The 72,089-nt window shown below is 38.9% G+C and overlaps 1 protein-coding gene across 1 annotated transcript; it reads right to left on the minus strand.

The window, feature by feature from the left end:
- Positions 1–1,179: 1,179 nt before the first annotated feature.
- On the minus strand, positions 1,180–23,618 carry TRA2A (transformer 2 alpha homolog). Its single transcript, XM_042920276.1, has 8 exons — positions 23,407–23,618; positions 12,444–12,577; positions 8,615–8,780; positions 6,883–7,071; positions 4,063–4,178; positions 2,879–3,004; positions 2,319–2,386; positions 1,180–2,162 (listed from the first exon to the last, which is right to left on the minus strand). Exons 1-8 carry the CDS (start codon positions 23,440–23,442, stop codon positions 2,152–2,154), a joined length of 846 nt encoding a protein of 281 aa, XP_042776210.1. The 5' UTR covers positions 23,443–23,618; the 3' UTR covers positions 1,180–2,151.
- Between the last annotated feature and the right edge of the window lie 48,471 nt (positions 23,619–72,089).

Consider the following 72,089-nt stretch of genomic DNA (forward strand, 5'->3'; position numbering starts at 1 on the left):
AAAGCTTAAAAAAATTTTTTTTTAAACTATTTACTTTTGAGAGAGAGGGGGAGGGAGGGAGGAAGGGAGGGGCAGAGAAAGAGGGAAACACAGAACCCAAAACAGGCTCCAGGCTGAGCTGTCAGCACAGAGCCCGACGTGGGGCTCAAACTCACGAACCGCTAGATCATGACCTGAGCCGAAGTTGGACGCTTAACCAACTGAGCCACCCAGGCACCCCCGAAAGTTTTTTAATAGGGATACCTGGCTGGCTCAGTTGGTGGTATGTGTGACTCTTGATATTGGGGTTATGTTTGAACCCCATGGTGGGTGCAGAAATTGCTTAAAACAAAATCCTTAAAAAATAGCCCAAGGCCACTTCAATCTCATAGATTTCATCAGTCTATTACATACATTAAAATAATCTAATTTTATCTCCACTGTTTGAGGGAGAAAACAAAGCTCACGCTCCTATCCTTTTTTTTTTTTTTTTTAACGTTTATTTATTTTTGAGACAGGGAGAGACACAGAATCCGAAACAGGCTCCAGGCTCCGAGCTGTCAGCACAGAGCCCGACGCGGGGCTTGAACTCACGGACCGCGAGATCATGACCTGAGCCGAAGTCGGATGCCCAACTGACTGAGCCACCCAGGCGCCCCACTCCTATCCTTTTTTATAAAAGTTGCCTGAAACATAATCCACCTCTTTGCTAAAACACTTTCACCTAACATTAGAGTATGTTCCCTATTAGAATGTGGGCTTCTTGAAGACATAAACCATATTATCTTTCCTTCACCACGGTGCTTGGTATTGAATACTGTCAATATCAACAACTTGGCTGACAGAAAGGGAAGCAGGAGGAAGAGGAAGAGGAAGCACCTGGGTAGCTCAGTTGGTTAAGTGTCTAACTTCAGCTCAGCTCATGATCTGATAGTTCATGAGTTTGACCCCCAGTCAGACTCTGTGCTGACAGCTCAGAGCCTGGAGCCTGCTTCAGATTCTGTGTTTCCTTCTCTCTCTGCCCCTCCCCAGCTTGTACTCTGTCTCTCTCTCTCAAGAAATAAACCTTAAAAAAAATTTTAAAGACTGAGGAAGAGACAGAATTATACAATCAGGTATAGCAAATATGTTAGGAAAGGGACTGGTTCCCAAATCAATCCAGTTATAGTTTCCCATTCTACCACAATAAAAGAGACAGTCTCATTTTCAAAGAAATTAACTTTTATTTGAAAGGAGACTACTTTTCCTCACACTTATTTTCTAAGGACTCTATACTATACAATAATAGCCTGCTTAACCATTGTCCCAATACCAAAATTTCTAACAGCAAAGTATACAATTGCTCTAAGTAATAAATAAGAGTTGTCCTTCACTGATTAAGGGAATACTTAAACTTCAATAAATTCAACACAAAAATCACACTTTAAATTTTAACAGATGTATTTTAAATACAACATGTTTTGTAGGAGTCCACAAGCTTTTCATCTCTTAAAAAAAAAAGAAAAAAAAAGGACAATTTTTAGGGTTCAAAAATTTCATTCTTCAAAAGAAATGACCAAGTGTTTTCTTTTATAGCTTCAAACTTTCTACACTATTTGACTGCTCCATGCCACCCCAGACAAACTTGACATGACTGAACTACTTTATGTGTTACTATCTTTCCCAAAAGTTGTTAAAAAAGGAGTTTTAAATGCAGGTCTCTAGTACAATGTCTAATACAATATCTAACACAAAAGAAGCTTTAAAAAGATCATTTCTTTCCTCATTTGATTAGCCAGGAGTTAATTTTCTGTAAAAGCAAAGCAAAGGAAAAAAAAAAAAAACATTTACAAAGTGTAACACTGGGGATTCCTTTTTTACTTAAGATGTTTAACTACTCAAAATGACAACAATTACATCTTTAAGAGTATACTAAAAGGGGTGGAAACAGCAATACAACTGACAAAGTGTAGATGGTAAATAAACCAAAGATTTTTTTTTTTTTCAAAGGTTCTTTTTAAAGGAGTAAGAAGGATTAGAAGCTTGGGGAAATCCAGAATTAAACAAAACAGAAACCAAACCAAAACCAAAATCAAAAACAAAAAACGAAACACACCAAACTAAACCAAAAAAAAAAAAAAAAAAAAAGAGAGAGAGAGAGAAAGATGTCCTCATCTGCAACCATTCTGTTTATCAATAGCGTCCTGAAAGAGAGCAAAAAATAAAAGTCAAAATGACAATTATAGTTTGACTTGCCTAGTATTCGTCAAACTATGAACAATCTCCATATATGCTGATTTTCTAAAATAAACCATTGATTACGAATGGTTCTTAATGCCACAAAGTAAAAGTGTACATACGTGGACTGTAGGAACGAGATCTTGATCGTGATCTGTATCGACTATAGTAAGGAGAAGGTGATCTTCTTCTGTAGGAAATAAAAGATTACTTTGCATACCACATAATCACTGAGGCAGATGAAAATAACCATTACGTTCTCTGTGTGCCAATTAATACTAGAACAGCAAGCATATGACACAACAAAATATTGGCAAATACAGATTACTGACCTCTGTTCTCAATCTTGAGAAAATAATTTCCCCCTTCCTCAAGAAACCATCATATAAAATCTATTTTTTTAAAGTTACTTAATTTTGAGAGAAAAAAAGCACAAGTGGGGGAGGGGCAGTGACAGAGGGGGAGAGAATCCCAAGCAGGCTCTGCAAAAGTGCAGAGCCTGAATTTATAAACTGAGATCGTGACCTGAGCTGAAGTCAGTTGCTTAACCAACTGAGCCACCTAGGCATGTCCCTGTAAAATCTATTTTAAATATTTTATTAATGTATATGAAACAAAAATTAAAAGTACTAAATACTATTATAATCTAATTTAGAATGAAAATTACAAATTAAAACATTACCTGTACCGGTAATCATAGTCTTCATATCTGTCATACCCACGATCATATCCTCTATCATAGTAAGAATCCCGACGCCTGCCACCTCCTCCACCTCCACCACCACCTCCGCCACCACCACCGCCACTACTACAGAAAAATATAAAAATTTTACATCAATGTGATTTTCCAGTATCATTTAATACCAACTGGTGCTTAAATAAAACGGAGGAAGGAGGGAAGACAATGTAGAAAGAAAGATTATCCCTTTTCGCGTTGGTTACCTCTACATCTCACTTTGCTGACTCCCATGGTATTATTCTGCTTTGGCTTCCTATTCATTACATAAATAACCAGGAATGATTTCCCAAAACTCTCCAAATTATAAACTGCTCTTTTATACTACTCAAACCAGCAGGACCTTTTCTTTTCAACAAGGTGAAATGAAGCACTGTGCTAGGAAACAGTACCAAAATGCTTAAGATGTGAGTCCTTATGACTAATTCAGATGCAATTAATAAACATCATGAATTAAAAAAGGTTAACCAACCCGGAACAGCAAAAAGAATTAACTACCTTACACTGAGGCGCATCACTACAACAATTTTGAGATCTGGTTTATAAGACTTTGGCAGTGAATTTAAGCACTTTCTCCTGTACTTTTCCCAACTCCTAATCATAGGTACATTATTTTCACTTTAGTTTTCTGTAGGCTCTCCTTGCCAAACCCTACATTTTCCTCAGCAAGGCTTCAAAATAACTGAAAGTAATTCCTTCTTTCATTCTTAGCAATACTATCTTTGGTTGTATTATATTAAAAAAAAACATATATAAAAGCCTCTTTATTTTCTGCAATGTGAAAACTGACTTAAAAAAAAAATATGTATCACTATCCAATAACCCTTCCCTATTCACAAGGCTTCCAAAGTCATGTAAGAATAGAAAGAGAATGCTTAAAAGCATACACTATTTTTCTCATCTTTAATAATTTTTCTATTTGTATTAGCATCAAGCAAAGAGTCAGGAACAACTGTGATGGCTTTAATTTGTCCCCCTCCTCAAACAGATATTAGAATATGTACAAATTAAGCTTTCCATTCTAATTATAGGAAAAAATCATTTTATCTGCTAATTAATAAAAAAATTTGCATGCATTTCTGGTGAATTTCTGGCTCTTACAGTTTAGCTTAGAAAACATGTTATCTTACTGAGTTGGTCTGCCCATGTAGATGCCAGGTGTAGGTGTGTGCGCTCTCTTGGTAATAGAATAATCCACACGAATTCTTCGACCATCCAGCTCCATTCCATTTGCTCTTTCCATTGCCTTTAACAGAGAACAGGCAACAGAAAGTCATGCATATTTTACTAAGAAGAAACTACTAAAACTGCCAACAAATTTAACACATTTTCCATTTGAAGTTAAAAAAAATTAAAATTCTTTAAACACTTCTTTCCTAAACAATAAGGACCAGGATTTTATATTATTAATCCTTGCTCTATGCATGTCAATAGTATTGAGTTTTCTAATGTACACACAGACACTTAAGCATCCCTCTGCTGAAACACTGGGGGCAGCTACAGAGAAAAAAACCACACAAGTTGGGAAGCCTGCATAACTCTCGAGGCTGCAGTTACTAGTTTCAGTCTAGGCAACTCAAAGCAGAAACTGCCATTCAGCTCACCTAAAACTATTTCTTAGGTAACACACCGCCACCTAGTGAACTCCAAATATAAAAGAACTTTTAAACCGGCCAACAAATGCTCCTGTCTTTATACCTGTGCTCACATTCCCTAACATTCTGCCCTTTGGCACGAATACCAATAAATGTGACAATAATTCAAGTACATTACAAAGTTCTTTGGAACCAATTTCATTTTATCTTATAAAGGAAATAAACCAGGCGGAGTGGTTGTGGGAAGAATCAAGAGCTAGGACAAATAAGTTTCATATTAAAAAAAATCTTAATTGTGGTATTGTTTTATACTTCACAACCTTCACTTCAGGTCAGATATCCTAGTATTTTTATTAAAAAAAAAAATGTTTATTAATTTTTTTTTTTTTTTTGAGAGAGACAGAGCACACACAAGAGGCAGAGAGGAGAGAGAATCCCAAGCAAGCTCCATGCTCAGTACGGAGCCCCCGAGACACTGGGATGAACCAGGAGATCACCAACTGAGCAGATTATCAAAGAGCAGGCTGCTTAACCAAGTGAGCCACTCAGGCACCTCCTCCAGCTACTTTTTAAGCTTATAACTTTATCCCTTGAGACCAGAAATAAATCACAAATATGTAACCAAAAAAGGTAATATTTGACAGATTAAAACATTTAGAGAATGCTAATTAGAACGTCTATTACATAAATGATTTACAACCTGGAGGATTATTTTGTTAGAATTATCTGGGGTTTTTCAACCTTTGCACTTTGGGACTGCTAATTCTATGTTGTGGGTGGCTAGCTTGTGCACTATAATTGTAAGATGTTTAGTATCATTTTTGGCCTCTATCCACTAGATGCCACTAGCATCTATTATTTTTGAAAAATATGCGAACTTTTATTATGACTGTTTATGTCGCAAATACTGTTGATACATAGAGCAACAACCCATATCCAACTACTATCACATGTAAAATAGTAATTGGATAACTACTATAGGTAAAATAGTACCAACGTGAGGCTCAAACTCACAACCCTGAGATCAAGAGTCACATGCTCTACCAACTGAACTAGCCAGGTACCTGACATTTATTAAGGTTCGATAAGAACAAAAAAAGTTTTGATAAAAACTCAACAATGGGCTTCAAATTCCTTAAAATGGAATTTTCTAACCCGATCGCTATGAACTCTAGTATAGAGAAAGTAAGCCTACTGCTCCCTTTATATTCCACTATCAAATACATTAGAATAGCACAACTTCCGGGGTGCCTGGGTGACTAAGCTGGTTAAGCATCCGACCATTGGTTTCGGCTCAGGTCATGATCTCATGGTTTTGTGAATTCAAGCCCAACATCAGACTCTGTACTGGCAGCGCAAAGCCTGCTTGGGATTCTCTCTCTCCCTGTCCCCAACTTACACTGTGTCTGTCTCTCTCAAAATAAATTTAAAAAATAATTAAAAAAGCAATTTCTTAAAAAAAAATAGCACAATTTCAAATCATTGATATTGATTATGATCACTATTAGGAAAATGAAGAATGGCAATAAAAACAAGAAATGAAAAAAGAGGGGCGCCTGGGTGGCGCAGTCGGTTAAGCGTCCGACTTCAGCCAGGTCACGAACTCGCGGTCCGTGAGTTCGAGCCCCGCGTCGGGCTCTGGGCTGATGGCTCGGAGCCTGGAGCCTGGAGCCTGTTTCTGATTCTGTGTCTCCCTCTCTCTCTGCCCCTCCCCCATTCATGCTCTGTCTCTCTCTGTCCCAAAAATCAATAAAAAACGTTGAAAAAAAGAAAAAAAAAATTAAAAAAAAAAAAAAAAAAAAGAAATGAAAAAAGACCAGTTTTTTCTAGGTATATTTTAATTATAGAACAAAAATAGATGAGTATGAATGGAAACACACTCTATACATGGGGAGCTCATGTGACACAAAATTAAACAGATTAACCTAAATATTATATAGTTTCTCTTTAACTTTTAAAAAAAGATTTTATTTTTAAGTAATCTCTACACCCAGCATGGGGCTTGAATTCACAACCCCCAGATCAAGAGTTGCACGCTCCACCAACTGAGCTTGCCAGACAACTGAAAATACCATAGAATTTCTAGAAAGTTAGTTTAATCACCTTCTTGGGAGTATGAATAAGACTTAGTCAAAGAAGAATATTCATATGCTTTATTTTTTCTATTAACTCAAACACATACATCTCACTTTCCAAACTGTAACACTGAGAGGAAGAGTTTGAATAGACTCAGGTCAGGGAATGAAAGAGAACATGTTATGGAACTGGGAGACTATCAGTCAACTTTTAACAATAACCTGACATTATAATTATGTACCTCAAAAATGTCAAATTGACAGATAATTATAAAATTACCTCCTTTGAGTCATCTATTCTTTCAAAATAAACAAAAGCAAATCCTCGTGATCGTCCAGTTCGCTGATCATAAACCACATTGACACCACTCAATGGTCCGTATCGAGAAAATACTTCACGAAGATCTCTCTCTGTTGTGTACAAACTGAGGCCAAACACTCCAAGGCAAGTGTTGGGATCTGGATTTGCCTGTTGAATATTTAAGATGTGATTTAATTTCAAGCTCCAAACTGAAGTAAAAATTAAGCCACACAGAAATACTTTGAACACCTCATCTAATACACAAAGACTATACACTACTTCAAGTTACTTGGAAAGAAAAATTTAAGAGGAAAAAACCCAGATGAGTAATATTTTACAGTTTACATACAGTACACTCACCCCTTCTTTGGAGTATACATCCAGTTGTATCCTAAATAAAAACATCCCTACTTTCTATTTCTAGTCCTGCAATTTTCAGAATGTATCCAAAGAATCCATCCTAGTTTAAATTTAAAGCCTTATTCGTGGCTTATTCAAATGTTATATACCTTACAGATTTGTACTTAATATGACTTCATCTTTAAGTGCTTTCCTCCATTTTCATTAAGGATATTCTTTCAATTTTCCCACAATCCTAACTTGAAAAATGTACTTACACATTTCAAAGCATCATTAAATAACAGCAGATTCCGTTACAGTTAAATGATTCAGTATCACATAGAGGGAAAACACAGCACCAAAGTTAAGCACGGGAAGTTTGAGGCAAGCAGCCTGGTTGAAACCTGGACTCTGCCAGTTAGCCAAAATCCAAACATCAATGTCACATATCCAAGGCTCAACTTGCTTATCTATTACATGCATTGAAAACCTCTGCACAGTGCTGAATGTGTGTTAGCTATTATTATTACTACATGTATTTCCCTGCCAGCTTCCCTCAGCCTCCACCAAAAGTTTTTAATCTCAATATTTTCAGCTCAGTTTTTCATTTTAATTCGTAGAACATATATTTTCTTCACAAATTTCAACTTTTCACTCAAAAGTCAAGAAAATAAAATATATAAAAAATATATTTTTTTTAATATTTAATTTATCTTGAGAGACAGAGAATCCCAAGCAGGCCCTGCAGTTGGGGCTGAAACCCATGAACCATAAGATCACATTTTGAGCTGAAAACAAGAGTTGGACATTTAACTGACTGAACCACCCAGGTACCCCAAGAAAATAAAATATATTTAAATGAATATAAATAATATTCATATGCTTAAGGATGTTTCTGGAATATCACTTTATTTATTTTTTATTTCCTAAGTAATCTCTACACACAATGAGGGGCTCGAACTCATAACCTGAAGATCAAGAGTCGCATGCTCCACCGACTAAACCAGCCAGGTGCCCCCTGGACCGTTTAAAATAACGGTCTAGGGGTGCCTGGGTGGCTCAGTTAGTTAAGTGTCCAACTTTGGCTCAGGTCATGATCTCACTGTTCGTGAGTTCAAGTCCTGCATCAGGCTCTGTGCTGACAGCTCAGAGCCTGAGCCTGCTTTGGATTCTGTGTCTCCCTCTCTCTCTGTCTTTCCTGCGCTCATACTATCTCTCTCAAAAAAATGAATGAATGTTAAAAAAAACAAAAACAAAAACAAAAACCAAAAAAATCCAAAAAGACGGTCTAGTCTCATGAAAGCAAGGTATTATGCTATAACTAAACACCTAAGACAAAATAAGTTTTCATTAATTTTTTAAAACTACATACCCTGCTGCCTGTATGTCTTCTCCGGTTAGACATTGGAGAGTGACTTCGGCTTCTACGACGCCGGTATTCAGGTGTATATGACCTACTTCGAGATCGTCTCCTATGAGAGTGAGAATGGGATCTGGATCGAGTGTAACGTCTATGAGAATGCCTCCTTGACCTCGACCTGTGAGAGAAATAAATTTAAGTGAAAATACTGAAGCAAATGGGTAATGCCAAGGATTTATACATGTACCCCAGCTCCTTTTTACTTTCTGAGGCAAGTATATTCTTCTTGTTCTCTTAATCATACATACAATCATCTTGTTCTCAGTCTATCCCTTCTACATTCACTCTTTTCACACTATACCTTACAAGCATATTACACCTCTATCTTCTTTTAAAAGAAAAACACAAAACAGGCACTAAGGAAATCCTGCAATATTCTGAGACATGGATGAACCCTGAGGACATTATGCTAAGGCAAACAAGCCAGCCACCAAAAGACAAATACTGTGATTCCACTTATATAAGGTTCTTAGAGTAGTCAAAACCATATAGCTAGCAAGTAAAATGATGGCTGCCAAGGGCTGGGAGAGGGGGAAAACAAGGGGCCACTGTTCAATGGGTATAGAGTTTGTTTTACAGAATGAAGAGTTCTGGGACAGATGGTAGTGATGGTTGCACAATGTGAATGTATTTAATACCACTACTCAATAGCACACTTAAACATGGTTAAGACTGTCAATTAAAAAAAAAAAATTTTTTTTTAAATGTTTACTTATTTTTGAGAGACAGAATGTGAGTGAGGGAGGGGCAGGCAGAGAGAGAGAGAGGGGGAGAGACAGGGAGGGGGAGAGAGAGGGAGGGGGAGGGGGAGGGAGGAAGGGACAGAGGGGGAGGGAGGAAGGGACAGAAGAAGAGGGAGAGGGAGACAGACAGACATAGAATCTGAAGCAGGCTCCAGGCTCCAAGTTGTTAGCACAGAGCCCGATGCGGGGCTCGAACCCATGAACTGTGAGATCATGACCTGAGCCAAAGCTGGAAGCTCAACTGACTTGAGCCACCCAGGTGCCCCAAGACTGTAAATTTTGTTATGTGTATCTTACCATAACAAAGACCAATCACCAACTGTCATTATCACCACAGTAAAATCCTTTGATTCTTACCATCTTCTCAATATAGTTCTACATTCCCTTCACTGTTAAGTGTCATTTCCTTTCCAATCTTTCTTTAGCCCACTGCAATCCAGCATCTCCTAAATTAATCCAACAACCTAAATGCCCGTGTAATAGTCTTCATGTCTAACAGTCTTCATTTCTTCAAGTTTACTACAGCATCTCACTTGTCTTTCCCCTGCTGATTCCCTAGTTCTTCTCCTTTCTCTATTTCCAGCCACTCTGCTATTTATTCACTATTCACATGATCCATCTTTGATAAACACACAGACCAGGAGCGAGCGATCACAGTCCTTTTTTTTTTTTTTAACGTTTATTTATTTTTTGAGACAGAGAGAGACAGAGCATGAACGGGGGAGGGGCAGAGAGAGACGGAGACACAGAATCAGGAGCAGGCTCCAGGCTCTGAGCCATCAGCCCAGAGCCCGACACGGGGCTCGAACTCACGGACCGTGAGATCGTGACCTGAGCTGAAGTCGGACGCTTAACCAACTGAGCCATCCAGGCACCCCATGGAGCGATCACAGTCTTACAAAATAATTTGTTTAAGGCATTCAATAAATGTTATACATGCTAAGGGCCAGAGTGTCTAAAAAGAGAGCACATGCGTGAAGAGAATTAAACTAACAAGGGAAGATTATTCAAAACAAAGAAGGCTAACAATGAAGCTGGGAGACATATTTTACTAGGTAGACAGGGGAAAAGTATTCCAGGAACAGCAAAAGCAAAAGCAAAAGTTCCTTGGCAAGACCTGGAGATGTAGTTCCTAGCACATTTAAGATATAGAGATTTCCCATTTTCCTTAACACTAATTTACAGCCTCACTGTAAAAGATAAACAAACATTAATAAGAAATCCTGTCACTTAAAATATCAATTGTTGGGGCGCCTGGGTGGCTCAGTTGGCTTAGTGTCTGACTTCGGCTCAGGTCATGATCTCACAGTTCATGGGTTCGAGCCCCGCATCAGGCTCTGTGTTGACAGCTTAGAGCCTGGACCATGCTTTGGATTCTGTGTCTCCCTCTCTCTCTCTGCTCCTCCCCTATTCACACTCTCTCAAAAATAAATAAACATTAAAAAAAATGAAAAATGTTTATTTTTTGCGGGGCGGGAAGGGGCAGAGACAGCGAGGGTGACAGAGAATTCAAAGCAGGCTCTGTGCTGACAGCAGAGAGCCTGATGTATGGGTAGAACCAATGAACCTTGAGATATGACCTGAGCCTAAGTCAGACACTTAAGACAACTGAACCACCCAGGTGCCCTTCAACTGTTATTTTTAAACAGTAATGATAAATGACATAAATTAAAAACCCTTCAGGAGTGCCTAAGCTTTTCTCTGAATCAGATAGTGGTAAGTATTACGAAAAAAAATTAAGAGTAAGGCAATAAGGTGTGTATGTTCTTTAACGTTCTCAGGTGGCACACAGAGAATGAATTAAGTGATTGAATATCTGAGGGAAGAGAATTCTAGGCCGAGAACAACAAGTGTGAAGGTCCTAAAATGAAAACATGCTCATTTCCATTTGCACACCCAAATTCTACACAGTGCTATTCTGCACATGATTTAATTAGAGTGGTTAGTGAATCAAGTTGGATCGTGGATATGACAGAAAAGATAGCTGTGGACTCAAGAAAAGTATAGCCTTTTAATGGATTTTTTTTTGTCTCATGCTCCCTTGCAAACAAACTCTACACAAAGAAATTATGTCTCCAATTAAGAAATTATAGGGGCGCCTGGGTGGCTCAGTTAATTAAGCATCACTATCTGACTCTCAGTTTTGGCTCAGGTCATGACCTCATGGTTTTGTGAGTTTGAGCCCCACATGCAGCCTGCACTGACAGTGCAGAGCCTACTTGGGATTCTCTCTCTGCCATTCCCCGACTCATGTTATCTCCATCTCTATCAAAATAAACAAACTTAAAAAAAAAAAAAAAAAGAAAAAAAAATTACATCGACAAGAGTTCCAACCTGGACCTACTGAGTCACAATCTTCAGGTAAAGGATGTAGCTGGAATATGAATCTTGAAACAGCTTCTCAAATCATTGTGATAGCCAGTACAACATAGACACATCAACCTTCTCCGCTCTAAATTACATGCCAAGTATCCAATGGAGAAATTTACCTTTTGGTTGTACAAATACTGAAATAAAAAACCAATCCTCAGATGCCAAATGCATTTAAATCAATCAATACATATTGAATCTATATTAACAGCCAGCATCTGATAGGTTAACTGGGCTAAGAGATGACTCTGCCTTATCTAAATCTTTATCTAGAACACTCATTAAAAAAAAAATCTTTTATTTATTTATTTTGGGAGAGCATACATGCATGAGAGTAGGGAAGGGGGTAGGGAGAGAGAGAATCCCAAGCAGGCTCCACACTCAGTGCAGAGCCCAATAGGAGCTAGATTCCAAGACCATGAGATCATGAGCTGAAACGAGATCAAGAGACTGACACTTAACTGACTGAGCCACCCAGGCACCCCTAGAACATTCATTTCTAAACTCCACAGTTTGAGAAAAACTACTTCATGTTTTGGATGAAATTTCTTTGGTCTTTGGTCTAATCTTTATACAAAATGCAGCAAAAACAAGGAATTTAGTAAAAAACCACTTTGCTCTGAAAAATCCAAGGAAAGCATTTTAAGTACTATTTTAAGCACACTTACCTGGATTTTGATCTTGATCGAGAATGGGATTCAGAGTGTTTGGAAACCCTTGATGGACTACGAGATCCTGACCTGCTCTCCGATTTTACACGAGCAGGAGTTCCCGTTGGAGATTTTGACTGAGAGCGAGACTCCTAACAAAGAAGACAGTATTACAAATGGCACTGGTCACGTAGATGCCTAACACCTAACATTTAAAGTACCGTAATTATTTATATTGATTGCTCCTGAAAAACAAATGGTTAGGCAACACCCTCCAGAAAAAATTTCAGCTCATTAATAACCCATTGTTAATACTGCTAACTGTCCTCAATAATTCCCTACTTGAACCAGATCACCAATTCTCTATTAACTAAGTAATCATGCAAATTCATCTACAACTTGATCATACAGACACTGGAACATAAACCATACATTTACTTAACCTAGGACCCATTCATTCTTCCAGATTCTTTTAATTCTACTTCACTCTTGCTTTCTACTTCTCTTCATTCTTCATTGAGTTTTTCATTTTTCATACTTCGTGTATTCTTCCCCAATTCAAACAATTCAAAATAGCCTTAAAAAAAATATTCAAGTGCTTCTATCTGACCAATCTTCTGTTCAATTTTTTCCCCCATTCAATTTTAATTTTCTGATCTTTAATACTTTTCATTAGCCTTCTTTTATCTTGATTTATCTTCCACATTCTTGGAAAAAACTCTTCAATTTCTTCACGAACATTAACCTTAATGGAAAAAGAACATTTAGTATATTTAAGCACGTGGGGATTATAAAACTCTGCTGGAGTTCAGAATGTTATCTACCAAATGGAAAAGCCAGCAGGTAAAGTGCAAATAACTAGTTTATTAAAAAACAATTTTATAATCTTTAAAATTTTTCAAAAGTCTAGTTTCTAACAATTAAAGAAAATTTACTGAATTTCTCTAAATGTTTTTTACCATATTCTTCACCCTCCTCCCCTTTCATGTTTCATCCTATTTCCTAAAATGTGAACAATTTTAATATAAATAATTAATCCAAGCATAAATCTAACATTAACTGTAATCCCCCCCACGTATGTATTAAGTATTTACTAATTTATAACTTGAAGTCTTAGTTATCTTAAAATGAGCTTTCACTAAGCCATGCTAAGATACCAAGATACAGTTAAAGCAAAGCATTCTGGGCTGAAATTTGCACACATCTACCTAAACTCAATTATTAGAGAACACATGCTGATGTTCAAAGTAAAAAAAAAAAAAAAAAAAAAAAAAAAAAAAAAAAAAAAAATTAGTGAAATTACTAACATCTTTCCCCAATTATGTTTGACCACTATCTTTGCACACTCCAACTTAACCAGAAACATATGTTCTGAAATAAAGCACAAAGATAAACTTACGGGGAAAAGAGGACATGAAATTCTTAAAATGCCCCCTTTGGCTTATAAATTACTAATACATGTAATTTTGCAACTGTGCCATTTTAATATTCTGTATTATCATGAAGTATCATAATGTACAAAAAATTATACAATTAGTATCATGGTCTTTATTTTTTGATCCCACCAATTTTATTAGTTTTCCATGTTTTATGCAGTTACACATACATATATTCCCTTCAGTAACTATATCCTATATCAGAAAACTGACTGGCTTCTGAAAAAGTTGGATATAAATCAAAACTTTCCAAATCAAATGATTTAAAACTGAATAAGAGACTGTTTCTTAATCTGACAGATATATGATTACGACCAAAGTAGGATGGGACAGTCCGGTTTCTCTGTCCATTTACGCCTTGATTATCATTGTAAATAATTACCCCAACCTCACACGCATTTTCATTTATGCCATAAGACTATCATGCAACTTCCTTAAAACTTTCTCTTTGAGTTTAATGTCCAAAGATTTACTTATCAAGAACTGTACAAATGTTGCCAGGCCTATTTATTTTTTCAGATGCAAACAAAACTGAAACATATAGCTACCTTTTCCTTCAATATCAACCTTTCCCATTTAGCTACCTGTAAGTCTTTCACCACATCTCTCTAAATTCTCTATAGTCTCTAAATTCCTGGACAGATGACTGGAGCAGGGACAGCAATTTAGGCTTTTTCATTCACTGAAAACTGTAAAAGCAGCATATTCTGTACTTCAAAAAAAAAAAAAAAAAAAAAAGTATGGCCAATTTGCTTGTAATTGAAGCATTACACAGGCTGGTTCATTAAGGTGAAAAGAGTATCTTCCCCTATCTGCTTTCCCTTCTATAACACAGATCCTGTGTTATTCATTTATGCTGTTGAACAGCAGTAGATGAAACACTATATGACCACAGTTCATGTTTACATACATATCAGAATACTCTGTGACACCGTAAAATGTTTAATTTTACAACTGTATAAATCAGTCTTATATTAAAATTTAAGTTTTTTCTTAAATGCTTATGTGAAGCTTTCTAGTACATGGTAAAAATATTATGGTCCAAATATGTGTATGTTTGATTTTCAAGTCTTCCCTCAGAAATAAATATAACAACTGAAAATTATTCAATAGTGCTGAAAATTGCCATTTCTTAGAAATTAATGTAAACAAGCTAACTTAGTAACATCTTAAAATTTAAAGTTTCAATCTCAGTTCTGGCACAGAACTTACTGGAAAAAACTAAACTTTCCTTTTGGTTTGTTAAAACATTAAGACATGACAGAGTATTTTTTCAAAAGACATTAGGCTATTTTAAAAGAAGTCTTGCTGGGGCACCTGGGTGGCTCAGTTGGTTGGGTGGCCAACTGTGGCCCAGGTCATGATCTCCCAGCTCATGAGTTCCAGCCCCTCTTCGGGCTCTGTGTTGACAGCTCAGAGCCTGGAGCCTGGTTCTGTGTCTCCCTCTCTCTCTACCCCTCCCCTATTTGCATTCTGTCCATTTGTCTCTCTCAAAAATAAATAAACATTAAAAAAAATAAAAGAAGTCTTGCTTTTTAATTATCTAAGGTTTCACAAACACCTAATACCTCTTTTGTTGCTTATCCTTCAGTTTTTCTATCATGAAAACTTAAATCTGCATAAATTTCTTCATGGAATCATTCAAGGTTAAGAAACAGTCCTCTTACCTCCCTTGTTAACAACTGGTTACAAAGTTGTCACTATCATTTTAACTTCTGAAAACAATTTAGATACAATCTAAAAAGGTAAAATTAGTAACTGTCAGTGAACTTAACTTGAAGAATAAACTACTAATTCTTCAGAATTTTTACTGTAATACAAAAAAAAGGCCCCTCATTCTAAGAACTGATATAGTTAACAGTCTTCACAAAGAAAAATGGTCATATCAATTAATATTTGCCATTTTTAAGTAACTTATTTGTCAAAAGCTGGTACGAAGTACCATTTTCACTAAATTGTGCATTAGAAACCAACCTACAACCTTTGTGGACAAATGCTAGATTATCCTTTTCTACCTTTGAGACTTATCTTTATTACAAAATCATAACTTCAACTTTTCCCCCGGAGAAATACATAAAACTTAAATAAAATACTGAGAAGGGCGGTTATCTGTCCTGTTTCACTTGATTACACTGAATCGGCTCTTAAAGCTGCCCAGTCAAGAAATTCTGCAAATTCTTCAGTAACCTGCATTCGGATCCAACAACCATTAAAATAAAAAAAATGGACAGAATGACTCAACCAAGTCATATCCAAATTTTTATAAGCAATCTTAAACAGGCTTCCAGTCTACCTTACCTACTATAAACCAGAAGCCAGGCAGAAAGTTCTCATAGTACAACCTGCTTAAACGGTGTCGGTTCTTTCAACTATTCTTTATTATCAAGGTACCTCTGGTGGCAGCTGAAGGACACAGCCAAAAATAAAAACGAGAGAGCTAACCACAATACTAGGAATGTACCACGGTATATCCAATTCAAGCAATCTGTGTTAAAATACAGCAGCATTTTACACACCGTACATAACTACAACAACCATGTACTATTCTTTTAATCAAGAAAAAAAGGTTATTAAACATATGCACACATTGTTGCAGAACATGAACAATTCCTAAGGTAAGCAATAATTGCAGTCTTTTAATACAGCTAGTATCATAATAGATGGAAGAAAAAAATTTCAACATATATGTTTAGTACTTGAAAGCCCATTAAAATGAACACATCACAATATAAATGCTAAGCTGTAACCCATTCTAATATTATGGCAATGCAAATTCCATACCAATAGTGCCAAGTTTATACAAATTCAAGTTTCTATGATAATAGTATAAACTTTAAAAAACAAGCTCTCTCAAAATATATTTTCCCACTACTTTATGAAATTGGAAATCTATGTCCATAAAAGTACACTAGTGCATTTAGGCAAATTTTATGTCCCAAAGCGGGGGGTGGGGGGGGTGGTGTACTTAAAATACTCAAATAGCTTATAATATTTATTGTACTAAGAACTTCATTCTTTAGGGCTTATTGGAAACCTGTGTTTATCCAATTCTTTAATTTCAGTCTACATAAACAGCTGTTCTGCCTCCTTCCTCTTGAGTATGATAGGCTGCTTCTCTTAGACTCTTAAGCTTATAAAAGAAATACTTTCACTGTCTTAACCCATAACTGCTATCAGAGTAATTCCTTAAAAAGAAAACACTTGTGTGCTGCATTCTAAGTGAGGTTAAAGTGGTCTTTCCATCTGCAAAGGCTCACAGATATACTAACACTTTGTCTTTACATTCTCTACAGTTTGGAATAATTTTGGAGATGCTTAAAGAAATTTAGAATTGTTACTTATGCATAAATAATGAAATATAAACTAGTTACAACCATGAAATCACCTGAAATATTTATAGCCTTTTCTACAAATTTTAAGTGTGGTCAATAAACTGGCTAGCTATGACCAATTTTAACATGAAAAAAATTTAGTTATATTAAAAGCCAATAAATAATAGCTAAAAAATTTTACTAAGAACCTGCTATAGAATTTCTTAGGTTCTCATCTTCTAATATCATGGGAATATTTATGAATCTTGAGTAAACTACAGGGCCTTAGTTTAAAAAAAATAACTTTTCTTCTACCTCAGATTGGTCAGGCCTAGTCACTCATAATTCAAAATTTCATTTTGGTGAAAATCATGAGACAATAAGGATTATATACAACTATATATTGGCAATAATCTAGAGGAGGGAGGGGAAACCACATTTCCTTCATTATTCCCCTCTTAACTTTTTTTTTTTTTTTAAACAGTGTTTCCAGATTCTTTTCCCCATCTGATCATTAACACTTCCTCACCTGCACTTCTGTCCTGCTAAATCTGGTAGGACAGGTGAACAAATAACAATCAGTATTAACTAATTTAGCATGTGACTATATACCTTTTACAAAGGTCCCAGGGTTAGTTATTTGATGCCTGAGCACCCAATGATAGTATCAAAGAGTAGGTTTTTACACTGTCAGGAAGGTTCTAAGAAACTATTGATTATCCTTGGCCATTTCACACTTGTTACACTACACAGACCATAGGTAAATAAATTCTGTAAATCCGTAAACAAAGCTCATTCCTAAATATTTAAATCCCTTCACATTCTTTCAGATCTCAAGATTTTTTATTCTCATTTTTGGAATGGCACGAATCATTAAGCATCTGTGACAAATCTGCACTGGGGGTACAATTAGTTACATTGCTCCCTTTAGAAATCCTACCTTCTACCTATATTGAGCAGCGAAACAATCTCAAATATTAAAATTTGAGCATTAAAAATGTTTCCTTGGGGCGCCTGGGTGGCGCAGTCGGTTAAGCGTCCGACTTCAGCCAGGTCACGATCTCGCGGTCTGTGAGTTCGAGCCCCGCGTCAGGCTCTGGGCTGATGGCTCGGAGCCTGGAGCCTGTTTCAGATTCTGTGTCTCCCTCTCTCTCTGCCCCTCCCCCGTTCATGCTCTGTCTCTCTCTGTCCCAAAAATAAATAAAAAAAAAAAAAAAACGTTGAAAAAAAAAATGTTTCCTTAAGTTTAGCAATTCCTTGCTTAAAAATCCACAGAGGGAATAAAAAAAGCATTAAAACTGGATGAAAGCACTTAACTTTAATAAATAAATTAAACGTAAAACAAGACTGTCAAGTTTAATACTGTCACTACTATGGGAAAGAAAGTCTTACCCTTTTGTAACAAGTTGATGTGATGATATATATGAAATTAAATTGCTTAAGAAACTGAACTAAGTATTTTTAAAAGCTAAACGCTGACATTCTTATCTGTAAAATAGAGATTCTTTTTTATTCCTATTTTTTTAAAAGGAAGGGAGAGCGCAAACCTCCCTTGTACTCCCACATTTATTAAAGTTTCATCAATAGAAAAATTTTAAGCCCAGTTTTATTTTATTTTTAAAAAGAAGCCAGTCACCAAGATGGGTTTTGAATAGCTCAATCATCACCCCAATTATTACAAATCAGGATTCAGAGAAGAAAAAAGCTTCCGATATTTCTGCTATTCTTTAACAAAATATCTTAACGCACACACATTTTAATTCCAAACTGGTACAGACGAATTTTTATTTTGCTCTTTGCTTCTGTCATCCAGTCAAACCATATCATGTGTTAAGAGGAACACTAGGAGTCACTTAAAAATATTCTAGCTACTCAAGAAGCTCTAACAAACTCTGAAAAGGAGACAAGTAGCATTTTTCCTCTTCAACTGTGGAATTATAAGATAGACCCTACATGAAAATCTTTAACCTCTATTAAAAACCATGGGCCAATGAATGAGAAAAAAATGGACTTAACGTTATTCTAAGTTACGTTAAAAAAAAATTAGGGGTAGAGGGTGAATAAGTAAAATGAAAATTTCCATTCCCCATAATTTCTATGAAGAAGTCTAAACATTTTTTGGAGACCTAAATCCTAACTTTAATCGAAGCTGTGGGAAGCAAACAACTCTTTATGAAGATGACATGGAAAGGCACAGCTCAAGTACCAGCCTCACTCTCAGCTCAGAAAGACATTTCCATTTAAAATATTTCTGTAAACTGGGGCGCCTGGGTGGCGCAGTCGGTTAAGCGTCCGACTTCAGCCAGGTCACGATCTCGCGGTCCGTGAGTTCGAGCCCCGAGTCAGGCTCTGGGCTGATGGCTCGGAGCCTGGAGCCTGCTTCCGATTCTGTCTCCCTCTCTCTCTGCCCCTCCCCTGTTCATGCTCTGTCTCTCTCTGTCCCAAAAATAAATAAAAAACGTTGAAAAAAAATTTTTAAAAAATAAAATATTTCTGTAAACTTAATATACATGTCCCAAGCAAATTGTTTTAAGGAACCTACTACTTATTTTAAAGTAAAAATGTCTCATTCTTTACGGACCAGAGTCTTTACAATTTCCTTCCTTAAATACCTCGTGTGCCTTGCTGCTCTTCTTGTACCACCAGTCCCTCTGTTCTTTGCTAAATTTCCTTTCATTATGCCACTCCCAGAATTAAGAATCCATACATGCCTTCTTATAGCATATTGGATTAAGTCCAAATCCCTAAATCTAGAATTCAAAACCCTCTATTATCTAACTGCATATCTAGTCAAATCTATCATCTATTACTGCACCAGCAACCTCCTCATTGTCATCTATTCCTTAACTGTAAGATCCAGTGTTAGGTAAAGCTTTCCCTTTCCCCTACCTCACAAAATCACCCAGCTTCATTTTCTGAATTCCTTATTACTTCTATCGCAGGGAACGTGATTATATACTTTTACCCAGATTTGAGCTGACAGTCACCTCAAATTAGAATCCAAGTTCTATTTCCCTCAAGAACACCTGACCTTTACTTAAAAGGCAGCGGATGCTTGACAGTTTTACCTTAGGCAGAAGGGAATTTTGATTGGGTTAACTATTAGGGTTACTTATAACAAAATTCAGCCAGTTATATTTTCTTTCCCCACGTTCTTTTATTCCAGTCCTCTACAATGGAAGAAACATTAATCTACAGTGGAAAATTAAGCTCCTGTAAACTGTTTCTCACAAACTCTATTAATGTCTGAGATGCTCAAGTACACGTGCTCCTTTTTAAAAAGTAAATCAAAATATATACAGCATAATGTATGCAATGAGCAATGGACTGGGACCTGTAAATCTCAGATTCCTGGCATGGTCTTCTAGGCCTGCTTTACTTTCTAAAATGGCTAAGAATACTCTAGCCCTCACAAAAGTATCATGAGGAATAAATTAGAAAACATATCAAAAATCGGGGGAGGAGGTGTGGTGTGGTTAAGATTCTGAAATGCTATAAAAAAGTTGCCCTCTAATTCCAAATATCTTTTCAGTAACATGGGGTTAATATGTGCTATTTATTCTAAAGGTAAAGCAAATGAAATCTCAACTGATCCGTCAATGTTTTCTCTACTTCATTTTAGTTACAAAATTTGAAGTATAACTACTTAAAAACCTCAAAAACATCATTTGAAAATCCTTTTTTGAGTGTTTCTAAATGGTCATTACATTTAGATACAAAGATAACATGACAACTATATTGTTTAAAAACTTTTTTAAACTGCTGGCTAGCAGCTAAGAAATCACAACAGTTTAGGGGCGCCTGGGTGGCGCAGTCGGTTAAGCGTCCGACTTCAGCCAGGTCACGATCTCACGGTCCGTGAGTTCGAGCCCCGCGTCAGGCTCTGGGCTGATGGCTCAGAGCCTGGAGCCTGTTTCAGATTCTGTGTCTCCCTCTCTCTCTGCCCCTCCCCCGTTCATGCTCTGTCTCTCTCTGTCCCAAAAATAAATAAACGTTGAAAAAAAAAAAAAAAAATTTTTAATTAAAAAAAAAAAAAAAAAGAAATCACAACAGTTTAGAAACCAAAAGCACTAGTGAATGTTAAACTGTTGTAAGAAACAATTTTAAAAAAGAAAAAAGTACACCCTCAGAAAAGCTTCTGGCATTCTTCTAATTCTTTAACCAATAACAAATAAAGACAATTACCCCAACCTACAAAAGAAAAAAAAGATGTAACAGGTAAGGGTGGGCGAACGCATTATTCAATCTACTGAGTTCATTTACACTAACATACACTTGGGTATCACATGTCAAAAAATATTTTCTATGACAGTAAACACTGTAAGGGGCAGGGAGGAGGAAGAACCCGTTTTCTATTAACATAAAATGTTAATGCCTACATACATTTTAGCTTAAAATTGGGTGGGGATCTTACATATACTGCCTTCTTAGGTGGGTAAAGTGTCAATTACCCCAAACTTGTTCCATTCCTCAATTTGATGACTAATTAAAAAGTAAGAACTTAAAGGACAACAAGGTCCCAAATAGTAGTCCTCTTCACTTCCCCACAAACCAAATCAAAACAAACATTAACAAAAAATAAATTTCTGTACTAAAGTCAACGGAAGGAAAGATTAATGGGCAGCCAAATTTCTTCCCACAACTACCTAATGTTATCAAAACAATCAGCTTATAATTATCACCACATATTTTTATTAGAAGAGTTTTAAAAAGTTTTGTTGGGACAATCAATACGCCACACTAAAAAATAAGCAGGTTCGACTACTCACTTGTATCTGTGACCCAGATTTCATTTTAAAAATCCAATCTTACAGGCATTAAAAAAGTTTTGTTTCTAACCTATTTAAATCTCTTTCCTCACAAAGAATAAAAGCCTCAATCAACCTTCCGATTTAACTGTCTGCTTCTAAGTACTTTTATTACGAACTTCTAAAAAAAGCCAAAATTCATTCCAACCAGCACACACCTTAAAGGCTTTTATGCGTTTCCCCTAGTAACCAGAATACCAACACAACAGCAAGAACATGCTGCCTGGGGATTTTCTTTTCAGGGTTTAACACTAAACCACTTCCACCAATTACCACTGTAAGGTAACTTCGGAAGTAGAACTCAAACACTGATTAACGTTCTAGTGTATTTAGGCTGAGGATAACGTATCTTGGTGATGTTTATATTCATCGACCCCAAATAATGAAAATCCCTGAGGCCCTCTTTGCTGGGGGATGCGGTGAGGAGAGAAATGGGAGAGGGCCTGTAATTTTCAGGTAACGTTTTGAGTAGAGAACAGTATAAACTGACTAGCTATTTTCAAAATACTGAGCCACAAAATTTGTTCAGTTATGTAAGATTTTTTTTTTTTTTTACCGTAAAGACCTGTAAAGAAGTGGTTTTTAGATGAAAGATCATAGGAAGGAAAGCATTAGAAGTTGAGATATAAAGAAGAGAGAAAAAAACCCAACATCAAGGAATTAAAAAATCAGGCGTTATAGCATTTCCACATTCATTTTGAAGTGAAAAGAAAGTAGAAGGGACATTAAGGGAAAAGGGCTCCTTGCGTAGTTTTCCCCTCACAGCTCTCGTCTTAAGAACGCTTAAGGGTCGGTGCGGTCGTTGACTAACCACTTCATTAGGCTCGTCCCACCTTCAACCTCAAGGCTTTCGCCTTTATAGACGCAACGCCGCCGGTTCCAACAGAGACGCGGCCGCTCACTGCAATAGAGAGCCAAGGAGACACAGGCCCCAGCTAGTCCCACGCCAGCTTCTCCCCGCCCGGACAACAGCCCCGCGCAGTTTCGACCCCGAGACCCTCTACGATGCTCGGGGTCGCCAGAAATGCCACCGCAGGAAGCACCTACCACTATCCGGCCGGAGGGGAACTCCCTGCCGTCTCCTCCCGCCCCACCGCGACGGGGACCCACTCCTCGGAACAGAGATAAGGAAGCCTCAGGGGTGGGGAGAAGGGAGCGCGCCACTGCGGGGGGAAATCGGACCTAGGAGTCCAGGTATCAGTCAGTCTCCAAAAAAAGGGGGAGAGGGGGTTATCCGTGGTGTTTGGGGAAAGAGTGGAACCCAGAAGCCATCTTGGTATGTGAGGAAACAACCGTGATGGCTCCAGAGGCTGCTCCCCGCGGGACCCCGCAGGACTCCCCGCAACCCCGCCCGACCGCGCTCGTCCCCGTGAAACCCCGAGCATCGGGCCGCCGCCGAAGACGGCTCCCGCGGCTTTGTACTCACTCTGCCCTCGAAGTTGTTCTCCTCTACATCACTCATGTCGGCCAGACGCTCCCCAAAACTAAATGAGAGACAAGTCTCGGCTTGAGGGCCGATGGCCTAATCAACCGCTGACTGGACCGTGGGGAGGAGGAAAGAGTCGGCAACAACGGCCGCTCCACTCCACTCCCACTCGGTCGCAGGCTCCGGCAAAATGGCGCCGGCCCCGCCAGAAACCTTCTGGCCTCCTAGTGCGCGACGTAAGGGGGCGGGACGTCTCTGTGTCGGCATGGCCCCGCCTCCCGCGAGGCTTTGTGGCGGTCCCGGCCTAGCGGGTGGGGGAATGGCGTGTATGCTGAGCCTTGGCGCGTTGGAATCGAATCCTCGGCTGAGTGGTCTCAAAACTTAGGACCCCTTTTTAACGTCAGTTGTTTTGAAGATTTTCAGTCGCCAGATGAGCTTTTATTGATCTTGGGCCCTTTAAATATTTTCAAAATGGATTCTGATGGTACAGAAAAAAACTGGGAGCGTATACAGTATTTAATTAATACGGTTTTATGTTGGGGTATTTTCAGCACTTCTGTTATTTTTCTTCAACCTTTTGCCCTTTGTAATGTTATTGACATAATACATGCGCAGGTAGTTTATAATGAAAAATCACAGTTCCTTGCCTCGCTCCTGGCTGGCTCCAGTCTCCACGCAAAGACAACTGTGTCAATTTCTTTTAAATTTTTTAATTTATTTTGAGACAGAGCACTCTGCACTAATGGGAGAGGGGCAGAGAGCTAAGGAAGGAGAGAATCCCAAGCTGACTCCGTGCTGTCAGCGCAGGGTCTGATGAGGGTTCAATTCCACCAACCATGAGATCATGACCTGAACTGAAATCAAGAGTCAGACCACTCCCTGTAATAAGTTCAGTTTTGAATTCCATATCAGACTTTATCAAACACTGTCTCTCCTTGATGCAGTCACTTACTTTGCTCCTCTTTTTCTGCCCTCTTCAACACTGCAGCAGTCTTAAACTTGGTGGTTTCGCTACCCATGTAGATGCGTGCTCCAACATCCTAGACTCTCAGTTCCTTGTGTTCCTTTGCTGCAAGACTCTTGCTCCCCACTCTCCTTCAGTCACTTGCTTACTTATGAAGTTTGTCATTGACTTTAACTGCAACGCTTCCATCATCTCAATTCAAGCAGTCCATTTGATTTATTTATTTATTTTTGGTGAGAACACTTAAGTTCTCTCTTAGCAAATTTTAATTATATGATACAGTATTATCACTATAGTTACCATGTTAGATCCTCAGATCTTATTCATAACTTAAAGTTTATACCCATTTACCAGCTTCTCCCTATTTTTCCTGACCTCTTAGCCCTCGTAACCAATGTTCTTTCTCTGGGTTCAACTTTTTTTTTTTTAATTCTGTATATGTGATACTGTGCAGTATTTGTCTTTCTTTGCTTGGCTTATTTCACTTAGCGTAATACCCTCAAACTTCATCCATGTTGTCACAAATGGCAAGATTTCCTTCTTTTCAAGGCTGAATATTATATATATATATAGATAGATATATTATATACATATATATTATATATAGATATATTATATATATAGATATATAGATATATATAGCTATATAATATATATAGATATATATAGATGTATAGATATATAATATATATAGATATATATCTATATACACAGCTATATAATATATATAGATATATATCTATATATCTATATATATAGATATATATAACAGCTATATAATATACATATATATTATATATATGTATATATCTATATATCTATATATAGATATATATAACAGCTATATAATATACATATATATTATATATATGTGTGTGTGTGTGTATATATATATATATATATCACATTTTCTTTATCCATTCAGGTGTCAGTGGAGACTTAGGTTGTTTCCATACCTTGACTATTGTGGATAGTGCTTCAGTGAACATGGGATAATACCCAGAAGTGGGATTGCTGGATCTTATAGGAGTTCTAATTTTAATTTTTTGAGGAACCTACTTAGTGTTTTCCATAGTGGCTGCACCAGTTTATATTCCCACCAACAGTGTACAAGTATTCCCTTTTCTCCACATCCTTGCCAGCATTTGTTATTTTTTATATTTTTGATAATAGATATTCTAACACTTATGAGGTAATATCTCATTGTGATTTTGATTTGCATAAGTTATGCAAATCTTGATGATTAGTGATTTTGAGCATCTTTTTTTAAAAAGTTTCTTTTGAGAGAGAGAGAGAGAGAGAGCACGTAAGTGGGGAAGGGGCAGAGAGAAAGTGAGAGAATCCCAAGCAGGCTCCATGCTGTCAGCACAGAGCCTGATCTGGGGCTCCCATCTCACAGTCAATCGGATCAGCTCATGACCTGAGCCCAAATCAAGAGTCACTTAACCAACTGATGCACCCAGGTACCCCAAAGCATCTTTCCATGTACCTCTTAGCCATTTATATTTCTTCTTTGGAAAAATGTCTATTCAGGTCCTTTGCCCATTTTTAAATTGGGTTCTTTGTTTTTTGTATGAGTTCCTTGTATACTTTAGGGATTAACCGCTTATCAGATACAACATGGTTTGCAGTTTTTCTCCCATTCCATAGGGTGCTTTTCCCTCTGGTTGATGGTTTCCTTTGCTGTGCAAAAGCTTTGGTATGAATTTGTTAAATCAACATTTGTTAAGGAGAGCCCTGGGGTGGATATGGGTCAATAAACGACCGCAAGAGAAATTGAGATAGAGAAGTTTATTACTCACAACCCTAGACAGAATACATAGTATGGGCCACATACTATACATACATACAGGGCCACATGGGAGGTCAAGGCAGATACGGGCAGAGAGAGTGATAGGACCTGGGGCACATGCCTTTATTAGGGTCTGAGGGTGGAGAGGTTTGAGGCTCTCGACTCACATTTTGTTTGTCAGTTCAAATAAAAAAGGGTGAGGTTTTAGTAAACTCTACGTGTGTGTGTGTGTGTGTGGGGGGGGGTGTTTCATCTAAGGTGTGCATAAGGGGAGGCCCTGGGAGACAGGGGAAACTGTTTATCACAACAGCTATTGGAAGAGTCACAAAATTTGTTGAAATATTTTGGTTACATGATGAGTGATATATAAATCTTGACACATCTTCTGGAGGTTGGCCTGTACCTGTCCTGAGTTGTTAATGTCCATGCAGCAAGAAGTGCCCTGTAAAGAACAGATTCCACCCCCTTTAGCCAATAGGAAATCTAATGCCAATTGGTTATACATCACTACTTTGTACTAGTGAGCATTACTACTGCTGCATCAGACTCAGAATATGATGTAGTGTCTGCATGTGGTTGGTTAGGGCAGTTGATAATTGCTGAGTGGTTTGGTTTTTTTTCAATATATGAACTTTATTGTCAAAATGGTTTCCATACAACACCCAGTGCTCATCCCAAAAGGTGCCCTCCTCAATACCCATCACCCACCCTCCCCTCCCTCCCACCCCTCATCAGCCCTCAGTTTGTTCTCAGTTTTTAAGAGTCTCTTATGCTTTGGCTCTCTCCCACTCTAACCTCTTTTTTTTTTTTTTTTCCTTCCCCTCCCCCATGGGTTTCTGTTAAGTTTCTCAGGATCCACATAAGAGTGAAAACATATGGTATCTCTCTTTCTCTTTATGGCTTATTTCACTTAGCATCACACTCTCCAGTTCCATCCACGTTGCTACAAAGGGCCATATTTCTTTCTTTCTCATTGCCTTGTAGTACTCCATTGTGTATATAAACCACAATTTCTTTATCCATTCATCAGTTGATGGACATTTAGGCTCTTTCCATAATTTGGCTATTGTTGAGAGTGCTGCTATAAACATTGGGGTACAAGTGCCCCTATGCATCAGTACTCCTGTATCCCTTGGGTAAATTCCTAGCAGTGCTATTGCTGGGTCATAGGGTAGGTCTATTTTTAATTTTCTGAGGAACCTCCACACTGTTTTCCAGAGTGGCTGCACCAATTTGCATTCCCACCAACAGTGCAAGAGGGTTCCTGTTTCTGCACATCCTCTCCAGCATCTATAGTCTCCTGATTTGTTCATTTTGGCGACTCTGACTGGCATGAGGTGATATCTGAGTGTGGTTTGATTTGTATTTCCTTGATGAGGAGCGACTTTGAGCATCTTTTCATGTGCGTGTTGGCCATCCGGATGTCTTCTTTAGAGAAGTGTCTATTCATGTTTTCTGCCCATTTCTTCACTGGGTTATTTGTTTTTTGGGTGTGGAGTTTGGTGAGCTCTTCATAGATTTTGGATACTAGCCCTTTGTCTGATATGTCATTTGCAAATATCTTTTCCCATTCCGTTGGTTGCCTTTTAGTTTTGTTGGTTGTTTCCTTTGCTGTGCAGAAGCTTTTTATCTTCATAAGGTACCAGTAATTCATTTTTGCTTTTAATTCCCTTGCCTTTGGGGATGTGTTGAGTGAGAGATTGCTACGGCTGAGGTCAGAGAGGTCTTTTCCTGCTTTCTCCTCTAGGGTTTTGATGGTTTCCTGTCTCACATTCAGGTCCTTTATCCATTTTGAGTTTACTTTTGTGAATGGTGTGAGAAAGTGGTCTAGTTTCAACCTTCTGCACGTTGCTGTCCAGTTCTCCCAGCACCATTTGTTACAGAGACTGTCTTTTTTCCATTGGATATTCTTTCCTGCTTTGTCAAAGATTAGTTGGCCATACGTTTGTGGGTCTAGTTCTGAGGTTTCTATTCTATTCCATTGGTCTATGTGTCTGTTTCTGTGCCATGCTGAGTGTTTTTTAATATTTGGTCTTGTTGGCTAGGATGGAAGCAGTGTTGCTATGCCTATCATCCAGTGGTAATAAGGATAGGGATAAGAATGGCTTTCTTGGCACAACAGCAGGACGTATCTAGTGGAGAGGTGCCAGTAGCATAAAGTGTGGCAAAGTGTAGCTAGAATATTAGAGGTAACAATGTTGCAGTAATAAGGGTCATCTCTGGACTGCTTGCAGACTGGACAGGGTCAAGTGAACTTGCTCCTGGTCCCTTGAATTAGGTACACAGTAGAATTTGAATGGGACATTGCTTATTATTATTATTTTTAAGTTTTAACTTTATTTAAGTAATCTCTACACCCCACGTGGGACTTGAACTCACAACCCCGAGATCAAGAGTTGCATGTTCCTCTGACTGATCCAGCCAGGTGCCCTGGGACATTATTTATTATTAAGGGGTTGTGAGTATACAAGGGTGAAGTCCAGCCTTTTGTGTTTCAGTATACTTGGTAGCCTTTAGAAAGTACTGCTGTGAAGAGTTCATTATTATTTATTTTTTTAAAAATTTTTTAAATGTTTTTATTTATTTTTGACACGGAGACAGAGCACGAGCAGGGGAGAAGCAGAGAGGGGGGGAGACACAGAATCTGAAGCAGGCTCCAGGCTCTGAGCTGTCAGCACAGAGCCCGACGCAGGGCTCGAACTCACGGACCGCGAGATCATGACCTGAGCCGAAGTCGGACGCTCAACTGACTGAGCCACCCAGGCGCCCCAAGAGTTCATTATTTTGATGCTTACCCACAGGGTGCCCTGTTTGGGATCTGTATTAGGGCTTGGTTTAGCCTAAATGAGGTTTGTGATGTTTGGGGGGTGAGGGTTAGGATGAGGGGCTGATCACTAGGAAGTGGGATAGATAGTGACATGGGGCTGTAGGTCTGACCCTGAATGGTAACAAATCCAATACCATTTTACTTGAAAGGCCTAGGTTGCTATGTTGGAGGTTTGTATGAGTAGCCATGTCAGGTCTGGTTCACTAGGTTGTGGTGTGGGGCAGGGTCGTGGCATATAATAGGGAAGGGCTTATGGATAAGATGTGAAGAGGATCGTAGGTAGCAATTTCAGGAGTTGAGAAGGTGCCGGTGATTGTGGTGGGAAAATTGAGAGTAGGGTCTGTCATGGACGGCTAGGGTGGAAAGCAAAAGCTGTAATCTCGTACACTGAGCAGTGAACACAGCAGCAAGATCTCCCTAACTATGGGATCTGAGCAAGTCAAGTTAGAGATGTTGCAACAAAGTGCCTTACTGTGGCTAGTGTTGTTTAGAATGTTTGGCCTGCCATAAGGATGAAGTGATGTCTAGTGCTGCCAGGGCCATTTACAATTTTGCAAACATTTTGACAGATGCAAAATTCGCAGGGCAAGCAGTTAGCTATTTCAGAAAAATAGTACTCTGTGGGGTTCTCAGGGTGGATTAGCTGGAGGTATTTTTGCAACTCGGTTTTGAGGTTAACAGTCATCACAGTCACTTCTCCCCTGGTGTGGAGACATTCTGGGAGAGGAAAGTCCCAATGTCCATTGAGGCTGGAATGCTTTATCTTCCTCGTCTGTCTCTTGGGTTCTGGCATTGCCATCTGAGATACAGTCAACTCCAACAGTGAGCTGTCAGGCTGGAGCCACGTAGTCTGAGGTGTTGATGTGCTGGGGGTGGTAGAGGCCTGCCCGGGGAAGGATGGCCTTCCTAGGTGGGAATCTATAAAAGGGAGTGGCTGGCAGGTGTTAAATTCCAAGTATATATCTTAAAAAAGACCCTCATTTTGGGGTGCCTGGCTGGCTCAGTCATTATAGCATGCAACTCCTTTTTTTTTTTTAAGTTTATTTATTTATTTTGAGAGAGAGCGAGCAAGTGAGCGGGGGAAGGGTAGAGAGAGAGACAGAGGGAGAGAGAATCCCAAGCAGGGATGTTGGGTATAGAGATTACTTAAAAATAAAAATCTTAGGGGTGCCTGGCTGGCTTAGTCAGTAGAGCATGTGGCTCTGGATCTCTGGGTCCTGAGTTTGAGCTCCACATTGGGCATAGAGATTGATTATATTAATAAACTTAAACATATATATATATATATATATATATATATATATACACACACACACATATATATATATGTTAAAAAAAATCCAAGTGAATATGCTAGAGGCCTGACTTAGAATGGAACTACCAGTATGGGCTCTGTCACTAGGTGAACAGATCCCTGTGAACTCCATGGAGTTAGGAGTGCACCTTGCAGGGGTCATGCAATGTCCATGACCAAGATTTTTGGAGACTTCATTCACAGTTTATATAGATTATGGGCACGTTGTACATTAATTGTAGGGGCATTTTGTGGATAGCAGCTTTACAATCCAGAGATTATCCCTTTACAACTACAGGAAATTCATTAGGGCACAACCAGAGGAGTCTAATTTAGCTACATTGGGAAGGCCATTCTACCTGGGAAATAATGAGACATAGTGTCAGGATGGAGTGATTCATTTAAGTATCACTTGCATTCGCACCTTTTAACGTAGATGGAGGTAAGCCTTGGGTCAGAATCTATGTCCCATGAAACACTGGTGAAAGCTCTTCCTACAGGGCCCACCAGCATCAGTCCTGTGGCACAGTTGTACACCTGGCTGATTTTATTCCAGCTCACCTAAAATAGTGTTAGACCTCAGGGGTCTACTAACAACACCATTATCTGGGTTTTGCACAAGAAGAGTAATAGCCACAGTGGAAAACATTTGCATTCAACTAGCTGGTGGGGCCTCCTTCCATCGAGCAATCTAGATACTGACCAAAGGATGAGTGTACTTGCTTTGGAACAAGAGGTCATTTCCCTCTTCCCTTAAGGTGGGGTAGGGGCCTTGTCTTGGTCTACTGATAGCATCTGTAGATCCCAGGATTTCTGTTTGGATTTCATTTCCTAATGTGACTGGCACCCACTAGGCAGAAGACCTTTTTTCTTTTCTCTGAGATCTAAACAGTTCTGCTAGTGAGTCCTGGAGGTATAGGTTTAATCTTTTGCAAAATTTTTGATGAATTTGGTTTAATTAGCCAGCCTTTATAACCCAAATAGTGAGGCAAAGCTGGTGACCTTAGCTTTGCTGCTGGTCCTAAACCATTGTCTGGGCCAGTGATATTTTGTATAATCGTGATTGCTAAGCAGTTTGGTAGAGGTTGGTCTCCTTGGACTATCTTATAATAGGGTCATATTGCACAATCTGCCCTTGATCAGGCTGTCAGCATGTGTAAGATGGCAAGGTGTTAGAAAAATCAACATGGTAAAGAGAACATTTATCTGATGAAAAGATGAGTGATATCCTCTCTGATAGGAAAGGAGTGGATGTTCCCTGGAAATACTATCAGGGGAATCTTTGGAGGAGACTGATAGTTGATGTGGGAGATTTAGCAGTGTTAAAATTATAAAATTCCCAGTATAAAAAGTATGGGAATTAAGCGGTATTAAAGCCTGGGGTAAAATTTCTATCTATTTGGGGACCACTTATTGTTTAAAAACTTAAGAAGTGGGGCGCCTGGGTGGCTCAGTTGGTTAAGTGTCCGATTTCAGCTCAGGTCATGATCTTGCAGTCTGTGAGTTCAAGCTCCATGTTGGAGTCTGCTGATAGCTCAGAGCCTGGAGCCTGCTTTGAATTGTGTTTCCCTCTCTCTCTTTCCTTCTCCCACTTGCGCGCTCTCTCTCTCTCTCTCTCTCTCTCTCTCTCAAAAATAAATAAATAAACATTGAAAAAATGATTACAGAGATAAATTTTAAAAGCTTAAGAAACAAGTCTTTGAGTAGGTAATTATGGTTATCTCTATAACCCCTTGGGGCCAGTAAACTAGGTTGAAATTCCACAAGATTCCATATTCCAGAGCCTGTGACCAAACAACTTTGGAGGTGAAATGGGTACCTTGATCTGAATCTATGATGTATGGTAAGCCAAAGGGGATGAGCATATACCTGGTTAAGAAGGAGATGACATGCTGGGAGGTGGTCAGGAGCCTAGTGAAGGTATCAGTGACTGTGGTTGTATACTTAGTAGCTTCAGCAGAGGCTGGCATCAGCCCCCCCCAAGTCAATTTACCATTGTGAGTGGGGTCTGTTTCCCCAGGAGATACATGTCTTCCAGAGCCTTCCAGAGTTTTCTTTGGGAGCAAAGGGAGATAGTTGTTTACCACCAGTTTGGTTAGAGCCAGGATGAGGGAGATGTAAGAACAATATGCCCAATCAGTGAGTGCTGTCACTCCCCTGTGGTCTGATGTAATATGGACCCACTCTGCTGGTGGGTATGACATCTTTGGAGGAATAGTTGTGTCCAGAGCTGTGTCTGATATTTTGGGAGGTCGCTCATACAGGGCCTTGGAACAGACATGTAATTTGGATAAAGAGTCTGCAATATTATTATAATGTGCTCCTGGTGTTTGTTGGGGTGTGTGTGTGTAGAAACATGACTGACCACAATTGGCATATGTGAGTTGGTTATCTCTCTCCAAGTGGATAGGTTTTCCCTGAATCATGAAATTATCCCTTTGTTATTGTCCAGACCAGACTGTGAGCCTATTGGCTACCATCCAGGAGTCAGTAAAAATGTGAGCCCTTGGGAGTCTCATTTTTATGGCCTATTATAGAGTCAGGCACCTGTTACCAACTCTGCTGGTTGGGCTGGGCCAGGAGAGCTTTTCTGGACTAGGGATATGCGGCCAGCAGGATGATATGCTGCAGCCTTTCAGCAGGCTGCATTGTGTACCATGGTGCTGCTACCCACTCCCTTTCCATGTTAGACAGTTGCTCCCAAAGGGCTCCCCAGACTATTAGAGTGACTAGCAGTGAAGGTGCCTCTAGCTGCACCTAAATGTAAGTGGACAAGGGGCTAAGCATGGGGGAAACCTTGGAAAGGCCCTTGATATTGTGTCTAGCCCTTTCCTAAAGGTATGATTTCCAGTGGCCATGCTGAGTCTCTTTTGCATTGAAACCTGGACTCAAGACAAGATGGGGACTTGATGTGTGAAGCTGGGAGCCTGTTAATATTTTTGTCTTTAGGGGTACCTGGGTGGCTCAGTCAGTTGAGAGCCTGACTTCGGCTCAGGTCATGATCTCACGGTTCATGGGTCTGAGCCCCACATGGGGCTCTGTGCTGACAGCTCAAAACCTGGAGCCTGCTTCTGATTCTGTGTCTCCCTCTCTCTCTGCCCCTCCCCTGCTCGTGCTCTGTCTCTGTCTCTCTCAAAAATAAATAAACATTAAAAAAATTAAAATATTTTTGTCTTTACAAGGGCCTGGTAGCCTGCCAAAATTTGGTGTTTGTTTTGTACCTGGCTGCTATTTGGGGCAGATATTTGGTCCAGAACCCCATGGGCAGAGCCCATGCTTACTCCAAAGACTACATGAGGTATAATGAAGCATCATCAGTGATTCAATTCAGAAGTCTAAGCCTTGAGAGACTAAGGGCAGGGCCTTCTGCATGTCTTGTTGGGCCAGCCATGATGCAGTTTGTTGAGTTTCTCCCCAGTAGAAAAAATCCAATTTGCACGTAACAGCATAAATAGGCCTCTGTAGTGTGGATAAGTGTGAAATGTGTTGTCCAAAGATGAAGAGACCCTATGTGTGCTGTGCCTGCTATAGTGTAGTGGGAGGCTTGATTGTGAGGAGTGGAGGCAAGGGGAATTTTGCAGCCTTCAGCTGACCAACCATGTTGAGAAACGTAAAAGAAGTGGTCAGTCCTTCGATCTTATGTGGGACAATGGTCCATTCTCTTTGCTGTAAATGCTATGTTGCTAGGTGTAAGTCTTCCCAGACTCAGAGAATGTCATTTATATGATGTTAAAGGCAGCAGTGGGTTAGTTTCAGTGAAATTTATTTATTTATTATTTATTTTTATTTTTTTATTAGAGAGATTGGGGAAGAGGGGGAGAGAGAGAGAGAGAGAGAGAGAGAGAGAGAGAGAGAGAGAGAATCTTAAGCAGGCTCCATGCTTACTGTGGAGCCTAACACAGCGCTTGATCCAATGACCCTGGGATCATGACCTGAGCTGAAATTAGAGTTGAATGCTCAGCCAACTGAGTCACCCAGGTGCCCTAGTTTAAGTGACTTTAGATCTTGTCTGCATAGGGTATGTACAATGGCAGGGCTATTTAGATAATCCCTGGGCAGCTGAGTAAAGGTGCACTGGGTGCCCTCAAAACTGAAAGCAAATTGAGGTATGGGGCTTCAGTTTTGGGGACCAGATAAAACATGTTGGCTAAATCTTGGACGGCAAAGTGGGGTCCCTGAGCCCTTTGGATGTCATCTATTATCTTTATAATATTGGGAATGGGAGCTATAGTGGTGGGAACCTGTGCTTTTAGTAGTCAATTGTTAGTAGTCAATTTTTTTTAAGGAGATAGAAGTTTATTGAATATACTGCAAGGGAGTGGTGGGCAGGACACTAAAGGAGAGGTTATTTGCCAATAGTTAATTTTTAATAGTCAACTGTTAATCCTCATTCATTGGTGGCTGGCTTTAAAACTGGCCAGATAGAATAAATGAGTGATGAATGAATGAATGAATGAATGAATGAAGGGTCCTTGGGTAGATCAGTTAGTTAAGCGTCTGACTCTTGATTTCAGCTCAGGTCATGATCCCAGGGTGGTGGGATTGAGCCCTGCCTTGGGTTCCATGCTGAGCATGGAGACTGCTTAAGATTCTCCCCTTCTCTCCCTCTGTTCATCTCCCCTGCTCATATTCTCTCTCTAAAATAAAGGAAAATAAAATAACTGGCTGGATAGAACTATAAAATGGAGAGATGGTGGGCCTAATGGCCCTGATGTCGAGCATATCTCTAATGATGAGCCCATAGCCCTCTGTATCTTGCTTTGGCCAAAATTGTATTGTATTTATTATTTTCACTGGAGGAAGCATTTGGATAGGTTTCCATTTGGCAGCTATCATAAAAAAGGGCAGAAATTAGGTTTATTCCTCCAGGTGTATAGTTGGGTGAGGGCATCCATTTCTACAACAGGAAAAGAGAGCTGGGGGCCATCACCATTGGTAACTCTTTCAGAAATACAGATACATCTCACTTAGTCTGTACTCTTTTTACAGTTTTGCCTGCTGTGCCTTATAGGCTATATGAGGTTCCTCTGGGGAATTTAGAAAGGTTACCAAGAATTACTGTAACTTGGACTCCTGTGTCTAATAGAGCCAGGAGTATTTTTTAAATCTTTTTTTTTTTTTAAAGTTTATTTATTTATTTTGGAAGAGAGAAAGCATGAGTGGGGGAGGGAGAGAAAGAGAGAGAGAAAGAGAGGAAGAGAGAGAGAGAGAGAGAGAATCCCAAGCAGGCTCCACAGAGCTCAATGTGAGGATCGAACTCATGAACCGCAAGATCATGATCTGAGCTGAAATCAAGAGTCAGACACTTAACCGATTGAGCCACCCAAGAGCCCTGAGCCAGGAATATTTATATTAGGCCATTGGATCTTGTGCTAGTATGTGCCAGTGATGAGATCCATAATATCCCATAAGATCAGGGAATGAGGTGTGCCAGCAGCAAGATATGCAGTGACAGAAGACCTTGCCCCAGTCATACTTACCTTTGCAAGAAGCCATGACTTCCTGAGCAAAGATGCCCCTATCATACTGGTTAGGACTCTGAGTCCTGGTGCCATCCACAAACACAGTGGTCAGAGAAGCAGAGTCTCCTTCTTCTAAAGACAATGCCTGGTACCTTGGAAAACCACACTAGGTGGGAGTTGCCATTAATGCAAGGGACTTGTGAAAATCTTAGCCAATTGTCCTAATAGTCAGTAGCTGGATCTGTGCTTGGGGTCAGGAAACATGCTGGTTTAATACTCAATGAGGAAATTTACCTTCTGTGGGGTAATTAATAGACTGAAAAACACATTTGAGGCACCTCAAAGTAGTTTTAATGAGCGATGCTCTGAGATTTGGGAAGAATCTGACTGTTTCTTTTGGAGCTTGCAATTTGGGTTGGGAAGCTGCAGTAGCATTCTGCATAGGCAGTATGCTGCAGTGCAGTGGAAAGTAGCAGAAAACAAGTGATCCAAGGTGTGCTGTGTACATTTTGCAGGACCTGTGAGTATAAACTTCTTTATCTCAATTTTTCTTTTTTAATTTTTAAAATTTTTTATTAAAAGTTTGTTAATGTTTATTTTTGAGAGAGAGAGAGTGTGTGAGCAGGGGAGGGGCACAGAGAGAGGGAGACACAGAATCCAAAGCAGGCTCCAGGCTCTGAGCTGTCAGCACAGAGCCTGACGTGAGGCTCAAACTCACAAACTGTGAGACCATGATCTGAGCTAAAGTCTGATGCTTAACCAACTGAGCCACCCAGGCGCCCCTATCTCAATTTTTCTTATGGTCCTTTGCTGAGCCATGGCTCACCAGGGCTTTTACTTAGCAAATGTTGATTTGACAAAATCATAATAATTGATATCACAAACAAGATGGTAGAGCTATGCTTGCGATTGACCACAGGGAATATCTTTTAGCTGCAAGACTGGCTCTTCCAGGTGGATAATTCTATCCGGGAAATGTCCACTCTTTGCTGGTGTTCCTTTCTGCTACTTTGTGGAAACAGCCATGCAGTTTAAGTCAAGTGTTTCCTTACTGTTTTTGTTTGAATGATCTATCCTGTGTTGAAAGTGCAATACTGAAGATTCCTGCTATTATTTTATTGATGTCTATTTCTCTCTTCAGGTCTGTTAATGTTTGCTTTATATATTTAGGTGTTCTGATGTTAGATGCAGAAATATTTCCATTGTTATATCCTTTTGGGAGGATTGACCTCTATATTATAGAATGACCTTCTTTGTCTCTTATTACAGATTTTGGCTTAGAGTCTATTTTGTCTAAAATAAGTATAGCTACCACTACTTTCTTTTAGTTTCAATTTACCTAGAATATTTTTTTCCATTGCTTCACTTTCAGTCTATGTGTGTCCTTAAAGCTGAAGTGAGCCTCTTGTAGGTAGCATATTCAGTTGTTTTTTTTTTTTTAATCCATTCAGCCTCTCTATGTCTTTTGATTGGAGAATTTATTCCATTTACATTTAATTATTGTTAGTATAAACTTGCAAAATGTACTATTGCTATTTTGTTGTTTTCCAGCTGCTTTGTAGTTACTTTGTTCCTTTCTTCCTCTCTCATTCTCTTCCTTTGTGATTTGATGATTTTCTATTAAAATTTTCAGCTAGTTGTATTCTTCAGCTCTGTAATTGCTGTTTGGTACTTTTTTATATTTTCTATCTCTGTTGAAATTCTGTTTATGAATTGTTCTGACTTCTCTATGACTGTTATTTTGAACTCTATTGGGTAAATCACTTATCTTCATTTCATTACAATTTATTTCTGGAGATTTATCTTGTTCTTTTGTTTGGAATACATTCCCATTTCTTCATTTTCCATGACTCTCTGTGTTGGTTTCTGTGCAGTACATAAGACAGCCACCTCTCCCATTTGACAGACTGGTCTTGTGCAGGAGATGAACTTTTCCAATCAGCTTGGCTTGAGCTCCTGGTTGCCTCTCAAAACGTGTTGTCCAAACTACCATTTTTGTTCTTACTGGCTCCCAGTAAAAGGTGTGCCAAGAGTCTCAAAAGGAAGGATCACAGTTAGCACCTAGATGCAGGCTTATTAGAAGTTAGACTCTTAGGCAGTAAATGTGAAAGTTTGGAGTTAACCCCTTTCAGGGAGAAACTGAGAGATGGGCATTTTTATCTGTTCCCTCTGTGCTGAGTCCAGGTGTGGGGCTCAAGTACTGGGGGCAGGGGAAGTTCACCATTGCATATTTGAAAACTAGTTCTTTTCTGTGAATATAAGCCCCATTGACTCTCAGAGCGAGGTGATTTGGGGGCCCATTCCTTAGGTGGAAGCCTTAAAAATTGGGACACTAGATGTGTGATCCAACTTTTAAGTTGGATCCTTAGGGATATGCTGGTTCTCCTCAATGAGGACTGACCTGAAAGAAATGGAATTGGGGTTTCCTCCTGATTGTGCAGCACTGTGCCAGGGTGGAGTTTATGATGAGAGTGTATCTAAGCCTTTCCTACCCATTTTTATATGGGTATTATCTCATTTGCTTGATGTGCAATCAGCTAATGCACTCACCCAATTTCTGGATTTCTTTCAGAGGGAATTGCTCTGTGTGTAGCTGTATATCTGATGCATCCATGGGAGAAGGGAAGTTCAGGAGCCTTTTATGTCACCATCTTGGTCCCTCACTCCTCTTTTTTCTTTCTTTAATTTCAAAACTTTTCCCTCTTCTACTCACTTTCTTCCTATATCATTAGGAAAACAAGAATTTTCATAAGCTCCTACCACCCTATCTAGTCACCCAACAGTAGTTCTACTGTTACTCTTTCTTCCCTTCTGTTACTAGGCATGAATCATCCATGCTCTTAGACGGGGTCAACTAATCCAGCAGTAGGTGCTGGAGCATGCTCATACAGTCTCACAAGGGCTGATTGTTAACATTGTAGGAATATTGTGAGCTGGTTCTTAAACCACCAAATAACTCAGAATTAGCCACAACAGTAGTATGTATATTACAGAAATAAGCAAATGCTACAAACTGGTGTTTTCCTCTTTCCAGAGGTGGTTAACATGTACTCCTTTCCTATTCATACAATGTACCTTAAGTTATATATACATATATACACATACACATTTACATGTTTATGAGATGCATTCATGTTGATATTTGTAACTCTAGTTCATTAATTTTTTACTGTCCTGCCTCACTTCACAAGAATATGGCTCCATTTTTATCAGTTATATTCTCTGTTACATTTTTATGGCTTTGAACAGTGCCTGGCACAAAGCAGGCTCAATACATATTTATTTGATGGAACAATGGGGTGCACCTGAAATTCTACCTCTGTTACCTCTCTGAGTTAATATGTTGATCAATTATTTGGAAGTTTAGTAGATCTTTTTATTATTTTTTTAAGTAAACTCTACACCTCATGTGGGGCTTGAACTCACGACCCTGAGATTAAGAGTTGCATGCTGGAAGGACCAAACCAGCCAGGTGCCCCACAGTTCAGTAGATCTTAATACGCTGACCCACTTGGGTTTTCAAACCTTGTCAAGGAATTCATTTTGCATGTCCTTTACAACAAGAAGAGGGCAAGCTTGGAGGGAAGAATGGTTAAGAGATGGCCAGTCATAAATATGGGACCTTACTTGGTATGGGGATTCAGAGATCAGGCTCCTTCAGGGTGGTATGGCAGTAGACAGATTTGGGGATCCAAAGCCACCAGGTGGCAGTGTGAGAATGCTAGAAAGCCAACGTCAGGGATTGAGGCCACATTGGGTCCCTGAATGCAGGTAGGTGCCTCAAAGATTCATGTTTCCTTCTTTTTTTTTCCCCCTTTGGCCAACTCACCTTTTATTAACATTAGTCTCCTGCAGCTTTATATAAGTTGCTTTATATTTCCCCTTACATTTGACAATACTAAATTTAAAATATTAGAGCAAAACAAACAAGATTTAAAAATAATTTTTTTACGTTTTCATTTTTTATTCATTTTAAAAATAATTTTCCTTTACAGTTTATTTATTTATTTTGAGAGAGATAGTGACAGTGCGAGTGGGGGAGGGGCAGAGAGTGGGAGATAGAATCCCAAGCAGGCTCCTCATAAATATGGAGAACAAACTGAGGGTTACTGGAAGGCTTGTGGGAAAGGGGGTGGGCTAAATGGATAAGGGGCATTAAGGAATCTACTCTTGAAATCATTGTTTCACTATATGCTAACTAATTTGGATGTAAATTAAAAAAAAAAAAAATTAAAAAAAAAAAAAAAAAGAATCCCAAGCAGGCTCTGCACTGTTAGCACAGAGCCCGATGCAGGGCTCAAACCCATGAAAACTGCAAGGCCATACCTGAGCGGAAACCAAGAGTCAGACGCTTTACTGATTGAGCCACCAAAGCGTCTCAATTCATTTTTTTAACTAATCTCTACATGCAACATTGGGCTCAAAATCAGGACCCCAAGGTCAAGAGTTGCATGTTCTTCCTACTGAGCCAGTCAGGTTCCTACTCCCAATTTTTTTTATTGAGATAAAATTTACATAACGTAAGTATCACCATTTAAACTATTTTAAACTGCATAATTGAGTTTTAGTTTATTTATAATGTTGTACAACCATCATTGCTGTTAATTACAGAATGTTTGTATCACCCCAGAAAGAAACCCTATACCAATTGTGTAGTCACTCCCTATTCTCCCTTCTCTCCATCCTCTAACAGCCATTAATTTACTTTCTGTCTCTCTGGGCTTGCCTATGCTGGGCATTTCATATAAATGGAATTTACAATACACAGCACATTAAAAAAATTTTTTTTTGATGTTTTTATTTATTTTTGAGACAGAGAGAAAGCACGATCTGTGGAGGGGCAGAGAGAGAGGGAGACGGGAATTGAAGCAGGCTCCATGCTGACAGCAGAGAGCCAGATGTGGGGCTCAAACTCGTGAGTGATGAGATCATGACCTGAGCTGAAGTCAGATCCTTAGCTGACTGAGCCACCCAGGTGCCCCATGAAGCACATATTTTTAATGGCAAGAGTCATCTATGGTGTCAAAATGAGGCTATCTTCCATCTAATTTTTTTTAAAAATATTTATTTCTGAGAGAGATAGAGCAAATGAGTGTGCACGTGCACGCACAAGCATGGGAAGGGCAGAGAGAGGGGGAGACAGAGGATCCTAAGCGGAGCCCCATGTAGGGCTTGAACTCATAAACGGTGAGATCATGATCTGACCCAAAGTTGGATGCTTAACCAACAGAGCCACCCAGGTGCCCCAAGGTTATGTTCCATCTAAAATATCAGAGTTTATACAAGATGAGAAAAACATACAGTTTTGGAACAATTAGTAACTCTAACTTGCCTTAATATTTTATAACAGCTTTAGGGGCTCCCCAAATTGGGTTTGACTGCCTGCTTAGGCAGGAACACACCTTAATTCTTTTCATTACAATGAGATAGAGACTAAAGGATGGAAGCAAGGAAGACTGATTAATACAGTTTAAGTCCCCTTAATTCTTTAGCAAATATAAAGCAAAGCAATGTCCAGACATTACCTGTCATGTCATCAGGCTCCTGCTGAAGGCAGGATTCTTTCAGTAGTCTTCATGGCCTTAGGTCCAGACTGGGTACAACTGGTCCTTGATGGGTTGTGCCCACAGCCCACAGCACCTAAGGGGACACCTAAAGGGACAGCTGAGTTATTACCAGCAACAGTTGAAGGAAGCAGGGAGAGAGGTTTGTCCTTTTTATAACTTTCCCAAAGGTAGAAATTGTGAGTTAATGGCAACATTTAATTACAACATCTTTCTTCATCTTATTTGGGATACACAGAAAATAGATTCTCTCAAAATGTTTCTGTAGGCAACTATGTCAAAAAAGCAAATAAAAATTTTAACCCCAGGGGACATAAGCAGGGGACTTAAAGGTGCTTTAAATTCCATCCTGATATGGAATATCACCTTACACACAGTTTGCAGAGGGCACAGATCTTTCCTCAAAGCAGTTGTCACTGGCTGTTAGTCCTTCTGCTGACCATGAAAAACAAAATCATTACATGTAGGTGTGAGGGGTGTCAGGCCCAAGAAGGCTTTTTCTGAGCAGCTTCCATAGTCCTAAGTTAACATCTTTAGTAATTATAAACACAGAAAGATGTGTACGTTTTAAAAATTGTAATTAACTGGGGCACTTGGGTGGCTCAGTTGGTTAAGCATTCAACTTCAGCTCAGGCCACGATCTCACGTTAGTGAGTTTGAGCCCTGCCTTGGGCTCTATGCTGGGAGCTCGGAGCCTGGAGCCTGCTTTGGATTCTGTGTCTCCCTCTCTCTCTGTCCTTCCCCCATTTGCACTCTCTCTCTCAAAAATATATAAACATTAAAAAAATTTTTTTTTTAATTGGAATTAACTGAAATAAACATGACGGTAATGTAGGGAGAAAGTGACTCTACCTAAGTTGTAAATTTTTATAACGATATCCAAGCATATTTTAAAAATTACAAAAAAATTCAGATTATATAAAGTTCAAAGAAAAGACAAGCATAAATCCATGGAAGAGATTTTTCATTCATTTATTATTATTCATTAAATATGTATTTGCCCTGTACTATGCTAGATGTACCATGATCAAGAGGATTGGGTTGCCCTTAGATTCTCAATTCTGATTACATAATTTTAAATGGTCTTGATGAAGAAGAAAAGAGGGGGTGTGTTGAAGCTAGTGTGATAGCATGAGATATTTTCTTTATTTTTTAAATTTATTTTTATTGTATTTAATTTTAATTTTAAAAAAATGTGTATTTATTTTTGAGAGACAGAGACAGAGCGTGAGCGAGAGAGGGGCAGAGAGAGAAGGAGACACAGAATCTGAAGCAGGCTCCAGGTTCTCAGCTGTCAGCACAGAGCCCGATATGGGGCTTGAACTCACAAACTGTGAGATTATGACCTGAGCTGAAGTGGGATGCTTAACTGACTGAGCCACCCAGGTACCCCAATTTTTATTTTAGAAAGTGAGAGAGCCTGAGTGGGGAAGAAGGGCAGAGGGAGAGAAAGAGAATCTGAAGCAGGCTCCATGCTCCGTGCAGAGCTCAACGTGGGGCTCAATCCCAAAACCCTGGGATCATGACCTGAGCTGAAATAAAGAGTTGGACACTCAACCAACTGAGCCACCCAGGCTCCCCTAAGGTATTTTCTGATTAGTTCAGATTTTAATAGAAAATTTACAAATGATGGAAATAAGGAAATATGACTAAGGATGAATAGAGAGAATGTCATAAATCTGTAAAAACACTAAAGCCCCAAATGAGTTGAGAATTGAAAATCTGCTGAGGACAAATAAAAAAGCTTCATAAATCCTCTTTAGAGGAGTGCCTGGGTGGCTCAGTTGGTTGAGTGTCTGACTTCAGCTCAGGTCATATCTCATGGCTTGTGAGGTCGAACCCCACTTCAGGCTCTCTGCTGTCAGTGCGGGGCCTGCTTTAGATCCTCTGTCTTCCTCTCTCTCTGCCCCTCCCCCTCTCATTCTCTCTCTCTCTCTCTCAAAATAAATATGAAAAAAGTAAATCATATTTAGAGCAAAATGATGAAGGAAGATTAGGTCTGATGCTTGGCACTGACTGTAATGTGAACAAGTAGCAGAGTAAGCAGAATTCTTTGAGTCTGTTTCTATGTCAAGGAGAGTGGTCTTCATACTTAAAAAGGTAAAACAAAAGTGGGCTGGAAGAAACTAGAGCCTAAGGTGGATGAGAAATGAAGCATCTAAGTTGTGCAGAGGTCTCAATAATTTCAATCAACTAGACTGCATGAATTGTGTCCAGCACACTCCGATGGTCTAGAATGAATAGTTGAACAGTTGTTATTTTGAAAGTCAAGGAGAATGAAATCAAGATCAGATATAAGCAAATACAAAAGAAGAAGTTAGAGGACTCAAATCTGATTTTGCTCCTGAGAAAGATTCAGAAAAGGATTATTCAAGGATTCAAAGGATTATCATTTATGTGCTCTTACCAAGTAAACACATTGGTAGAAGTGAGAGTTTGCTAGGGACATGTATTTTCAGGTTATCTAACTTTCTTTCTTTTGATAGGATTAATGAATTTGTAAAAGAAGAAGTGAAAATGACAGTAAATCTTTTTTTTCTTTAAGTTTATTTATTTTGAGAGAGAGACCACATGTGAGGGAACCGGGGAGGAGCAGAGAGAGAGGGAAAGAGAGAATTTCAAGCAGGCCCTACACTATCAGCATGGAGTCCAATGAAGGCTTGAACTCACAAACCATGAGATCATGACCTGAGCTGAAATCAAGAGTCAGATGCTTAACCAACCAAGCCACCCAGGCTCCATGAAAATGACAGTAAATCTTGACTTCTACAAGGTTTTGGAATAGTTTTCTTATTACATCTTCTAGACTCCAAGGTCCTTGAGTGTAAGGGATTATGCCTCATTTGTCTTTGGGTTCCCCCAGTGCCTGGAACAGTTCTTAATAGTTTGCTAAAATCTGTGTCTGGATAAACAAATATATTAATTGAATGAAGGATGCAGAAATATGGCTCAGGTGCTGGTACAATTGAGTGGTTACTGGTTAGACAATTTTGCCTAAAAGATCCAGCCAATGGATCAGTATCAAACTAGACAAATGAGAAGTTCAAACTGTGAAACAATAGGTAAAGGACCATACCATTTTGGTTTTGAAAATAATGAATTTGTATGGAATAATAGGGAATATATGTATTTCAGAAGGAGTGTCAGCTAGTATAGCTGTTCTAGAGAGCAATCAATATTCAGTGAAATTAAAATGTGTTCTATTTTATATCCCAACAATTTGACTCCTGAGTATGTATCTCAGAGATACCCTTCACAGATCCTTAAGGAGACAGAAATGAGAATGTTTATCATAATTTTGTTTGTAGCAAAAGACAGGCAGCAACATAGGGACAGTACCTTAGACATGGGCAAGAGGGGCCTCTGCTCTGCACCCTGTACTTTAGAAGTCTTCACATATCACAAAGATACAAAAAGTATATTTCTTTTATTTTTTAAGTTTATTTATTTTGAGAGAGAGGGGCAGAGAGCGAGAGGGAGAGAGAGAATCTTAAGTAGGCTCTGCACTGACAATGCAGCTTAAATTCACGAACCGTGAGATCATGACCTGGGCTGAAGTTGGATGCTTAACTGACTGAGCCACCCGGGATCTCCCCAAAAGTACATTTCTTAAAGTACACATGGGCAGCTTGGTCAGTGATGTGGTACTTAGGGCCAGCATGGACTGACCTGTAACTGAATGTATTCTCTGTTGTTACTCATGCTATTTAGGCTTTAGGGAAATGCATTCACGTATCTTGTCCTATGTCCTTAAAAATGGGTATGAACACCTTCATTGTTGTGTAGGTCTGTAGGTTACACTGCTGCCTGCCTTGGAGATGGACATGGCTTTGGAGGACAGGGAACACTGGCGTGACAAAAATGCTTATGTAAGAGAGAAAATGAATTACTTGGCAACTCCTTCCTCTCAGATGCTACAAATGCAATAGGTTCTTGCACAATGAAGTGTCCTTTCCCAACAGCCCTGAGTATTCATCTGTTCGCTTCTCTCTTGGTATTCCAATTTGTGGTACTCATATATTAGCACTGTATTGCAGCAGATATATATAGCAGCTGAGGAACTTTTGCAATAACGAACAACTCATATTACTAAATGTGTATATGTGGTTTAGACATAACATGATTGAAATGGAAAGCTGATGCTTTAAATTGACAACTAAATGGACACTGAGTGATAGAATATGAATAGTTTTACTTTCATAAAAATGTGTTAAAAGGTTTAGTTAAATTTTTAGGAAAATAAATTTAAAATTCAGCTCTACTTAAACTATTTTGGCTGAATACTCTAATATCTATTATAATTTATATATTGCATTTTAATGTAAGAAATAATTGTGGATACTTTAGAAGAAAAAAGACTTTTTTTGAAAATAGTATATGAAATTTCAGTTGAATTTTTACTTTTACATGTATTTTAACTTTATGTATTTAATAATTTTTTTTTAACTTTATTTTAGAGAGAGAAAGAGTACAAGCAGGGGAGAGGGGCAGAGGTGGGGGGGGGAGAGAGAGAGAGAGAGAGAGAGAGAGAGGGAGAGAATTGCAAGCAGGCTCCATACCCAGCCCGATCGATGACCCTGGGATCATGATATGAGCCCAAATCAAGACCTGGAGGCTCAACTGACTGAGCCACCCAAGTACCTCCCCCACTCCCCCTGCCTTTTTTTTTTTTCTTAACTTTTTTTTTTTTTAATTTATTTTTGAGACAGAGAGAGACAGAGCATGAGCGGGGGAGGGTCAGAGAGAGAGGGAGACACAGAATCTGAAACAGGCCCCAGGCTCTGAGCTGTCAGCACAGAGCCCAACACGGGGCTCGAACTCACAGACTGTGAGATCATGACCCGAGCTGAAGTCGGACGTTCAACCGACTGAGCCACCCAGGCGCCCCTCCCCCTGCCTTTTAAAGTAAGCTCTACATTCAACATGGGACTTGAACTCATGACCCTCTGAGATCAAGAGTAGCATGCTCTGCTGACTGACCCAGCCATGGGCCTCAAAATAGAAAGTCTTTAAAAAGAAGAAGTCTGCTTAAATTTATAAAAATTGGAAACAATGAAAACAAACAGACTTCTGTTGAGAATAACTCACTTAAGATTCCTGAAGAGATTACAAATTGTTTATTTAATGAGATTTAGTAACTGATCAATGCAGTGAAAGCAGGAAGAAAATTATTCTTTTCATATCACTACTTGAACAGGTCAAATGAAATCTCTGTAATTTCACATTCTTTACTAATTAAGGTTTAGTAACTGACTGAAGCAAATAGAATTCATTGAGAATTATATATGAAATCAGCAGGTTGAATGAATAAGAGAAACCCTGAGGTTTTCAATGTCTGTTGAACAATGATCCTGGACAATGACTATCACATTCTTCTGTTCCAACTGAATGATTATAACTTTGAATTTTTATTTTTACTCAGAAAAAAATTTAGTCATTTCCTTCATACCAAAATGCTTCTAAATGGAATATAGAACTGTAGAATTTATATTTTATACTTTAAGTTTAAAGGCTATGTATTTTGTTATACTGTTACATACTTCACAACCAGTTTTCAAGATCCGCTTTGGCCAGCAAAAGTTTTTGTGACTAGAAATATTTCGGTTTCTGATGAAAAGAACAAAAATGTCACTGGCACACACAAAAACACACATGCTATTCTGGAGCTGGGAAAAGAAAAGGCTGAGTAATCAGCAAACAATGATAGCATTTATCAACACAAGTAAACACTGACATAGGACATTATTGTAATACTCCTAAAGTAATATTATTTTAACAGCACAACATTTACAGAAAACAGTGGAACTAAATTTAGAATAAATTATTTTGAAAGTTGAAGCCAGAATGGGTAAACATTTAAGACAGGTAACTAATGATCACTATCTAGGATGGAAAATTCGGTATGAGATTATTAATATAATGGCTAGTAAAGGGAGAGAAGAAATCATATATAAAATAAAAACTTAAGTATGTACATTATCAACTTCAACTAGATTGTGTAAAGTCATGTTGAATAATTACACACACACACACACACACACACTTACTTTTGAACTATGTAAGAAAACAAAGTGAAAATTTAAGAAATATTTGATTGGTATTACCCCTGTTGTAAAAAAAAAAAAAGTATAGACTTTTGGCTTAAAAGACGGATTGAGAAAATATTTGTCAATTTTAAGCATTGATTCAAAATATTGCTGAAGGTTAAGTCTGCTCAGAAACAAATTTGGATGGCCCTGGAAGAACATTTTCTCATTTGGTAGCTTACTAGAGAGCTGGCTCAGTGGAACTGAACCTGTCTGCAGTGGAATAGCTAAGCCTTTGGCTAATGCCAGGGTTCCTAACAGGTAGAGACTCTTCAAAACTGTTCCCAAGGCCCTGGGTGGAAGAACTCAGCCTTGGATTTACATACTTCTAGTGTTCTTCTTGGGCCTGAGGTGCCTTGATATATTCTTGTTTCTTGGAGAAACTAGATCTTCTGTACACTCTCTTAGTCCAGTTAATAAATACGTAAAACAGGGGCAGGCAGAGTCCTTCTCATTGAGTATTTGTGGAAGAGCTAGTCCATTGCCTTAGGCAGGCCCTGGGACTTTGACCAAGATGCACTGAGAACATCTACATCAGGCCTATGTCATAGGGTAGTGAGAATTTAGGAGACTACGTTTGCTTTCCCAGTAAATCCTATGTAATAGATGTATTAGTGGTATATGTACCACTATTGGTACACGTCTGTGATGGTGATCTGGTCCATGCATGATGAAGCCTACCATAAAGGCTTTGCTAAAAGTGTACATACCATAATTTAGCACCAAATCTAGAGATATTCCTGAAACCATTTATGAACTTTGTTTGAATCTGTTGGTCTTAATCATGTCAATTGTAGTGATATTCTTTGGAGCAAATCAAAGATCACATACAACATTCTGAATCTGCTCAAACATTGAACATCTTGAGGAAGCATATACAAAAATCACTTTCTCTCTTTTTTTTTAATGAATTGTTATTCAGGGACTTTTTTAAAAGTTTATTTCTTTATTTTGAGAGAGAAAGAACAAGTGGGGGAGGAGCAGAGAGTGAGGAGAAAGCAAGGGAGACAGCAAGAATTCCAAGCAGGCTCTGCATTGGCAGCATGGAGCCTGACGAGGGGCTCGAATTCACGAACTGTGAGAACATGACCTGAGCCAAAGGTGGTCGCTTAACCTACTGAGATGCCTAGGCACCCCTATAAAATTACTCTTGAACATGTGAGGAAAATGTTTCTAAATTTTGTCAAATTGGATTTAATTTAGACAAGATACAAGATGCATTAGAAAAGTTAAAAAATAGAAGATTTCAAACAAAGAGCAATTTGTGGCCTTTGTAGGAAAATGAACTTTATTTTGAAGTTGAGCTGGTCACAATTATTTGGTATCAGCTATTCATTGTTATTACTAATTTTAGCAAAAGTTTACCAAAAAAAAAAAAAAAAAAAAACCTTACATAGCTACATTTCACTTTTGAAAATAATAATTTCTTTAATTTTAGGAAAAAGTTTTTCTAAATCAAAAGATCAACAACAATACCATTCAAATGAAATATAAGGAAATTAGACCAAAGAAACAAAAAGGTTTTATATAAATTTCATAAATAAGAAGATTCATGTATAAATAACCATCAAACTAATTTCCATAGAGCATGTTTTCTGGCCACGATAGATTAAGATATAGTCTCAAATGAAGAGATGTTGAACAAATTGATTAGTATACTTGTTTTGGTTTACTTTGTAATATCACAACATTGGAATTTTATTTTTTTATTATTATTTTTTTAAAGTAGGCTTCATGCCCAGTGTAGGGCTTGAATTTATGACCCTGAGATTGAGAGTCACGTGCTCCACTGACTAATCAAACCAGGTGCCCTACAATGATGAAATTTTTAAAAAAGAACTTTAATATTCTAAGGATCTACATGACTTTAAGAGATGAAGTAGCAATATAACTGAAAGCCATTGTATGGTAAAATGAAAGTACTTGTAATGTTTTCTGTTATAACAATAATTTATCATATGCATTGCAATATTGCACTGTGATGGTATCATTTCATTATCATGTTATATAAGGATGGAGGTAAGAATAGTGGTCACTTTGTGGGGGTACAGATTGGAGAGTGAACCAGCGAGCCTTCTGAGGAGCTGATCTATTTCTTGATCTGAGTGGTGTGTACGTGTGTATAAGCACATAAAAAGGTATTGTGTTTTACACTTAAGATTTGTACATTTATATTGCATGCAAGTTATAGCTCAACATAAAAGTTGAAAAATTTCATGGTTCATTTGTTTTGTTTTGTTTTGTGACAGAGAGAGAGAGAGAGAGAGAGAGAGAGAGAGAGAGAGTGCAGGGGGAGAGTAGAGAGAGAATCTCAAGCAGAGCCCAATGCAGGGCTCAAACTCACGAACAATGAAATCATTACCTAAGCTGAAATCAAGAGTTGGATGCTTAATCCACTGAGCCACTCAGGTACCCCTCATGGTTCATTTTTTAAAAATCTAAGTATGGCTTCAGCTGAGTGAGATTTCTCCAAGTTAGTAAAAATTTATAAAATAACTATAACCACTCAAGAAAGTTTAAGTTGACGTTACTGCCAGTAGAAAACAAAATAGGGGGGAATTTTAATACTTTATTTTTTTTAAAGAATGAAATTGGACCACTTTCTTACACCATACACAAAAATAAATTCAAAATGGATGAAAGACCTAAATGTGAGACAGGAAGCCATAAAAATCCTAGAAGAGAACACAGGCAACAACCTCCTTGAACTCGGCCACACCAACTTCTTACTAGACATGTCTCAGGAGGCAAGGGAAACAAAACTAAAAGGGAACTGATGGATAGGAGAAGATATTTGCAAATGATGTATCAGATAAAGGGTTAATATCCAAAATCTATAAAGAGCTTATCAAATTCAACACCCAAAAAACAATCCAGTGAAGAAATGGGGAGAAGACATAAATAGACGCTTTTCCAAAAAATACATCCAGATGGCTAACAGACACATGAAAAGATGCCCAACATCACTCATCATCAGGGAAAGTTTATTCATTTACTTTGAGAGAGAAAGAGAGAAGGAGGGGCAGAGAGAGAGGGAGAGAAAATCTCAAGCAGGCTCTGAGTCATCAGTGCAGAGCCCTATGTGGGGTTCAAACTCAAGAACCGTGAGATCATGAGGGGAAAATTTTGATTATTATTATATAACGATTTTATTGAAGTGAAGGCAAGAAAAAGTTTTGGAATAAATTTCCAATTTTATTTTATTTATGTATTTATTTTATTTTATTTTTTATTTTTTTTAATGTTTATTTATTTTTGAGAGAGAGTGAGAGACAGAGCATGAGCGGGGAAGGAGCAGAGAAAGAGGGAGACACAGAATCCGAAACAGGCTCCAGGCTCCAAGCTGTCAGCACAGAGCCTGTCGCGGGGCTTGAACTCACAAACCGTGAGATCATGACCCGAGCCGAAGCTGGACGCTCAACTGACTGAGCCACCTAAATATCCAATTTAAAAATTACACATGTCATTATTACTCCTCCAGATGTCACCAGTCCACCAACAGAATAACCAGACATGGGCAAAAAGAATTAAATTTAGTCCTCTTGTTGTTTTTGCCAAATCTAAGTCATGTAAAAATCAGAGTTGTACAGATATGTTTCTATTTTGTGCTTAGGAAGGAATATTTGTCAAAGAGAAGGAATAATTTTACAGTGTCTTACCTTCACTTAATGTTTTTTAAAATGTTTAGACATATGGTGTATAGGCCTCCTGGGTCTTTTGCCTCAGTCCTCACAAACACTAAGGATGAGCCTCATGAAGGGAGTGGACAGTTAAAATGCGGCATGCAGTTAGATTTATATATCATGATATGGTTGATTTAAAAAAGAAAGCATCGAGAGAAATAAACTGAATGCCAGTTATGTTTTTTCAGTGATGCACATTTATTTGACATTCATTTAGCACCTACATCACCTAATATGTGCTGGACACTGTTCTCGGCATTTGATAACTATTAGCTCATTTAATATAACAATCCTATGAGGTAGGCATGATTTCTTTTTTCTTTTCTTTTCTTTTCTTTTCTTTTCTTTTCTTTTCTTTTCTTTTCTTTTCTTTTCTTTCTTTTCTTTTCTTTCTTTCTTTCCTTTTTGATTTTTTTCTTTATTTTTTAGGTGACAAAACTGAGATACATAGAAGCTAGTTAACTTGCCTACAGTCACACAGCTGGTAGTGGCAGAGCTGGGATGGAACTCAGGAAATCTGGCTCCAGAATCTTAACCCGTACTCTATGCTATTTACCTGAGTAAATGTAGGGAAGTATGTGGGAAGAACCTCAAGTTAATTACATTGGAGTGTATTCCTGTTGGAAGAAGGAAGTAGGATTGGAAGTGAAGGAATAAATACAACACCAAAAGAGAAGTCTTGCACTGACCAATGTGATTATGGTCACATTACTATAACAAAATACTATAGACTGGGTGCCTTGCAAACAGCAGAAATCCATTTCTCACAGTTCTGGAAGCAAGGAGGTCTGAGAGCAAGGTAGCAGCAGGTGAGAGCCTGCCTCTTGGTTCACGGGTGGCTGTTTTCTCCTTGTGTTCTCAGATGGCAAAAGGGGCAAAGGAGTTCTCTGGGGTCTTTTCATAAGGCTACAAATACCATTCATGACCTAATCACCTCCTAAAGGCCTCACTTCCAAATTCCATCACATTGGGGATTTGGTTTCAACATAAATTTTGAGATAGAGGGAGAGGAGGGACACACAAACATTAAAATCTATGGTATTGATTTTCAGTTTCCATAGTCTATATTTCCATGTTTGATATATATTTTTTTCAATCAATGGTTATTACCTTTGTAATAATAAAAAAAAACTGCTTACATATGCTTACTTACACATATATGGATATATAGTATTTTGGAAATTACTGAACTGAAGGGAGGTTTCTTTTAATTTGTTTTTGTTTTTAATGTTTATTTATTTTTGAGAGAGACTGAGTAAGCAGGGGAGGAGCAGAGAGAGAAGGGGACAGAGGATCTGAAGGGGGCTCTGAGGTGGCAGCAGGGAGCCCGCCCGATGCGATGCGGGGCTCCAACTCAGGAAATGCGAGATCATGACCCGACCTGAAGCTGGATGTTTAACCACCTGAGGCACCCAGGCACCCCTGAAGAGAGTTTTCTGACTCTAAATCTCCCAGGCTCAATCCTTGAGACTAACATTTTTGTCAGTTACTTGGCTTAAGAAATTTAGGGCTGGCCCATTGAGATGACATACAGAATTTTAAAAGTCTAAGGACTCTATCTCAAAAAATAAACATAAAAACAAAAGGGGGGTGCCTGGGTGGCTCAGTTGGTTAAACTTCTGACTTGGGCTCAGGTCATGATCTCACAGTTCGTGAGTTCAGGCCCCGCAAAGGGCTCTGTGCTGACAGCTCAGAGCCTGGAGACCGCTTCAGATTCTGAGTCTCCTTCTCGCTCTGCCCCTCCCATGCTCATGCTCTGTCTGTCTCTTTCTCTCTCAAAAATAAATAAACATTAAAAAAATTTAAAAGTCTAAGGAGAGTACAGGAATATTTATGTGATTTTATGACAAGTATGTTTAAAATCTGCCTTAATTTTTCAAGCAAAAGTTAAGAGCACAGACTCTAGAAACAGAAGGTCTGGATTCAATTCCTCTCTACCACTTGTTAGCTATAGGGCTTTGGGAAAATTACTTGACTAATCATTTTGAGTTTTCTCATCTGTAGAATGGAAATCATAATAATATTTATGTTTTAGGGTTATTGTGAAAACTGGTCGATTTAATTATTTTGAGCTAATTCTTTTGAGCTAATTCAAAGCTGTTTTTAAAAAAATGTTTATTTTTGAGAGAGAGAGTGCAAGTGGGGGAGAGGCACTGAGATGGGGATAGACAGTCCGAAGTGGGCTCCTTGAGCACAGCAGCGAGCCCAATGCAGGGCTGGAACTCACGAACCGTGAAATCATGACCTGAGCTGAAGTCGGAGGCTCAACCAATTGAGGTGTCCTCAAAACTACGTTTTTTTACCCTTATCTGTGGAGAAATACAAGTCAGTATCCTTAATTTGCATATTGGAATATAAATCTTTCTCCATGCATGCTAGTAGCTGAAGCCCTTGGATGTCCTTTTAGTCTGTGAATCTCTGCTTCTGGGTTTTCACTAATGTTGTGAGCTTTGTTAAACAACAAGGGCAACAGCAACAACACCATTCTTTCTTATTGTAAAAGTAATACATCTGCATTGAGAAACTTTGGAAAATATAGACTAGCAGAAAAAAAAATTGCCATAATGTGAGCAACCAGATATGCCAATTTTATTATTTTATTTTATGTCATTTTATTTTTGTTAATTTATATTTTAAAGTTTATTTTTTGATAGAGAGAGACAGAGAGCCAGCACAAGTGGGAGAGGGGCAGAGAGAGAGAGAGGAAGACAGAGGATTTGAAGCAGGTTCTGAGCTGACAGCAGAGAACCCAATATGGGGCTCCAACTCATGAACCGTGAGATTATGACCTGAGCCCAAGTCAGATAGATGCTTAATTCAATAAGCCATTGAGGTGCCCTATTTTATTATTACTATTTTTTCCTATTTTACTATTTTTTAATGTTTATTTTTGAGCTGGAGAGAGAATGCACATGTATGGGTATATGTGCACAAGTGGGGAAGATGCAGAGAGAAGGGGACAGAGGACCCCTAGCGGTCTCTGCACTTACAGCAGAGAGCCAGATGTGGGGCTGGAACTCAGGACCCTCCAGATCATTGCCTGAGCTGAAGTTTGACTGAGCCACCCAGATGCCCCCAGATATGTCAGTTTTAATATTGTTGTCTAAAAAAAAAAAAAAAAAAAATATTGTTGTCTATGTTCTTTCAGTCTTTTTTCTATGCATGTGTATGTATAGCTTACCAAACTATAATTACACTATAAATACTGCTTTGTAATCAGTCTTTACACTAACAATATAGGGAACATTTTCATATGTGATTAAATATTCTTCCATTACACCACTTTAATGGCTGCATAGTATTCCATTACATGGGTACACAATACCCAAAATTATTATACCAGTCCCCTGCAATTAGACATTAAGATTATTTCCTTTTCTTTTTCCCTGCTATTACACTTGAGACAGAGGAAAAGAGCCCCTGATGTCTGGGTGCTGGTTTGGTACTAACAGCTGGTGATGTAAGTACTATCAGCACCTGATGTTGCTGTGAGCTGGCCTGGCACCCACAGCTATGCCTTGATGTTCTCCTATTGAACATAAATAATTTCACAGAACACCAATATCAGACAAGGCTTCTCTGTGATTGTGATGGACACCTGTCCAAACAGAGACAAAATATGTACAGTACATTGTCCAAAATCATGAAAATGGCCAAATGTCTCCCTATCCTGGAAAAATATGAGTGATTTTTGCTTCTTTAGCAATTTCAACTTTAGCCTCATGCTAGCTTTAGCCTCTTTCCTGTATCTAGGTAAGGCTTATTAAGATAGTAAGTCATGGGGTGCCTGGGTGGCTCAGTCCGTTAAGCATCCAACTTCGGCTCAGGTCATGATCTCACAGTCGTGGGTTTGAGCCCTGCGTCGGGATCTGTGCTGACAGCTCAGAGCCTGGAGCTTGCTTCAGATTCTGTGTCTCTCTCTCTCTCTGCCCCTCCCCTGCTCGCATTCTCTCTCTCTCAAAAATAAAGTAAAACATTAAAAAAGTAATACATCACATAATTGTCCTTTTTTCCTGATATCTAATATTGTTCAGCGCTGGCTATATTTCTAATGATCTTTTGGGTGGTGAACATTGGTACAGTCATCCACTAGTTTTAGAATTATTACCTATTGTACCTGCAAAAAATATTCCCTCCTAAAGCAATAGATATTCAAGTGGGATAACCCAAGGGAAATGTTAACCATCTATTTCTATAAATTCTCTTTTACCCCTAAATCAATTCAAATTATCATTAAGCAGTATGTTTGCAATGCATTACCCTGGGTTTCTTCAGAAATACCCTTTCTCTCAGTTGACATTATATTTTGACTTTCTTAAGAGTCACTTTAAAAAAAAGAGTCACGTAAAAAGTCATGGTAAAAGGTAGCATGCCTTGGTATTTTTTTTAAGTTCTATTTATTTATTTTGAGAGTGAGAGACATACGGCGTGGAGGTACAGAGAGAGGAGGACAGAGAGAGAATCCCAAGCATGTTCTGCACTGTCAACCCAGAGCCTGATGCAGGGCTTGACCCGACAAACTGCGAGATCATGACCTGAGCCGAAACCAAGAGTTGGATGCTTAACTGACTGAACCACCCAGGCACCCGACCTTTGTATTTTCTATAAAATTTTAGTAAAAATAATATATGTAATAATTTCATAGTAAAATTCTAGGGAATAAAGTTGAACTCTGTCTGTGGTAGCTATTCTCCAAAGAAGGCTCCAATGAATTATGTTTCCTGATATTTACACCCTTGGGTAGTAGTCTCTCCTACAAGGAATCTGGCCGGCCTGTGACTTGTGTTAACAAATAAAATGTGGCAAAAGAGAGAATGTGTCAGTTCTAGGCCTACCCTTTAAAAAGACTGGTAGCTTCCATTTCTACTTTCTTGGAATGCTCACTTTGGGTAGCTCTGAGCTCAGGTCAGAAGTCCAGTTGCCATATTGAAGAGGCAACATGAAGAGCTCATGTGGAGAAGGCTACATGGAGAGGAAGAGGCAGAGACAGAGGCCCAGAGACATATGGATAGAGAGGCCTAGCCCTCCTACTATTCCAGCTGGGCAGTTCTCTCAGGTGTCCACAGGGTGCCAGAATTGTGTGTCATCTAGAACCTCTCCAGACCATTTGAGCCCCCAGATGTGGAACACCAAAATCACCCAGCTATGGAGCCCAGTTGACCAATGTCACCATGGGATCAAAAGTGGGCCATAATTAACTGGTTGTTGTTTAAAACCACTAAGTTTTAGGGTGGTTTGTTATGCAGTAATAGACACACCTCCTAATGATCTGGTAAGAATGTTGACATTTCTTCCTTACCTTGAGAACTATGTGATTTTCCTGTCTGCCTTTGCTTCCAGAAAGCACTCATTTTGTACTCATTTTGAGTTTCTTCCTTTTGTTAAGTTTTGTTTTTTTGTTTGTTTTGGTGAGATCATCCTCTCCATCTCCATCATGTCAGTTGGCTGCTACCCTCCCACTTCTGGGTTAAATGTTTCTCTCCTTTGCAGTTTGTGACTGATATGCATCCTTGCATTTAAATAAAAATAGTTTCAAATCCTTTATCAAAGAGGTGAGGTAAAAGCTGGAGATAAGTTTATACAGTGGGGAGGTGAATAGCATTGTGACTATGAGCATGAGTTTGGAGTTAAGATACAGGTGGCTTTGTTTTTTTGTTGTTTTTTTTTTAATTTTTTTTTCAACGTTTTTTATTTATTTTTGGGACAGAGAGAGACAGAGTATGAACGGGGGAGGGGCAGAGAGAGAGGGAGACACAGAATCGGAAACAGGCTCCAGGCTCCGAGCCATCAGCCCAGAGCCTGACACGGGGCTCGAACTCACGGACCGCGAGATCGTGACCTGGCTGAAGTCGGACGCTTAACCAACTGCGCCACCCAGGCGCCCCAAGATACAGGTGGCTTTGATTCTGGGCTTTATACCTTACTAGCTGTGAGATCTTGGGCATGCCATTTAACTCCTCTGAACCTCAATTTTCTTGTCAGTTAAATGGGAAAAATAACTACCTGATACAGTTATAAAAAGTAAACTGATTGGGGAGCCTGGGTGGCTCAGTCAGTTAAGCGTCCAACTTCAGCTCAGGTCATGATCTCACAGTCTGTGAGTTCGAGCCCCGCGTCAGGCTCTGTGCTGACAGCTTAGAGCCTGGAGCCTGCTTTGGATTCTGTGTCTCCCTCTCTCTGTGCCCCTCCCCTGCTCATGCTCTGTCTCTCACTGTCTCAAAAATAAATAAAAACATTAAAAAAATTAAAAAAAAAGTAAACTGAGACTATGTAAATCACATCACAGTTAAGTGCTTGATAGACAAAAAGTAGAGCAAATTCCTTAAGTAACCTAATTAGGATCTAAAAAGATCTGCTCAGAACAACAGGCTAAATCTACTAACGTGAAATTTGTGAGAATAAATTTAAGACACTAATTTTGGAATTCCAACTCTCCTTTTTATTATCTATGACCTAGGACAAGTTATTTAAACTTTTAAGGCCTTAGTTTCCGCATGTAATGGAATGTTAAAATAGGACTCTTCTTGTCCCCATTTGGAATGAGCCCCCCCAAAATGGTTATAAACTATCCCAAATTCTAAAGTGATGGGTAAGATCACCAAATCAGAAGTTGAAGAAGGGGTAGCTGAACATTGGTTTCCCAATACTTAGCTGACAACACCCCTATCCTGAGGGGAAGGCTGGAAATTAGAATAGGATATTTGGAGAGAACTATTGTGCTAGGTATTCTTGACCCTGAAGTGGGATCCCACTCATGCATTACATTTAGTGTCATGTGTCTTCAATCTCCTTTAATCTGGGCAGTTCTTCAGCCATTTTTGTCTTTTACGACCTTGACATTTTTAAGATTATAGTCCATTTATTTTGTGGGACATCTCTCAATTTGACTTTATTAGATGTTCCCAATGACTAGATTGAAATTTTGCATTTGTAGCAGGGGTATTTCATAACTGACTCTCTGTTCTTCTTAACACTTTATATGAAGAGGCATATGGTGCCAGTTTGTTTCATTATTCATGTTAACTTTTTTTCTTATTTTTAAATAGGCTTCATGCCCAATGTGGGGTAGAACTCATGACCTGGAGATCAAGAGCCTAATGTTCCACTGACTGAGCTAACCAGACACCCCTCATGTTGACTTTGTTTGGATCGTATGGCATCTGCCAGATTTCTCTACCATAAAATTACGATTTTCCCATTTGTAATGAGTAATTATTTTGAAGGAAAATATATTGAAACAACATAAATTTCCTTTTTCTAATCAAACTTCCACCAACTATGCTTAACATTCATTGATGATTCTTGCTTGAATCAATTAGTGCTATGACCATTGTAGAATGAGAAGTTGGAAGCCATCCTATTACATGGGACTGAATAATTAAAATGTTTAAATGCTGAACTAAGACTGTTTTAGAAGCCTATAAACATACTTTATTACCTGAGTGACCAGAAAAGTCATAGGATTTATGTTAGATTTCATCCTTAAAGAACTGGTGCGAAGGGGAAGGGGAGAAAAGAAAGACAGTTGTTTTTTGAATTATAACTAATGAATCCCACCTGTTCAGTGTATCAGCCTTACTCATATGTAATATGACATAATAACAATAGTGACTACTCAATAGGTTGTTGAGGAAAGTAAGTGAGATGATGCAAATCAAATGCTAAGTGCCTCTTGGTATGCACATCCCTTTGTGATTTTGCTGTTCCTCCCCCAAAGAAGTGGAGTCTATTTATCTACCTCCTTTATTTTATTTTTTTAATTGTATTTTTTATTTTTTTAAATTTACATCCAAATTAGCGTATAGTGCAACAATGATTTCAGGAATAGATTCCTTAGTCCCTTACCCATTTAGCCCATCCCCCCCCAAACCCCTCCAGTAACCCTCAGTTTGTTCTCCATATTTATGAGTCTCTTCTGTTTTGTACCCCTCCCAGTTTTTATATTATTTTTGTTTCCCTTCCCTTATGTTCATCTGTTTTGTCTCTTAAAGTCCTCATATGAGTGAAGTCCTATGATTATTTGTCTTTCTCTGACTCATTTCACTTAGCATAATACCCTCCAGTTCCATCCACGTAGTTGCAGATGGCAAGATTTCATTCTTTTTGTTTGCCAAGTAATACTCCATTGTATATATATACCACATCTTCTTTATCCGTTCATCCATCGATGGACATTTGGGCTCTTTCCATACTTTGGCTATTGTCAATAGTGTTGCTATAAACATTGGGGTGCATGTGGCCCTTCTAAACAGCATCCCTGTGTCCCTTGGATAAATACCTAGTAGTGCAGTTGCTGGGTTGTAGGGTAGTTCTATTTTTAGTTTTTTGAGGAACCTCCATACTGTCTTCCAGAGTGGCTGCACCAGCTTGCATTCCCACCAACAATGCAAAAGAGATCCTCTTTCTCCACATACTTGCCAACATCCGTTGTTGCCTGAGTTGTTAATGTTAGCCATTCTGACAGGTGTAGGGTGGCATGTCATTGTGGTTTTGATTTGTATTTCCCTGATGATGAGTGATATTGAGCATTTTTTCATGTGTCAGTTGGCCATCTGGATGTCTTCCTTGGAGAAGTGTCTATTCATGTCTTTTGCCCACTTCTTCACTGGATTATTTGTTTTTTGGGTGTTGTGTTTGATAAGTTCTTTATAGATTTTGGATACTAACTCTTTATCTGATATGTCATTTGCAAATATCTTCTTCCATTCTGTCAGTTGCCTTTTAGTTTTGCTGATTGTTTCCTTCGCTGTGCAGAAGGTTTTTATTTTGATGAGGTCCCAATAGTTCATTTTTGCTTTTGTTTCCCTTGCCTCCAGAGACGTGTTGAGTAAGAAGTTGTTGCGGCCAAGATCAAACAGGTTTTTGCCTGCTTTCTTTTCAAGGATTTTGATGGCTTCCTGTCTTACATTTAGGTCTTTCATCCAGTTTGAGTTTATTTTTGTGTATGGTGTAAGAAAGTGGTCCAGGTTCATTCTTCTGCATGTCGCTGTCCAGTTTTCCCAGCACCACTTGCTAAAGAGACTGTCTTTATTCCTTTGGAAATTCTTTCCTGCTTTGTCAAAGATTAGTTGGCCATACGTTTGTGGGTCCATTTCTGGGTTCTCTATTCTGTTCCATTGATCTGAGTGTTTGTTCTTGTGCCAGTACCATACTGTCTTGATGATTACAGCTTTGTAGTATAGCTTGAAGTCCAGGATTGTGATGCCTCCTGCTTTGGTTTTCTTTTTCACGATTGCTTTGGCTATTCAGGGTCTTTTCTGGTTTCATTATCTACCTCCTTTAATCTGAAATGGCCTGTTTTGTTTTTGGCCAATAGAATGTGGAGTACTTAGGCCGGGTCTTAATAGGCCTTGCAGCCTCTGCTCTCACTTTCTTGTTTTCTTGACACTAGTGTTAAAGTAGTCTAGACCTGTTGGGGACAGGAGACCATTTGGAGAGACATGAAGCTGACAGGCAGGCCAACCACTAGACATGTGAGTGAGTCCGTCTTAGACAACCCAGCAACAGTCAAGTTGCTAGATGATGCATAGTGATTCCAACTAAGACCAGTAGAAGAGCCACACAACTGAGCTCAGCTCCAATTGTTGACCTTCAGAATTGATGGACCTTGGAAAAGAGAAGACACAATGTTGGCAGGGTGTGGGTTGGGGTAGGCCACAGGTAGAACAAAGAGTGATTATGTTTGTGAGTATAGTCCTAAAGGATAGGACTCAGGCAGAGAGGTGGATGGCATAGGAAGTTGTGTTTTATGTTCTTGTTATTTTTAGAGCATTTTTAAAAATGTTTATTTATTTATTTTGAGAGGTGGGGGGAGGTGGGGAGGCAAAGAGAGAGGGAGAGAAGAGAATCCCAAGCAGGGTCTGCATGCTACTAGTGCAGAGCCTGACATAGGGCTCGATCCCACGATCTGTGATATCATGACCTGAGGTGAAATCAAGAGTTGGAGGTTTACCGACTGAGCCACCCAGGCTCCCTGTTGTTGTTATTTTTAAACATGTGGAAGAACTTTAAGCAGATTTCCCTTAGATAAATTTCCTTTGAAAAAATCTCTGCAGATCAGTTTGGCCTGGCAGTTCTGAAAATGCTTTCCTTTTAGAATTCACTATAGTAACAATTTTAACAGTTTTCTAAAAGTTTACAGCAACAAAGATGATTCATTGCAAACATCTGTCAAAGCTATTCCTTTTTGTCCTTTCACTTTATAAAACTAGAGTTTGAACTCCTGAACAAACTCCTGTCATCTTCTGAGTCCCTTAAAATTGTATAAATTCTAATAATTTTATAAATTCACATGTTAACATCTATGAAATCAGGATATGTCTGCAATCACTATCAGCCAGGTGCAGTTACGACATAGATGTAATTGTCTGGTCAGAGGTAAATGTGGTCATAGCTGTTCAAATTGTCATCACTTCAACTGAGTTAAACACATTATCGGTACCACATATGTTGAATGTAGTTGATCTTCAGAATGACCTACAGAATGGATGCCAGTAGTTTGGTAGATAATCCCAGAGATCATTGAGAACACTCTTTTTTTTTTTAAGATTTTATTTTTTTCAAGTAATCCCCATAGCCAACATGGGGCTCAAACTCATGACCCCCAGATCCAGAGTCACATGCTTTGCTGACTGAGCTGGTCAGATGCCCCAGGGAGGACTCTTAAGCAATGCTGCGTCACCAACATCCCTGATGGCATGGAGGATGAGATTATGTAGAAAAAGTCTAAGTTATAGAAAGTATTGTATCCGAGTTTGATCAGAAGTGATTTTCTTTCATTATAATTCATAAAATAATGATGTATTTTTATAACCGGTAGCATTAATTGATACTGATGAAATACTGTAGCTATTAACTTAGCTTATTATGTGTTAATGTTAGTGCTGGTTATGTTTTGGCCAGGCATAGTTGGAAGGGTTTTTTTTTTTTTTTTTTTTTTTTAACGTTTTATTTATTTTTGAGACAGAGAGAGACAGAGCATGAGCGGGGGAGGGGCAGAGAGAGAGGGAGACACAGAATCGGAAGCAGGCTCCAGGCTCTGAGCCCTCAGCCCAGAGCCCGACGCGGGGCTCGAACTCACGGACCGCGAGATCGTGACCTGAGCTGAAGTCGGACGCTTAACCGACTGAGCCACCCAGGCGCCCCAGTTGGAAGGGTTTTACATGGATTATTTTAGTTTAATCTTCACCAGAACTCTACAAGGTAGGTATATTTATTATCCATGTTCTTACAAATGAGGAAATTGAGCCCAGAGAAACTAACATTCCTAGGGTTTTGTTCCTCATAAGGGATGGTGGCAAGATTGGGGCAGTGTAGTTCTAGAGCAAGGGTTTTAAGCACTACACTGAACTGTTTTCTATTAGCAGTAACACTTTTTGGCCCATGGCATATGCTATCTTATTTTGAAATTTCTTTTTTATGTGTTTTGTTTCCTCACCTAGACCATGTGGATCACTAAGCCTAGAAAAATAAATATTTTTATTGGTCTCACATTTGGGTCTTCAACACCTTGGCATTGTGCCCACTTAATGCTTATTGAATGTCCTGGGATAGAACAGAATTTTACATTCTATGTTCAGACTTGGTTTTAGGGTATAGCCTTCCTCTGGGGGCTATGTCACAGCTAATTACATTGCAAGAAACAGAAACATATAGTGGAATTTTTGCCTTTTTTGGTAGGCCATTATCCAAGGCCTTACCTGCATGGTGAATCTCTTATTAGATGGCAACTTTTGGGGATACTGTGCTGTGCTCCCCTCCTTGGTTGCCCCAGAAGGGAGTTCCCTTCTCTTCTACTCTTTGTAGCTGGAACACTGGCAGGTGGCCACCTTAGGACTGACCTTTTCAGTCTCTTAAACCTGGAGCTTTAAGTCTGGAGCAAATGATGCCTAGGTGAAGAGACTGTTTTTGTTTAAAAAAAATTTTTTTTAATGTTTATTTATTTTTGACAGAGAGAGAGAGACAGAGCATGAGCGGGGGAGGGACAGAGAGAGAGGGAGACACAGAATCTGAAGCAGGCTCCAGGCTCTGAGCTGTCAGCACAGAGCCTGACACGGGGCTCGAACTCACAGACCGCGAGATCATGCCCTGAGCAGAAGTCAGGTGCTCAACCGACTGAGCCACCCAGGTGCCCTGAGAGACTGTTAAGATTCACTAAATGTACCTGTGAAGCTAGCAATGTCACAGAGCAGTGGTGGAGTTGTTCTGACCAGGTCATCCTTGTTAAAAGACAGTCGTTGGCCCCCTGGACACTCCAGTGAAGCCTCAATTCTTATCTATCTTCTCACTTTTGTTTTATAGTGTCTTATTGACTCACTGAATCCCTGATATATTTCCTTTTTTTTCTTAAGATAATTAGAATCAGTTTCTGTTGCCTGCGATCAGGAAATCCTACTGATCCCTTTAATCAAGATGCCTTCAGACAAGGTACATTTGTTATAGGGATACAGAAGTGTCTTATGGAACTCATTTCATATAGACCTTCCCTGTATAAAATAGTTCCCATGCCCCTTGCCACTCTCCATCTTATCTTGATTTACTGTTCCTCATAGTATTTATCATCCTCTGCTATAGCATCCATTTGTTTATTGACTTCACTGGACTGTCACTCCAGTAGAGTAGGGACTGCTATTTTCCCAGAATCTGGTTTATTGCTAAATAAATACTTAAATAAATGAATCCAAAGGCTGAAACCAAATTGAAGTTCATAAGGGACTGGAACTGAAAACCATCAGGACTGGGGCAGGTCTCTCCCAAGGGTTAATCCTTAGGCCCATGTGTTTGTCTTTCTCTTCCCAATTACTTTTCTTGTTTTAGGTAAACTCTATGCCCAACATGGGGCTTGAACTCAAGACCCCAAAATCAAGAGTTACGTCTGGCATGCTCTACTGACTGAGCCAGCCAGACACCCCTCTTTCCATCTACTTTTTTGCTTTTCTCTACAGACTAATCTGAGGGGAGGGAGGAATAAAGAGAAACAAGATGCTTTAAACCAGAAGTTTCCAAATCTGGTGGCTCATGAGAATTGTTGCAGAATCATTTTAAAAACATTGATTCTTGGGCCTCACTCAAGACCCCCTGAATAAAAATTTCCATGAATTGGGTTCTGGAAACTTGAATAATTTTAAAATCCGTATTTAGTGAGTCAGGTAGTGAATTATAGTTTGGTTGAGAACCTCTGCCCTGAGCAAATCAATCTTTCTCCAAAATATTGTATAGGATTGACTTCTTTTTTTTAAATGTTTATTTATTTTGAGAGAGAGAGAGGGAGGGAGAAAGAGAGAGAGAAAGAGAGTGAGTGAGCCAGGGAGGGGCAGAGAGGGAGGAGAGAGAGAATCCCAAGCAGGCTATGCACTGTCAGCATGGAGCCTGATGCAGGGCTTGACCTCAGGTATTGTGAGATCATGACCTGAGCCAAAATCAAGAGTTGATGCTTAACTGGTTAAGCCACCTAGGTGCTCCTAAGGTTGACTTCCTTGACAAATGTTTATTTGGAACACCTAATATAAGTGAGGTGCTGGTGTAGATAATAGGAAATTGTAGGAAAGAAAACTAAAGTCCCCAACATTCTTATGGTTGCTCCCATACACAGGAAAAGGGAGGGAAATGCTTTTAGTTTTTCATCCCATTACACAGCTATTCAGAAAACAGACTGCTACTATTATTGAAAGAGTAGAGTCCTCGAGATGTCAGCAAGCATGTGCGTGCATGCACATGGTGCATATGTGAGCAGGAGAGGGGCAGAGAGAAAGGGAAAGAGAGAGAGAATCCCAAGCAGGCTCCACACTTTAAGCATAGAGCCCCACATGGGGCTTGATCTCATGAGACATGAGATCATGACCTGAGCTGAAATCAAGTCGGATGCTTAACTGACTGAGCTACCCAGGTGTCCCTCAAAAAATCTAATTTCTAATCTTGACTCTGCCACCAACAGTCTGTGTCTCCTTGGGCAAGTCATGTCCCTACTCTGAGCCTTTGTTTCCTCAACAAAGAAACTGAGATAATATCTTCTTTGTGTACTTCTCAGAGTGTTATAAAAATTAGATGAGATAATGCAAAAATGCTTTGAAAATTCTACAAATGTTAGCTGCTATGTTTTACCCACACATGTTATTGCCTCTGTACTTGTATAGAACATTTTGGTTATGAGTTCCCAATAGTGTTGGTAACAGAAGAATAGGGATCCAAAGTTAACAATGTCCTTTCATGATTGAACTTTACTCATCCACCAGACGGTCTGAGTTAAGCACTTTATAAACATTATATTATCTTGGATTTCTGTAATATCACTGGTATCATATCATTTAGTAATATCTATATTGCTCTTTAATTACTCTCCTTATTGGGCTTGTTTCCCCAAACACCTTGTAAAATCATTAAGCATGGGCCTATTTTGTGCTTGGCTTGTTCTCCAAGGCACTAGCCATGAAGCTGGGCAGTTGGTGCTCTATAAATACTTGGGTGTGGAGTGATTGAATTGACAGTTATTTGTATGATAACTGAGAGTATGTGCCCTGCTTGTTATCATCAGCCATAAGAGCAGGGAGGCAAGAAGTGAGGAGAGAGTGTCGTTAATGCCTGCTAGTTTTTCTCTTTATTCCCTCCCTCTCATTTTTGGTGGAATCTGAGAGAGATGGCTGACAGGATGTGGGTGGGAATAGATGGATCCGACAGGCACTGAGTTTCAAGGTTGCATCTATCTGTTCTGCCAAAGGATTGATCTGAGTAGTGTGCAATGGGGAATGTATTGGAATGTGTGAATTTTATAGAACACGTTAAAATGGAATGTATGACAGACAAAGCTCTCGGGATCATACGAATTAAACACAATGAGGTTAGGTAATGCTTAGACCAAAATATTGATAAACTCTGCACTATGTAACATCTTTTCTGAAATTCACAGTGTCATACATCTTGATTGACTAGATCTTATAATCAACCTGACAAAAATCAGAGATACCTATGTATTAAACATTTATTTTATTTTATTTTTAATTTTAAGTTTTAATTTTAATTCCAGTTAGTTAACATATAATATTTGTTTTAGGTGTATAATATAGTGATTCAACACCTCCATACAACACCCTGTGCTCATCATGACAAATGAACTCCTTAATCCCCATCACCTATTTCACCCATCACCCCCATAACTAGCCTTTTTTAATGAATGGGTAAACTAAGACATAGCCAAGGAAAGTAGCTTAATCCTTGGGATTAATCAAACACAATTATTAAAAATTGAATCCTTTTTATCTAAATTAGACTATTTGGAGGATGTAATTTCTTTTTTTAAAAAATTATTTATTTATTTATCTTGAAAGGGAGAATTCCAAATGACCTGAGCCGAAAACAGGAGTCATATACTTAACCGACTGAACCACCTAGGAGTCCCTGGAGGATTTAACTTCTAAATCTAGTTCCTTGTGTGGAAAAAAAAATGTATAGTAGTGAGTTTTGAATGCTATAGAATTCATCATTTCATTTACTTTACAGTGGGTACTCATTCTGAATTTTAAAATAATGAGCAAAATGTAGGTAATTTTGTGGTTAGGTACATCAGCAAAAAAAGATAAATATTTGCACCTTCTCTTTGGTTAAAATCTAACCTACTGAGTGTGTGTGAGTATGACCTTGAGTCTGCTAGGAAATACAGTGGTCATTATGATCTTGATAATTTGGATGTTCACCTCTGCCTTTTTTTAAAACATGAAATTTATTGTCAAGTTGGTTTCCATACAATACCCAGTGCTCATCCCAACAGGTGCCCTCCTCAATGCCCATCACCCACTTTCCCCTCCCTTTCACCCCCCATCAACCTTCAGTTTATTCTCAGTTTTTAAGAGTCTCTTGTGGTTTGCCTTCTTCCCTCTCTGTGTCTTTTTTTCCCCCCTTCCCCTCCCCCATGGTTTTCTGTTAAGTTCCTCAGGATCCATATAAGAGTGAAAACACATGGTATCTGTCTTTCTTTGTATGACTTATTTTACTTAGCGTAACACTCTCCAGTTCCATCCATGTTGCTACAAGAGGCCATATTTCATTCTTTCTCATTGCCAAGTAGTATTCCATTGTATATTTAAACCACAACTTCTTTATCCATTCATCAGTTGATGGACATTTAGGCTCTTTCCATAATTTGGCTATTGTTGACAGTGCTGCTATAAACATTGGGGTACAAGTGCCCCTATGCATCAGCACTCCTGTATCCCTTGGGTAAATTCCTAGCAGTGCTATTGCTGGGTCATAGGGTAGATCTATTTTTAATTTTTTGAGGAACCTCACACTGTTTTCCAGAGCGGCTGCACCAGTTTGCATTCCTACCAACAGTGCAAGAGGGTTCCCGTTTCTCCACATCCTCTCCAGCATCTATAGTCTCCTGATTTGTTCATTTTAGCCACTCTGACTGGTGTGAGGTGATAATCTCATTGTGGTTTTGATTTGTATTTCCCTGATGAAGAGTAACATTGAGCATCTTTTCATGTGCCTGTTGGTCACCTGGACGTCTTCTTTAGAGAAGTGTCTATTCATGTCTTCTTTCCATTTCTTCACTGGATTATTTGTTTTTTGAGTGTGGAGTTTGGTGAGTTCTTTATATATTTTGGATACTAGCCCTTTGTCCGATATGTCATTTGCAAATATCTTTTCCCATTCCATCGGTTGCCTTTTAGTTTTGTTGATTGTTTCCTTGGCAGTGCAGAAGCTTTTTATCTTGATAAGGTCCCAATAGTTCATTTTTGCTTTTAATTCCCTTGCCTTTGGGGATGTGTCAAGTAAGAAATTGCTGTGGCTGAGGTCAGAGAGGTTTTTTTCCTGCTTTCTCCTCTAGGGTTTTGATGGTTTCCTATCTCACATTCAGGTCCTTTATCCATTTTGAGTTTATTTTTGTGAATGGTGTAAGAAAGTGGTCTAGTTTCATTCTTCTACATGTTGCTGTCTAGTTCTCCCAGCACCATTTGTTAAAGAGACTGTCTTTTTTCCATTGGATATTCTTTCCTGCTTTGTCAAAGATCAGTTGGCCATACTTTTGGCCATACAATTCTGGAGTCTCTATTCTATTCCATTGGTCTATGTGTCTGTTTTTGTGCCAATACCATGCCGTCTTGATGATTACAGCTTTGTAGTAGAGGCTAAAGTCTGGGATTGTGATGCCTCCCGCTTTGGTCTTCTTCAATATTACTTTGGCTGTTCGGGTCCTTTTGTGGTTCCATATGAATTTTAGGATTGCTTGTTCTAGCTTCGAGAAGAATGCTGGTGCAATTTTGATTGGGATTGTATTGAATGTGTAGATTGCTTTGGGTACTATTGACATTTTGACAGTATTTATTCTTCCAATCCACGAGCATGGAATATTTTTCCAATTCTTCGTGTCTTCTTCAATTTCCTTCATAAGCTTTCTATAGTTTTCAGCATACAGATCTTTTACATCTTTGGTTAGGTTTATTCCTAAGTATTTTATGCTTCTTGGTGCAATTGTGAATGGGATCAGTTTCTTTATTTGTCTTTCTGTTGCTTCATTATTAGTGTATAAGAATGCAACTGATTTCTGTACATTAATTTTGTATCCTGCAACTTTGTTGAATTCATGTATCAGTTCTAGCAGACTTTTGGTGGAGTCTATAGGGTTTTCCATGTATAGTATCATGTCATCTGCAAAAAGTGAGAGCTTGACTTTATCTTTGCCAATTTTGATGCCTTTGATTTCCTTTTGTTGTCTGATTGCTGATGCCACCACTCCAACACTATGTTAAACAACAGCGGTGAGAGTGGACATCCCTGTCGTATTCCTGATCTCAGGGGGAAAGCTCTCAGTTTTTCCCCATTGAGGATGATATTAGCTGTGGGCTTTTCATAAATGGCTTTTATGATGTTTACGTATGTTCCTTCTATCCCAACTTTCTTGAGGGTTTTTATTAAGAAAGGATGCTGAATTTTGTCAAATGCTTTTTCTGCATTGATTGACAGGATCATATGGTTCTTTTCTTTTATTAATGTGATGTATCACATTGATTCATTTGTGAATATTGAACCAGCCCTGACGCCCAGGAATGAATTCCACTTGATCATGGTGAGTAATTCCATTCGTATGCTGTTGAATTCGGTTTGCTAGTATCTTGTTGAGAGTTTTTGCATCCATATTCATCAGGGATATTGGCCTGTAGTTCTCTTTTTTTGCTGGGTCTCTGTCTGGTTTGGGAATGAAAGTAATGCTGGCTTCATAGAATAAGTCTGGAAGTTTTTCTTCCCTTTCTATTTTTTGGAACAGCTTGAGAAGGATAGGTATTATCTTTGCTTTAAATGTCTGGTAGAATTCCCCCAGGGAAGCCATTTGGTCCTGGACTCTCATTTGTTGGGAGATTTTTGATAACTGATTCCATTTTTTTGGCTGGTTATGGGTCTGTTCAAATTTTCGATTTCTTCCTGTTTGAGTTTTCGAAGTGGGTGGGTGCTTATGAATTGGTCCATTTCTTCCAGGTTGTCCAGCTTGTTGGCATATAATTTTTCATAGTATTCCCTGATAATTGCTTGTATTTCTGAGGGATTGGTTGTAATAATTCCATTTTCAGTCATGATTTTATCTATTCAGGTCCTCTCCCTTTTCTCTTTGAGAAGCCTGGCTAGAGGTTTATCAATCTTGTTTATTTTTTCAAAAAACCAACTCTTTGTTTCATTGATCTGCTCTACAATTTTTTTAGATTCTATATCGTTTATTTCTGCTCTGATCTTCATTATTTCTCTTCTTCTGCTGGGTTTGGGGTGTCTTTACTGTTCTGCTTCTATTTCCTTTAGGTGTGCTGTTAGATTTTGTATTTGGGATTTTTCTTGTTTCTGGAGATAGGCCTGGATTGCAATGCATTTTCCTCTCAGGACTGCCTTTGCTGCATCCCAAAGCATTTGGATTGTTGTATTTTCATTTTCATTTGTTTCCGTATATATTTTAATTTCTTCTCTAACTGCCTGGTTGACCCATTCATTCTTTAGTAGGGTGTTCTTTACATTGAGGTTTTCCAGACTTTTTCCTGTGGTTGATTTCAAATTTCATAGCATTGTGGTCTGTGTGCATGGTATGGTCTTAATTCTTTTATACTTATTGTTTGACCCAGTATCTTGGAGAATATCTTGGAGAATGTTCCATGGGCACTGGAGAAGAAAGTATATTGTGTTGCTTTGGGATGCAGCATCTCTGACTTTTTTTTGCAATTTATATCTGGGAGTTTAAATGAATAAGATCTGTCTTCTGTAAAGTAGGCTACATTTCAATTGTGTGAGATATGATGAGTTCCTAGTATAAGGGGCATACGTATCTCAGCCCAAACTCTTGCTTACACCTTTTTTTTTTTTGTTAATTTTATTAAGTTTTAACTGCAGTATAGCTAACATAAAGTTTTATATTAATTTCAGGTGTACAGTATAGTGATTCAACAATTCTATACATTACTCAGTTCTCATCATGACAAGTGCACTCTTGGGGTGCCTTGGTGGCCCGATCATTTGGGCATCTGACTTCGGCTTAGGTCATGATCTCACGGTTTGTGAGCTTGGGCCCACATAGGTCTCTGTGCTGACAGCTCGGAGCCTGCAGCCTGCAGGCATTTAATAAATAAAACAAAAACAAAAACAAAAACAAACAAAAAAACAAGTACACTCTTTAATCTCCATCACCTCTTTCACCCATTTCCCTCCCCCCCCACCTCCCTTCTGGTAACCATCAGTTTATTCTCTATAGTGAAGAGTCTGTTTCTTGGTTTGTCTCTCTCTCTCTTTTTCCTTTGTTGATTTGTTTTGTTTCTTAAATTCCACATATGAGTGAAAACATATGGTATTTGTCTTTCTCTGAGTGACTTATTTTGCTTAAGTGTTATACTCTCTAGCTCCATTCATGCTATTGCAAATGGCAAGATTTCATTCTTTTTTATGGTTGAGTAATATTCCTCTCTCTCTCTCTCTCTCTCTCTCTCTCTCTCTCTCTCTGTGTGTGTGTGTGTGTGTGTGTGTGTGTGTGTGTGTATACCACATTTTCTTCATTCATCCATCAGTGAATGCTTAGGCTGCTTCCCTAATTTGGCTGTTGTAAATAATGCTGCAATAAACATAGGGGTGGGTGGGTGCATATATCCTTTCAAATTAGTGTTTCATTAAAAAAAACCTCTTTAGTAAATACCTAGTAGTAGGATTACTAGATCATAGGATAGTTCTATTTTTAAGTTTTTGAGGAGACTCCATAATGTTTTCCACAGTGGCTGCACCCATTTGCATTCCTACCAACTGTGCAGGAGTGTTCCTTTTTCTCCATGTCTTTGCCAACTCTTATTGTTTCTTGTGTTTTTGTGTTTAGCCATCTGACAGGTATAAAGTGATATCTCATTGTGGTTTTGATTTGGATTTTCCTGATGATGAGTGGTGTTGAGCATCTTTTCATGTGTCTGTTGGCCATCTTCTTATACTTTTGATTAGAAGCTTTTCCTGTGGTTGCCAGGCTCCTCTCACATCCTCAAACCCCAAAGAAGAAAGACATTTCAGGGTGATCCCTCCCCTAGCATGTGAAGCTCCCTCAGATGAAAGAAACACTTTGATATACTATATTGGAAAATAGAACTGTCCATGAAGGGTCAGGCAAATCACAGAAACATCATGATGGAGGAAGAACAAAGATTCGATTAACTTGAACGTGCTCTTTAGTCCTTACCAAGAATGGTTATGTCTTTCAGGGAGGCTCCCTTCATTTCTCATCTGTCTCTCCTTCCTCCTGTTCTCCCCTTTTCAAACTCTCAGGAAAGAGCCACATCTCCCTACAGGTTTAGTCCAGAGTTCTTTGTATGGCCTCGGCAAATCTGAGCAATACATCAGGTCTGAGCTGTGTCCTGCTGTCTCACAAATAAGAGTAGAAAAAGGTCCTCCAATTCCAATTCTTTCTCCCAGTTCAGTTTCTCTTTTCTTGAGAGACAACGTGATTAGCCCCTGGAAAGGCTATTTTTCTTATTAGCATAATATTACTAGTCTTGTCTTTTAGGAATAGA

The sequence above is a fragment of the Panthera leo genome, chromosome A2, assembly GCF_018350215.1.
Source record: "Panthera leo isolate Ple1 chromosome A2, P.leo_Ple1_pat1.1, whole genome shotgun sequence".
Classification (NCBI taxonomy): domain Eukaryota; kingdom Metazoa; phylum Chordata; class Mammalia; order Carnivora; family Felidae; genus Panthera; species Panthera leo.

Excerpts from the sequence above, each read along its gene's own strand:
- TRA2A (XM_042920276.1), bottom strand. The coding sequence starts at position 23,442 with ATGAGTGATGTAGAGGAGAACAACTTCGAGGGCAGA. Across the intron at positions 7,072-8,614 it reads GAAGACATACAGGCAGCAGG|GCAAATCCAGATCCCAACAC; the intron begins GTATGTAGTTTT and ends AATATTCAACAG. Across the intron at positions 3,005-4,062 it reads TACATGGGCAGACCAACTCA|TAGTGGCGGTGGTGGTGGCG; the intron begins GTAAGATAACAT and ends ATTTTTCTGTAG.